Source organism: Anopheles bellator, chromosome 1, assembly GCF_943735745.2.
Source record: "Anopheles bellator chromosome 1, idAnoBellAS_SP24_06.2, whole genome shotgun sequence".
Taxonomy (NCBI): domain Eukaryota; kingdom Metazoa; phylum Arthropoda; class Insecta; order Diptera; family Culicidae; genus Anopheles; species Anopheles bellator.
In genome coordinates this window covers 37,035,956-37,107,873 of record NC_071285.1, presented here as the reverse complement: position 1 = coordinate 37,107,873, position 71,918 = coordinate 37,035,956, and the positions used below count along the sequence as shown (strand labels likewise).

The following is a 71,918-nucleotide window of genomic DNA, read 5'->3' as shown; positions in this document are numbered from 1 at the left end:
AAGGCCAACGGACATGCCATGAATATTTTTAAACTTTATTCCACCCATTCGCCCGATGTCGTCGTCGAGCTAATCTGGTCGAAATCACATCGCATCGGGCGAGAACTGATTACGTAATTGAGATGAGAAAATTTATGATTCATTTCGCTGGGCCATCTTCCGCAGGGTGCTCTGTGTGGCGGGATAACGGCACTGCTACTGGTCGTCGTGGTCGGTGTGCTGGCGCAGCTGAACAACGAAGAACCGGCTCCATTACCGTCGTCGGTGGCTGGCTGCAACGCGAGCGTGTGGACCCCGGAGAACTATCCGCAGCACCCGGCGTACGAAGTGCATTCCTCGGATACGCCCGTGAGCCTTGCGTTGGCGCTGTCTTTGAAGGAACTTTCCGTGGACGGTTCCGGGGACGCCGGCGGCTGGCATAACGACGCTGCTTCTGAAAGCAATTTCTACAGGTGAGTTCGGTGTGATGGATGGCACCGGCCGACTGGGCAGACTACGTCGATGAAATTCGTTTCGTAGAACCCAGAGAATTAGATATTTATTGCTACGAGCCATAAAGTGCCTTAAAAGACTAGACGAAAGATTGTTCCGCCCGTGATTCCTAATTCATGTGGCCGAAACGAGACACCAACGTCATACTTAAGAGCGAGTACTCACTCTGACTCCATAAAACGAATTTTGAACGAACTTTAAATAATGATGAAGGGTTTTTGAGGCCACAGGTTTCGGATTTATTTTGAAAATTAATCAAACGAAAGTGCGACTTTAACTGTTTTAAAACAACGGAGACTGACAGTGACAACCCTGTGGGTAGTGTTTCTAGGTTTGATTCATTCCGATCACGAGCATTTGCATAAGGTGTGCTGTAAAAGAATCCGTTTCTTCGCAGCCCCGACTTCTTCGCAACTTCGCCACGAAAGCTGACACCGAATGGAGTATCAGCCATTGAGTGAGACACAACATAAAACCGTTCAAAAGGGTGCTGGCTGGAGAAGAAGTCGGGTGCCAAACGGGGCAGAACGTGAAGATGCTGTTTGCTGTAGGTGTGGCAGCGAAAGTTAATTGAGAGCAAACACGAAACGGATTCCAATGGGACTGCGCCAGCAACCGGAAACCGGATGAGCGGCGTCAGCTGATGAATGCCGCAGGCAAAGTTGCATCCTTCGGGATTGTGGGGCCCGTTTTTTTTTTTGCAGCGTCTGCTGAGGGAATGCTGATTTCACCCAAGAAGTAAACGAACGGTGAACTCGCTCCGGCGTTAACTACGCGAATGGCTTCATCTTGTGGATTGGAGTGTTGCTCTGACATTGGTGTCAAGAGTTCCATTAACCGCCAAAAGAGGGAAAAAATACGATTCTCTGGCGGCACCTTTTTCAATCTCGCTCGAGTGGCCTCTGAAGTGCGCTCGAGGTCTCGTTGTAGGTCTTTCAGTGGATTGCGTAATTTAATAATCTGTTCGGACCTGTCGTTACATAAAATTGGGAACTTTTTGAGCTGATGATTCTGGTTTTCTTTGCCCATTGCAGACAATCCGCCGACAGTTCCGCTGACTCGGAGTCCTGGTTTTCGGCCGTGCTGCGCATCAGCTACATGTGGTACAGCTGCCTCGGCGCGCTGCTGACGATGCTGTTCGGCATTATCGTGTCGCTGATCTTCTCGGACGAACCGAACGTCTGCTGCTTCCGCCGCCGGTCCGCCGAATCGCAGCTCCCAGCGGTCACCAGTCCAACCACCGGCACGGTACGCTCCACGGAGTCGGTCGAGAAGCGTACCTCGAAGCTGAGCGTAGGCTCGATGGCACCGTTGGCGATGATGCTGCGCACCTCGGTGACGCTCAGTCCGGTCTGTGACCGAAAACCGCGCCGATCGCAATCGCGCGAGGACTTCGCGAACGCCGCCAGCATCGGCTCGAGCGTGGCGAGCGTGTTTTCCCTCGGCCAGCAAACCGTCTGCTCCGAGCTGGGCTCGTACACCGAGGTGGACGGTGACCAGGACCCCCGGCCCACCGCCCATAGCCAGCAGCATCCCGTCACCGCCACCGCCACGATGCAGGTGGAGCGCGAAAGATTTTAATTATGAATTTCAAAAGTTTCCGCTGCGAGAAGGGGGCCCCACCAGCATCCCTGCACCCTGTGGGTGCACTCGGAATTGGCACGGAGAAGCAGAAGACCTGGAACTGCAGGATTGCAGGATTCGCAACGGAGTGCACCGCGGCACTCAGGTGAAGATAAGGCCAAAGAAGCGCGAAGTACCGGCGAGTCGCTCCGGCAATCGATGATCGCATTGACGCTCACCCCCTCCCGGTGACAAGGACGATGGATGGTTTTGGGGACAGTTTTATGTTTCCTTTCGTTGATAGCTTCCAGCGACCGGTACCGTTATCGGTGCACTCCGGAAGACTATTGGAGTTGTAACTGAGCGGGAGATGATGGCGTCTTCGGGCTTTTAATTGCTGCGTATTATGGAAAAGTGAAGCCCTGCCCTGGATGCGAGAGGCGGTCAGCGGTGGCGACAGCGGGGTAGATAATGAATCTTGCCATCGTAGACGAGCCGCGGGGCCAGTAGGATAGTAATAGATAGAGCTGCTGCTGCGAGCGGCGCGCACTAGCAATAAGCGGAAATATAGAATCGGACCGAACCGGATATTTGTTTTTTGATTGTACGGTAAATTTCAATTTCAACAGCCCTGCGGCGATGATTGAAGCTTTTAATCACGATCCCGGCCCGACCGGGCCGAAGTTTCAGTGCCTTGAGACCAATCCGTGGTAAGTTGGGATAGAAAAATATTTATTCCTGTGCCGAAGATGGGTGCACACTCGTGCATAATGAACCGAGTCTGCTCAACTATGTGATGGTTCAATATCCGGGGGCGATCGATCGGTGATTGGCTGGCTGAGGCTGAGTTACAGCTTCAGGCCGAATGGGGAAACTAATTTTTCTCATAGCCCAACACAAATACGAGCTTTGCGATTGAAGGGTCCAATTATTGATTCAATTAATGGGCTATCTCCCAATGCTCTTACCGATGGGCCAGAAGGATTGGTTGAAGCCGAATCTTGAATTGAAGGCTAATGGTTGAAGATGGGTTGATTAGCTTTGTTGGACATGCGATAAGACCGTCGGTAATCCACCAAATCGCACCACTGACACGCTTAACTAAACTGCCGACACCGGGTCGCACCATCCGGCACTTGAGGGCCGGTAGGCGTTGTTTTCGTTGTCGCAGCGAGCAAATAAACATTGTTGAGGAAATATGTTGACTCACTGTCACGTAAGTTTAGTTCCAAGCGGTAACAGGAAACCGGATATGCCCTGGTTTGATTGATTATAAATGGAACGGGCTGTAAATGGGCTGGTCATTTGCTCTTCAAGCCCTTCAAGTGGCCTTCTCGAAATCGATTAACTGGAGCTTGATTGGTGAAAAGTTCCTTTCATTGTACAAAAGTCTATCCAAGAGAAGGCTTGGCTGCTAGAAAATGCAATCAACGCTCTTGGCATCATTGATTCGTAATCCTGAAGCTTCATAAAGAGCCCATTAAGATTGAGAAAGAACTGTCCAATAGAACATTGTGGTATGAAGGTAATGTGGCATTCTAATCTTACCATACTAAAGGGTTCATTGTGACTCGACCCATGCTGAGGTGCATTAGAAATCATACAAAATGGTTCTCTGCTTCTTATCTCATCATGGAATGAAGGTACCCTGTAATTTGAAAGTCACTTCAGAGCAATGCACCGGAATGAGCAGCATGTCGAAAGTTTATTCTAAAACGTGCCCTATGCATGAGATTCCTGATAGCCCGCCCCGGTTTTTTTTTCTTTGGTGCCCCAAATTCTTCGCAAATCTCTACCAAACCCATCTGTTCGCAGCCGGAAAGTTATGCACCCGGTAAGACAGATTGCATGTCTACGATGCTTCCGAAGCGTCTTCGTTCACTGCAGAATGCGTCCATTGTCCAGGACTGCAGCCCGGTGGACGCCCTTTATCGTGAATCGTTTCATACACGTCATGTTTCGTAACTGACCGGGGAGGGATGCTGTTGAGCCGGCCTCTCAAAGCCCCGCTCGAGATCCAATTTCTCGAGTTGAAGATTTAGTCGAAACAAAGCACGACGCTGCCATTCGAGGAGTATCCGTTTGCAGTAGCTCCGCATTGCTGAGGTGCTCAACGGTTCTATGCAAACTGTACGTGTTTATCTCGTTAGGATTTATGTATTTTATTAGGCAGCAGATTTTTCCCACAAACTTTCGGCTTACGTGTTTTGATTCCTGGCCCCGGGCAAGATTGGGGCGGATAGTCCGCAAAAACTTCCGCTCGTTAAATAGCAGGCTCACTGAAGGAAGTATTGTTGCACACAAAGAAGCTCGTTATGTGACGCTCCATACATGTCAAAACATTGCCCGTATAAGCGGAACTGGCCAGGTTTGCCAATATGTCAGTATGTTCACTCGAGAACATTGTCGAACATGCGCACCGGACGAAGGATGTGACGATTTTTAACTTCTCCGAAAGAACTTTTTCAAGAAACAACTCGGCCAAACAAGTTCGCCTACTTTGGTTCGTTCCGATGTGTTGTTTTGTTCGGGAGTGCGAATTACCCGAGTGTGATTTGCGTATCGCGTCGCCCAGGGAAACGATTGCAGCAGCTGTGGTGGTTGTTGTCGGTTTGGTTGCGATGAACAAAGTTACCCGGGCGTTTTGTGGCCAGCTTAGCCGTGTCGCATATATGGTCTGAGCCATGCACCGGTCCTACATGTCTATTTTTCCGGCTCCCGAAGTTGCTCAAGAAACTCTTGTGGCTCCTTCTTGAATCCCTCGGACAGTGCTCGGAATCTCAAAACTAGTAAGTAGCCTAATGTTTCCGGCGTATCGCTGACATGTTGGCCGGCAGTGTTGTTGCAAAAATGACGCCTGAACTTTGCGTCACAATCTGTCGCTCTCAGCGCGAAAGTTGCACCGGAACGGTGAGCAAAAAGTTGGATTTAAAGTTGTTTGGCGCTGGCGCTGCGATGGGGGGAGAAGGACTGCTATTATTGAATGGCACATTTTGCTTACACGCCAACCTGTCACCATGGTAACGCCCAGCAACTTCTGATGGGTTTTGAAATTTATCAATTTCCTAACACAGCCCGGTGGACCAATGCCCCAGCGTGACCCCAAGGGGCCACCTATTAATTAATGTTCGTGGGTGAATGGTTCGGGTGATGAAAACATAAATTTGCGGTCCGATTATTGTGTGCCCGGCGCGCACAATCAAGTTTCCAATCAAATGTTGCCATTTTGTGCCGGCATTCCATCAACCGGTGGTGCACTTTCTCAATCACGTAAGGCTTCATGGCCCGGCGTGGCTCGGCGCTGGTTTGAGTAGATGCAATAAATCAATCACGGATTGCTACCGTTGGGTTCGGTGCAGCCATTTACGGCCACATTTATGAAGTGTTTAGTATTAGTGTGGGGCGGGGCGCCCTTTGAGTGGCTTTTAAAACAATCCTGTTGATTTACGTGGCTGAAAATACGTCGAAAGTCCTGTAGCAATAACCTGCACGTTACATGCAGCGGCGGCAGCACTGATGTATGGGATGTTAATATGTGTCGACAATAATTTTGAAAGATAACACAATTTGTTTAGAAAACCCTAATGAAATTATGGCACTGCAGTTGATTAATTAAACCTTCTGCCAGGGCCAGCTCCGGAACCCAAACGCCCACGAACGGGGTGGCTCCCGGCTGCTAATTGGAGCAGATGGTTAAACATTTCCGGTATTCGGTCACAACATAACCTGCCGGCGTGGCGTTGCGTTTAGTACGCAACAAATCGATGTACCCAAACCTCGTTTTTTGCACACCTGAATTCCGCTGCCGCTCGACGCTCTCGTTGCTATGTTCGTGGTTAAAGGATGCGGTTAAAGCGTCGGTTTTGCGACCCCCTGGCTAGCCACCCTACCCTATGTTCGGCCACCACATTCCGACCGCATTCGTGCATCGCGGCTAAGCTCCTGGGGAGGGGCTCCTGGTTTGTGATGGGTAAAAAATGTGCAAATGCGGTTATTTAATTTACTCACTAAATAGTGCAGTGTGGCCAAATGTAGACAAATAGGGTTATCACAATCACGGGTGCAAATATTAGCTCAACGATGCGCAGATAATAAGCGCAACGTTTGTTTCAACCCACCGTCCTCGCCGTCCCCGATCCGTTTGCCGCCGTGGAATCGACTCGGTGGAACCACACCATAAACTGAGGTACAATGTGATCCCTTCCCCGAGTAAGATGTCGCCCGTTGTGCTTAATTCTTTTTCATAATTAAAAACCCCCCGCCTTGAAAACATGATACAAACAAATCGGGAACGCAGCATAATGGACGCACAGAAAGGAGGTTGGATATGATTCGAAAATCTGTGAACAGCTTCTTTGCAGTGCAACAAACACGGGATTAGTAGTCTGTCATTCAGCCCGTCTGCTGCTCGGGTTCTAAGCCGCTCCATCATCGCGAACGTCTCCTCTGGCCTCGGGATTAGCGACTCAGATGGGTGGGCTGAAATAATGATTCCGCCTGTTCCGGATTTAATCTGCATTTTATATTGTACAACACACGAGAGAGAGAGAGAGAGTCGTACATCTTCATCTGCGCAATCCGCTTCAGCTAAACATGGCGAACACATTCTCTGTTTGGCGCCTCGAGGTCCAGCTCTCCAGGCAGTGGGTGAGTTTCCAGTTTTGTTGAAATAATTTCCATGATTTATGACCGAGTTGTAAATCAGCAGGATTCGCTGCCCGCTTCGCACTTCGCACACACGTCAAACTTCGACAGTCCAGCCCGCGGTCCGTTGGTAGGAAAATCGTTAGTCAAACATAAATCTTCATACACTTCACGAAGATGTCTAGTCCCGGTGTTTGACGTGCGAGGACTTCGGACCGAGCCACTCTCGGTCTCACCAGGCATTGCCCAGGCTGTCCGCATGGAATGGCCGGCGGGCTGGCTTCGGAAGCACTTGGACCGCTCATCCATCTAGCGACGATGATCTAGCCCATCGTCCCGTGGGAATCGTGGCTCAGTAAAACGGGGAATCCGGGACAGTTTCGGGTGGCCCCAACTCCCGACACCCGCGCTGGTAAGGTTTTAACACCCTCGAAAGGGTCACAAAAACGAAGGATCCGGCTCGCAGCTGGCTGCCAAAACCTTGGGTCGGGTTGTTGGCTCGATGTTACAGGGCTGTTTATGACGTGTATTAAGGGGCCGAACCGCCTGCATGTGAGCCGCTACGTTACGAACAAAGATGGCGAGCGCAGATTGAGCCCCGACTCAACGCCACTGCACGCTGGCACGAGTGATGGATTCGAAGTTTAATGTAAGTTGGCTAATCAAATATGAATTTAGCGGAAAAATATTGAACGTGAAAAGAAGAGCGTGTAAAGGTTGCTCCCCTGATTGGAGCGGGTGGATTGATCGTCAGTAACAGCGATTGTTGAATAAATTAAAGCGGGGTAAGTAAAGCACGGAAATCGAAGCCGATAACTATGGAAAGGTTTTTGCCTCTTGATCTGTCGAACCCGTCGATGAAACTTGGCTAGGAGTGGAACATGCAAATCGGATTATTTCTTTAGTAGATTAATTTTCATGTTTTAATTTGATTTAACTGATATGAATATGATAAATGTGATGTCAATCACATACTTATTATATTTAACTAAGCATATTAACTAAAAATATTTTCATTTTTTACTTATTTTAGAACGCCGCTGTATCATTGATATTTAGACACTTGTTTTTGTTGGTTTGATTTTTATGTTTTTTTCGGTGCGAGTTGTATTAAATGTCCAGTTATTAAAAAAAAGTATCTTATCCTTAATTGAATCTATCACTTACACATTATTTGTAGAGCTAGACCACACGAAGCGTAAAACCTAGCGTTAAAAGAAAATATAATGCCAAATCGTTTCTGCTTACGTCAAAATGTTTATTCGTCCGCAGGGATGTTAAACCAAGCGTAAAACCGAGGGTAAACCCTATTTTCAAATGCTTTGTTTACAAACAGGGTATAATGTAACTTCTTATTTGTGATGTTTTTTTAACTATAAATTTGTTTAAAGATTAAAAAATCATTCAGAAATCTACTTACCTCTTCTACTTCTATTTTCTCAGGCCAAAAACACGAATGTAAACACGTTTGACATTTAAACTTTTAACCTTTATATTCTTTAAACCTTTTTAATATTTTAAGCCTGCCACACGAAGCGTAAACCTGATTCATTATATTAATACTACTTTATTGATTAGCTTAAAATAGCTCGTCTCAAGAGCTTAGACTACAACCAATAGGCACTTGAATGTTTTATAGCGCAAACACAAACATCATCATCAAAGCTTGAAGTCGAGCTTATTACAGCAATTTGCTTTGGGGTAAATACGTTCGGTTTCTTGTATCGATTTTAAATTTTGCCGTCGTCTCACTACTTGCTAGCAGCTTCAAATACAACATGGTTCTCTTATCCCAACACTAGTGCGGACGCCGAGCAGTTTCGAGCGCGAACGTGACATAATTGTGCCAGCGTCCATTTTCAACAGCCAACACTTTAGCGACGCGAAACGAGAAAGTAGCAAATAGAAAAAAATATCGGCACTCTGCCCGATGCAAGAGGCGTCCGGGCGTTGTCATTACCGTAGCACCTTGATGCACTTGTAAATTACGTGCAACAAATTGACACCTGAATGTGTCCGGGAGGCGTTTGGCAGCGAAACTGGAAGGCTGCGTTCGAAGATTGCCGTCCGCTTGGCGCATCGCAGTTATGATTGAGCATCTTGTCTTGCCGGGCTCTGGAGCGGAGCTTGATTTGTTCGCCGCCGGTGGGCCAAGGGGCCACTCGTCGGGCTGCTGGCCTCGAGGAGCTTGGTCCGAGCCGAAGAAGTCGAAACATGGCTCATGAATTTTCCAGTGCACGTTTGCATCGTACCGGTCCAGGGTATGTGCGCGTCCAGCGTGTCGGTGTCAGCGCGTCACATCGTCAACACGGGGCACATCTCGTTGCGTCCGGAGTGAGCCTGCCAGGAGTGCACGCCGCCCTAGTGGCAAAGTATTGTTATGAATTTGATAACGATGTCATTAGGAAAAGGATCACGTTTATTACTTGCATGGCTAATGAGAATCGTTTCGCAGCGAGCCTGGCGAGTCGCCTGGCGCAGGGATGCTGGCGGTCGCCGCACTCCGGCTTCTCAGGAGCTCGGGAGCGTGCCTGAAGTCTACGCTGGTGGACAGCGTCCAAGTGGTGTGCCGATGGTTGGCTATCGAAATGCGGGAGGACCGTCTTCTTCCTGAGCTGAAGCGGGCCGGCCAAAGTGGGGCTGCATTGACCTACTGGCTGAACTTCCACTTGGAGAGTGTGCTCCGAGCTGAAGTGCCGAATCCATAATCGTAGCCGTCGGAAATAGAGTTGCGAGAACGGTGAAAATGGCTTAAAAGTGTAGTGTTCCGAGAGACTCCGGGTGTTCCAGGGCAGAGGGCTTACACTCGCCGGCTGTTTCGAGTCACGAGTTCGCAGTTCTAATGGTTATTGAAGTTGAACTTCCCGCGCTGCCGGAGCTGGTAGCCAGAAGAAGCTGAACCCGTCATGCCTTCGCACTGAGCGCTATTGATCGATTTGGAGCATGCTCATTTGGTGAAATTTTCCACATTTAGCCTGTAAGAGATTGATGTTTTACAGACTAGACTATATCTTGACTATATTTATGGTTTTATAGACTACAACTAGACTCTGTCTTGGATCCAAATATTCGATGAATGCTATTTTTTAGTACAATTGTCATACGATTTTTTAAAATTTATATACGTGTGTAAGATATGAACTGTGCACAACAATAGTGTTTGATCCATTTGAATAAAACACAAAATGCTTCTACAAAAAAACTTGCTAAAAGTGTATTCGTATTGTGTTTTGTGCTTTGATTATTGGAAAATTTGTTAAGGTGTATAAAGTTAAGAAATTTTAAAGAGTAGTCGCACGAATCCTTGCATGAACCTAACGTTTTGTCAAGAGGATTATCCTTTGTAAGAAATCAATGAATGAAAGAATCATTTTTTTGTAATGATAAGAATTATTTTTTAATAATTTTAATTTTTTATAATGTGAACATAATTTTCCTCGGTTCATGCGGATTTGTTTTCAGGCAAATTCTTATCAAAACTTTGTTCACTTTAAGTGTCAGGTGCCTGACCCTTGTACATATAATGTATAAATCATGTCCCTTGATGATTATTTACAACGTCGAAGGACAAAAATCGATTAACTTTGATGAATAGTTTAAGTTTTTTGAACATGAAAGCAAAAATCACAAATAAAAATGTTCAAATAACAGCAACATATAACCACTTCATAAACTTATGATGACGCCACTTTTCGAGCGTCAGGCCAACACTTATGAATGTTACGTACTTACGAAGTGGGACTCCGCTTGGCACGTAGGTTTGCCAAGCCACACTCTTAGCCAGCCAGCATACTACGCACTTCATCTGTCGCTGGCTACCCGGCCACAACCTCCAGCATATTTGTGCTAATTGAGTTTCCCATAGCGGAGCGGCAGGATTGAATACTTCACTTCGTTGACGTACGCACCGTAAGCCCAGGATATTTACCACTTCTAGTGTTTTGGACCACTTCTTCCCGCATAACGCGTATTTCGCAACGCAGCAAACTATCGATCGTTTCATCCGTCGAGTCATCTGTCTAGATTACGGTGTTATCGGGCGTCTAGTCAATCGATTTTGGGCGAATTGGGATGGTGTTTTCTTCTTCACGCGAACCACACGAACTCACTTCCAACAAAAACCACTTCCTCGCTCCTTCCAGTGGGATGATGTTCTGGGTTTATCGCGACATTGCGTACTCACACACTGTCGGTGGTTCGGTTTTTCTGTGTCGTTCGCCGGGAACGGAGCTTCCGAAAGAGTGGTCCTCAAATGTGGGCCGGAAGTTGAAGTTTTCAATTAATGCGCACGATACGGCAGACAACAATCGATTTACTTGCATCTTACGGCACAGATTACACTTCATCGCACAAAAGGCTCTGTTTGCTACTTCGCCGACGGAGCTACAACCGTTCCGATGTGTGCCGGCAGCCGGGAGATTTATCTGATGATTCTTCCATTCCATTGTCTGTACTCGGGCCCGGCGTGTGAGGGCTATCGGAGTGTAGCGAGTCGGATGAAAAATGTATAAACTCCAGCCAAAGGCAAGGCACACACCGCCGGCCAGACACAGCATCTCGAAGACACCGGATTGCTGGCAGGGCAGACTCTCGAAGGAATGACTTTTGAGGCGACGGAACGGCCATCGCAATGCTAATAGGATTACGGAGGCAAGGCGATCGGGCAAGAAAACAAATGATACTATCTTATGAATAAATTAAATACGCCTCTACGGCCCCGGGCCGGAGAAGAGTTTCGTTCTGGCAACGGACGATACGCTTGCGCTCCACCGGTAATCGGGGTGATCGAGCGGTAGAAGAAGCCTTTAATAATGTGCTACAAATTTACTCCTATACTTCTGTCAACTGCATCCCATCGCCAGAGTTCGGCATCTTGTACGGGAGTTGGGAGCTCGCACGTCTGTCCCGGATGATAGCCCAGGTCTTTTGGCGCCGTGTGTCGAAGGATTCCACTTATGGACATCCGGAGTTCATCTGTTTGATGGAATATTAGAGCATCGGTTCCTCAACATTGCGCCATTTCATTTTGACATTCAAACGGCACAAAAATGGGGCATGCCACCGAGCAACAAGTTCTCCGAGGCCGCAGAGTGCAAATTAATAATTATTTCATGCTCGTTGAGTTCCGGCTCTAGGCGGCATTGGCAACATGATGCTACCCGACACGGGCGACGAAGCGTCCGGATGAAGAAGCGTTTATGATTTCTTTCGAACCGATTTTATTTGTGGTCGAACTCGGTGGCAAGTTTGCCAGCAACACATTCTCACAACCCGCTCCTTATTTGGAGAGTTGGGTCTGGAAGACTGTTCCCGAATCCCGGCGGACCACCCCGACTTTTGATGCTGTCGTCGTCAGCAAGATGCTTACGGTTAACCCTTCATCGACGCACGGATCAAACGAAACTTTTCGGGGGGAAAATTTACACCGGAAAACTCTTCCCCGTGAACGACGGTGGCATCGACTGATCGAGGCAGAGAACTGAGACACCTTAGGCGCTCTGGAGCCGGAGTCGAGACGTGAACAGACCGTCGTGGCTTAGAGCTTTCAGCCGAAGCCGAAAGTTTTCCGGGATGGGAAAAGTGACGGAAGGCATGCAAACACACCCGAACCGATGGTGGAAACGCCGGAGACCGTGTGCCGTGGAGTTGGGAGTTCCACTTTCCATGATTGTATCTTCAAATGCCCCATAAAGGTCGGCCAATAAGTTACAGGTTACAGTAATGCGGGATGTTGTGCGCTTCATTTCATCAGCGGGCGCGAGTTGAGTGTTTGGCGTCAATGGGAGCTGTCAAGAGTTCCTCTTCGGCCGCTAGTAGCACGAACTAACATCATAAATGTCTTGCCGATGGTATAAAAGGATCATTGACACTATTTTTTACGCATTTCTGCTTTATAATTGAACCACATTTCGTGTCGGGAACTGTGAGAACGTTCGATTTGTCCTTTTGAAATTTATGTCCACCATACTTCCAATAACTCGGCCTCGGCTTCGTGTGGTTCAACTTTTGATCAAATTCTTGTTGTTTGCTGTTACTTTTTCCAATTAACATCACTCAGATGGGTTTTTGGTTTCACTTTTTGCGTTTCGCGCGATTCCACCCCTGGGCGGGGACATAAATTTGGTTTCGTTTGGCTGCTGAATGGGGAACTTCTTGAGGAGCCGATTTAAGCTGTGCCGTGACGGTTTTTGGCCGGTTTGTAATCAAATATTAATTCCGCTTAATTATCGGAAGAAAATTAATTTTCCCTTCAAACTGTTTTGGGTTTTTCTTTTCTTTCTTGCTTGCTTTGGCCGTGCCTTGACGGTAGCTCATTTATTGGCCGTTACTAGTTAATGGAAAAGAAAAAAAAAATGGTCACAGTTCATCCGACGTGATGAAAGTCACGTTTTGCTCGCTGATTTATTGTACCGACGCCGATGGTCAATCGAAAATTAATTACTGGCCCTACGAACCGTTTGACAAATATTTGGACGGTGGTCAAAAGTCTAGTTGATAAGAATGGCCACTTTGCAGCTTTCCCTCCAGGTTTCCAGCGGACTCAACCCAGGGCCGCATCGGCCCCATTTTAGAGTCTAAGCAAGAATCGCGAATAATAGGAAAATGTTTTGCAAATTAATTTCGTAATTAAATTCAATACACGCCGCCTTCCTGGCCGGCCTTCCGTTCGGGGCCAGCCGTCGGTAGGCGGTGAGCTTCCCACGAGTTTCAGTGATTAGCCGTACTGCGGCCAGGGCTCTCATCGGAGAACGCCGGTGGTGGTGGCGACGTAGAACATGTGTAATCTATCTTCGTAGAAAATTAGGCGACACGGGTGTCGACTCCTGTGGCACCAACCGTCAGACACTTTCGCCCAGAGCTGCCAAAGATTTGGTGGTGGAAAAACTTTCACCTCCCGGATACGGAACCTCACCGTCACCGGAAAACAACTGGCTCGTCGAAGCGTTAACGGTATTTGCAAATTACAAATTTTCATCAACGCGTGGCTTTCGACGCTTCCGGCGGCGAACGGATTTGTTGGCATCCGGCGCTGGCGACGCGAACCGGGAGGTTCCGCCGCTGTTCCCCTGGTAGGGCCCGGTGGCGTTTAGTGACTAATTTTCCCACGACAACACCGCCCGGAAAGCGGTCCTTGCAATCCGTGCGTGCGTTGCGCGGTTTGAGCTCTTAAGCGCTTAGGCGAGGCGACGCTCACACCCTGCCGAGGCGGAAGTTGAGGCGTTGGTAAGGAGATAAAAAACGCACACACGCGAAAGATTAGCGATTTCTGGGGCCAGTCCGGTTACGCTGCCAGCGATTTTACCACCCTTTCGAAGCCTTTCCAATGGGAGCGATAAAGTCTACGCCACGGATGGTACCGCTTTTCTTTGTTTTCTTTACGGCGCAAATAGCTCCTTGGGGTGTGGTGTGGAAAATCGGATGTTTAAAGTGGAGCACCGCGGTGCAAGTAATTAAAAAAGAGACAACATCCTCCCCATAGCCACAGCTCAGCACATAAATCATTCGTCCTTTCACTTATCTTGGGCCAGCCGTTCCGGAACCTGCACCAGCTTCTTGCTATCATCGTCACAGGGCATCGGTGAGCTTTCCCGTGACACACACATACACACGTCCCTTCGAGGACTCTTGGACCGAGGCACTGTGCTGAAGTTTGGCGCAGCGCAACCGCTCCAGAATGAAATGCTTGCGGTCGGTAGTCAAAGCTTAATTAAGTGTCAGCCGGTTCTTTGTGTTGGAAAGTTTTGGACTGCGTGGCGCGCGTGTGTGACGGAGCTGCAACTGGCGACGCAGGAGCACGGGGTGGCCGGTGGCGTAAGACCACATGAAACGGGTGCACGGGGGGCGCATGAATGTTTCTCGCTCCCAAGTCTTCAGCGTCACTTCGCAAGCGACGCCTTACAAGCAACACGGACCGACCAACCGGCTCCGAGTGACGTTCGGGTCCGAAAGGGACAAGGACACTCATACACCCAAAAGCGAGGGGCAGCGAGTGCAGCAAACATCGTTTCGAGTTTATGATCGGATAAAATGTAGTTGAAGTTTATTTACGAGGTGTGATAAAATTCAAAATTAGTTGAAAGGGGCATGATTTACGAGCGAGGAACACTCTTTCGGCCCGGTCCAGATAAAGAAAGTAACGTGAATTTCTTGGTCTCCACTTCGGAACCCGACTATGGGTGACAAAATTTGGGGTCCCATTGGGGGCTCAGTATGGTTTGCGGACTATACCATCAGCCGTCTGGTTAATGGGTGTGTTTTGCTTTAAGCGGGAAGATTTTTGGCGTAATTTTCGGCGGTGATCAACATGCACCGAAAACTTTTGCATCTGATTTCCGGTGCCTTCCGGTCCCGGGAGCACGGTGCTCTACTCGCATCATGACCCTTTAATTATATTGATTTTTGGTCGGCTGAACTTATGCTGGTCGAAGGTGAAATTTGAATGCGAGTAAAACACTGATAAAGAATGCAGACACGTGCTAGTCGATAAGAGACGATACCGTGCTCGAAAACACCGAAGGATGGACCACAGGGTGGACAGTTAGACGCCCATTACTAACACTAATGTTACCAGCTGTAGCTCAGCCTTAAGAAGCTCACTCGTTTCAGGATGTATCATTTAGGAAACAATCGGCAGCAGACCTGGCTCTAGGTTACCCATTCAGGAGTCGTCTGGAGTTTAATTTCTGAGATTTCGGTTCTATTTTGGGTCGTGAACGGATTTGGATTTTTTCCATTAGAGCGGTACGTACATTCACTCCCGACATTGATGACGATTTGCTGGGGGACCTTCGGGGACCGCACTGCTCGTCAATTTCCGGGGAACCCAGTGAGCATGCTCTACCGTGCCGTGCGGCAGAACTACATTTTGTTCTACACGTTCACCGGCGGACCCCAAAAGGCTAAAACATACGCGCACAGAGTCGAGGAGAGGTCGATTTCGGGAAGCCTCCCTGAAAAAACCGCAACCGGGCCTGCCAGTAAAGCTTCCCCTTTGTCAGAGTGACGTTTTGGGTTGTGGTTTTTGGGATGATTTTCATTCCGGTGACACACACAGACCGGATGGGGACCGTCTGGGGACTGCTTAAAGACGGCAGGCCACGTTGGCAGGGGTCCGTTTTGGAGACCCCGTTCGGTACGATGAGGGTTTTTTTATGGGATGTTGCGGTCTACCAACCATCGGTAAGGCAGGTAATCCGAAATCGAATACTGAACTACGGTTGGTTTTAATTAACTTTTGAGTTCCGAAACAAAAAACGTAGACTTGGCGTAGGGATAAACGTTGCAACGTACCAAAGAATGACAAAACGTAAGACGATTTTCAAATGGATTATAAAAAGAAGGTGTGTAGTTATTGCGTCCAATAAAGAAAGTAGGAGCTATTTTGGCAATTTTAATTTTTTTACAAAGCCGGAACTAATTTGAGAAGGTTTCAATCAATAATGCAATTATTTTCTTTTCGTGCTGTATCTGAATTCTTAGAGCGAGCATAAGTGTGAAGCTATCGGTGAATCATCAATGAACCTGGGCCGTTCAATGGTGACAGTGGTGGGATACAAAACCAAAGGGTCTATGTTTATTGTTTAAAGTTGTGAACAATTGAAAGCAACTGTAAGCCCTTGGCAGACAATCGATATTGAAATTGGTGATACTTTTGTGTAAATAGAACGTCACAGTTGCGATAACGGAGTGCAATCGTACCTTCCGGTGCACGTGCATCGGGTCCAAACAGCCAATCAACGGGTCCCTCGTAAGGCGTTGCATAACAGTTCCGCTGCAGTTCAATGGTGCCAACGGTTGCGGTCGTCTTATTGACATTGATTTCGACCGACGGTTCCCACGGGAACTCGCGGACCGACCGACCGGATGTGGCTACACGAACACTAATGCCAGGGCCGCCGTTGCCCCCGGTGGACAGCATGGCTTCCGGCTCGTAAGCCGCTGCCAAAGGGCTTCTTGCGAGTTGATTGCAGATTTGCTCACCATAACTCTTCCCGGCAACTGGTAGCCGGCCCCGTACCGTTGCCAGGCGTGCTGGATAATGTTTCACGATGCGTCCCCATTGCGGCGTTTCCGGTCCGATTCCGCGCAGCCCCAACACCCGGCGTACCTCACGGTCACCCGCTGGGGTTCGGTGAGCAAATTTATTTATGTTGCGCAATAAAATATTTATTTAATTATTATTGCTTGCCGAAGGGTTTCCTTTGGCCACGCGCGCGCCAAGTCACGCATAGATGCAGCGGCCGGAAATGGATAGAAAGTAACCGCCTGCGTGCGAGGGATGCGGTGCAGTGGCAGGACCACAACTTTCCCGGTGATCCCGGCGAGCCGGGTTTGAGGAACCGACACATTCGGCTAAAACAATCCCGAACCATCCCCAGGCTTTAGTTTCCCCGGGGGGTCACTTGTGTTGTGCGAAATCATCGCAACCGTCATCACCGGCCCCTCCCCGGGCCACCAGCGATGGGCAGCGGGCTCCCAATTACGGGTCAGTTGGCACTCGGTGGGTTGCAGGTAGCTGCGTGGCGCAACATTAAAACGTCACATTATCGTTGATTTATGCATGCATGACATTTGTGCGAGTGAGAGAGAGAGAGAGAGAGAGTGTGGTCGAGGCCCGGCATTTTCGGTGGCCGAGATAATGGCACCGCCGAGGACCTGAATCCAATTTGCCACCCCGCCTCCACGGCTTGCTGGCCATTTTTCACGGGGCCAGGCGGGTTGTGCGGTGCGGTGCCCAAAAACCAAAGTTAATTCTCTCGACCGTAAAGCAAAACACAATCACACTCCGCCGGCCGATCCGGTGGCCAATATGGTCGTCGTTGATATCTGTTTATGGTCCACGGCGCCCGAACGGCTTCCGGTCCATTTCCCAGCCCCAGCAGGGTGAGGGCTGGCCCGGGGTGTAGTGGATTATAATTATTTCGCCGGGCGGCCCAACACCCGGAATTCAATATGGCCATTGCGACGATGCCGGTGTCGACATTAATTAGACGGCACGCTTGCGATTGCCTGCCCCGGTGTTGAGTAGCTGCTAATAAACTGGGGTACCGGGTCCTTTAGTTCCGCTCCCGCATGGATTTGGCAGCCGGAACCTAGAGGAGCCGACGCAGCCGAGTGTTATGCAAAGACCCGGCCCCGGGAACAACTATTACGAATCGCGTGTGAAAGATCTCACCTGGAAAAACTAAATGCCAAAATAAAACGACTCAGCACCCTCAGCAGGAGTAGGGGCTGTCATGTAGGACATGGCTACGTTTCCGGCACACGCACACACACAAGCACACACTCTTTCGGATGTTTCGGGTGGCCCAAAGGCACCGGCACATCGTCTTACCGGTTGTGGTTTGATTAAATTCACACGACACGAACTAATTGAACCGTGCCGATGTTTGCGGATAAGAACAAGTCACGAGCACGAGTTGGGCACCTCGCGTGGAAAGTGTCGGGAAATTGGCGGTTACCCGGTGGCCCGGTGGCGGCACAAGTAACCGAAGCGATCGGTGAAATCGATGCACTCCGCTGGGAACATGTTGCAGGTTGCTTGCGAATCGGTGTGGCGTGTGGCAACCTAGAACCTGACAAAATTGATGTTTGGCTAGCGAATTTCAATCCAACCGAGCCGGGCCACGGTGTTTGAGGAGGGAACAGGAACAGAACGGACCGAGTGTATGCCCTGTAATGGGTGTAGTGCATTTGCTGCAGAAAACTAATCCAGAAAGGAAGCGACACAGTTGGAAAAAAAAACGCCAAACAGTTGGAAGCGCCCGTGTACGTGGCAACTTATTTATGCTTCAAAAAGCACCGAAAGGTTCGGGCGGAATCCAATCCGGCGTAAGATTCTCGCAAACCAATCATTCACTCGACGGCAACAAAGGACACATTAAAGTCGATTTGAAAATTTTGTACTCAAAATGTGGCCGTTTGTAATAGTTTCGAGCACTGAGCTACGCGCTTTGCAGAACGATTTCGAAAATGTTTGGCTTTGGGATACGCACCCTGTTGTGTTCTTGGTTGTCCTTCACAGGAATCTGGGGGTGTGGTTCGTCTTTAACCGTCGATGTTGGATCGATTCCATTGAAGCTGTACTAAGGGGCTTCATGAGAGCAAATGGCCAGTTTTACGGTTCAAATTATTAACTGATCATGTTGATGGTCCGTATTTGTTGTCTAATAACTACCTTCTGAACGTGATAGAAGACGTCACAGGTACGAACTGAGTATGTATACCTGCCAATCTTATTCTGCATCTACACTTTTAATTGGTGGTTCCAGAACGTACCGTCTGACTCCGTCGGTCCTTAATATCTGTTTTACACAGACTAATCGTAGGAAAAATACAGGATATCTTACTGGAAAATCGTTGAGTAGAAGGCCTAGGCATCTCATTGAGCAGTGCAAGCAATATTTTGACTGGAGTATTGGTTTTCAGAAAGCTGTGTGCAAAATGGGGTTCGTGTCCAAAATTTGACCAAGAAGCTGTTAGCATAAGATTTTGGGAATGGAGTTTTGTTAGCGGATTACTTGCGAACTGGCAAAACAATTAATTCCGATTATTGTCCAAACCTTTTAGACCAACTGACGGAGAAAGGTCGTGACAAAAACCTAAAAATTGAAATATTACAATTTTAAATTACGCAATATAATACTGATGTTACTCGTGAGTTGTTCGTTTACTTAACTATGGCCTTTGTCAATACTAGGCTGTTCAATTAGTTCTTTGTCTCGATAAGAAAACACATTGTTATGGTTTGAAATTCACTTTATTATTCAGTATTGCCTCCCTGAATATCGATGCACTTGATCCTACGAGACTCCAATTTGCGAATTCCATCCCTCGAGCGAAAAACTGGAACGCCTTCAAAATTTAGTTATATAAAATACTCCAAAAATTCGAACTTTAATTCGTGGATTTTTGCCATTTTCAATATGCTCTTGTGACTTGCTGCGTTGTTCCATTTTTCGCAAATGCGGCACCCATTTTGCAAACAGCTTTTAGGAACCCAAAACTTCACTCAAAATATTGGTTATACTACTCAATGAGATGACTAGACTTTATGCTAAATCTCTTTAAGTGATTCGACGATTTTCCAATACGATACCCTGTTTTTTTCTTCTACGAGTTCAGGTGTTGTGTCTTGTTTTTACGTTTTTGGCATAGATCGTCTTGAAGGCTAGTACAACCACATTTAAACTCAGAAACCCTCTCTTTAACCACCTGATTGGACACGAAGAGTCCTTATACACGTTTACCAATTCGTTCATAATTTTCCTTTCCTTTTAAACCTTGCAAAAATAAAAACTAAATGCACGATACTTGATTTTTTCCATTGTAAAAAATACTGTGACATGTCGATACTAAATGGCTTGTAAAAAAAATTAAGTGACCGATTGAAATGAAACTTCACATACGTTCATGTATAAAGAGTGGACCAACATAACAAAAAAAAAACTAGGATCGTAGCACACCTTTTTGTTATGTTTTCATTTTAGTTAGTACTGCTTTCGGAGGCCCGCTGCCCTCCGAGACGGAAACCCCGGTTTATTTCTGACTACTGATTACTGTCTGATTAATTTTAAACGACGGATCAATGTTGAATGTTCTATTTCGACTCTGGAATGATGAATGCCTCGTTTTTCGGTTTCGTCTCCACTTTCCAACCATCGCTTTTCAATTGGGGAGCTCAAAGTGGTTTGGGTTTCTGCGTGGCAGGACTCTCAGAGGGTTCGACACACGCCTCACCACAAAATGATGAGGTCACAACAGCTGTGGAAGCGTATTTTGCAGCAGTGTATTTCAAACCCTAAAATGGTTTTTTTCTTATCGAACCGCACAACTTTTTGAACAATCCAGTATTGCGCCCCGTTCGCTGAATGTCTTCAAATAAGAGGTTTCGCAGTACATGAACGGTGTCCGGTACCATTACAATTGCCTTCAATGCTACTACTGGATATCGATGCCTAATGCTATAGAGGTGAACTTCACCCGTGAAACTCTTCGCCATAATCACAAAAAGAATTGTCTAACAAACGATCGTTGGGGTTTGCTTAGAGCAGTATTCGTCAGCTGCCGGGAAGGCTCGCAGCGCCGAAATGGCCACATACGCAAGTCCTTCGGTGGGAGTTGTTACAAACGGCGCCATTCTTACTTTGAGCCGAAAATTGGTTCCGAAATGTTGTTTTTGTTCTGCACAAAAACCCTCCTCACTGGACAGGTGTTGGGATTGCAGAAATAGGAGGACCCGAACGGGGGAACCAATTTGGGGCACAATAATGCTGCCAGTGAAATTACGTAAATTGGTGGCCCAAATCATGTGTCGCTGGGGTAAGAGCGCCGTGGGTCGGCCGGGGTTCGCATTGGACGGTTGCGGTGACGTTGTAATGTTTGCCTTCTCCACCCGGAAACCGGAACCGACCGTGGAACACCGTGCACGGCGAACTCTCAGCTGACGTGCGGCCCCGTGAGCCTCGCGCCCGCGTCTCTGTGTGCGTGTTGGTCCCTTCGGTGGCCAGCTGAGCACAGCACCGCACCGGCGGACGTCCCGTGTCTGCGTGTAGCTCAGTTTTGTCAAGCTCCAGCGTAGTCCAGCCCGCAGCGCGGCACGAACGCGGTCGAGGCCGAGTGGCCGAGTCCTTCGGGTCGGTCGTTGGGACCGGCCACGGGCATGCGCTCCGAGGCGGGTTGGGAAGCCTCGCACATTCGAGCAGTTGGCCCGACCGACCGCGCCAACTGCTCGAACGAACCGAACTTCGGACCGGAAACAGCCGAAGCACGGGCCGCCAGGACGAAACCGGAACCGAACCCGTCGGCGCTTCAGTTCACGGCGACAGCCCGTTGCAATCGGTCGATGGTCCCAGTGGTCCTTCTGGTGAGCGCATCCCGTGGCCCGGTGGTTGGGTGGAAACTTTCCGGTGCCGAGGGTGCCGTTGTCCTTGCTTGCTGCGAAAGTCCTTGGTGGGCCACGGCCGCAGGTGAGGCTTTCGTTTCGCTCGCGAATCACGCGTGTGCGTCTGTGTTTGTGGCGGGCACGCTGCAGTGGTGGGCGAAAGAAAGTGTGAGAGAGAGAGAGAGAGAGGGAGAGAGAGCGAGGGGGAGGCTACGGGAGAGAGTGATCTACAACCTACCGCAACCGGGGCATCGGCCACAGGACATTCGTGAACTGCGTGTGTGATCAGTGTGCCGGCGAGTGCCCTTACGTAAAAGATGACAAATTAAGGGTGGAAATGAAGATAAATCGATGGCCGTAACGGTGTCAGGTGCAAAGGGGGGGGGGGGGGGGGGGGGGCCCTGGAGGAGGTTCAGGGTGACGCTAATGGTAATGGTGTGATTAACGGCGGCGACAGCGACCGCGGCGGCGTGACCCACTCGCGGGAGTGACAGTGATGTGCCCTCGAGGTTGACACGGACGACGCGACTCGTGGCCGTGTGGCCGATCGATATTCGTCCTGGCCGGGCCGGTTTTGGGGTGCGACGACACTTTTTAAAATATTTACGCTCCGCGTTTACGACCGAACTCGGTGAGGCAGTGACTTGTTTTTGTAACCGCGGCCCGTGGGCCATCCTCGCCAGGATAACTGTCTACCGTGCGCGTGTGTTTGTGACTTCAGACGCACCTAAGGCGGACCATCTGCTTGAAGGTCCTTAACGTGGCAGCATCATTACGATCAGACACTGAAGGAGGGCGTGAAATCCGATTAAAATCTGTTTTCCCGCCCGAGGCTCGATGGCGCCGACTGCTAAGTAGTTGGCCCCGGGAAGGACCGAAAACAAGGGCTATTGACAGCTTGTGGCCGGTGGCGGATTAAAACGTCTTCATCGCCACGGTTCGGTGGACTGCGAAAGGACTGCGGTTGGACGGGTTGGATGCTCCTAAGACGGTCTCGTGAGAGCGCCTCCGTATCCTACGTCACCTCGGACGGCAGCAGGACAGAGAGTCCTTTTTCTGGGCGGCGGTCCGTTTTGAGCGAATCAACGCCAAGAAAGTGCGGTGACGGTGAATCGGTCGTAATCCGATTTCCGGGAGTGGTGCGCTGCCGTGGTCACAACCTGGTCTTTGTTCTGGAATAGGGCCACGAGCGGGCCGTGAATCGTGAATGAGCGCTAGTGAACGTGAAATAATCATAAATTAGTCATCCATTTATATGCTAAACACTTGGCCCGGGTTTCGGGCCGTGCATCCGGGATCCGTCCTGGTCCCGGCACGCTTCCGGGGGCTGCACCGTAGCAAACGTCGGTGCCGGAAGCAACACATAACACATTTTCCTTCCATCACACGGTTGAATTTTCAGCTCAGCCCTGCCAGCGGCGGATGCTTTTTAGCTTAGCGCCGTCGTCGGTTTTCTGCAAGCCCCATCATCATCATCATCATCATCGGGCGGGAGTTCCTCGCCATCAGCCAGTAACAGTGTTGGCGCACGGATTCGAAGGCGCCCCTGCGTCAATATTTACCTTCGCGTCGCATCGATGTGTCCCGGAATACGGCTCGTCGTTCGCTCCGTCTCCCGAGAGGCTGACTTTTAGCCCCGTCCCCGTGCCGACGTGGGAAGAAAGTTTCCAAAATTCGCCATCCCGTTACGATGGCGGCGGTTTGAGTTACAATAATCGTAAAACCCGGTGAATTCGGTGCCAAGTCGCGTTAGGCTGCCCATTAACTAACTCGATGGGCGCGTCGTTGTGCAAATGGATTTCTGGCCGGCTCGAGCCAGGTGAACTCCGGCGCAAACTTCTCACTTAAGCCGTAACTCCGCAGAGCTAGAGAGAGAGAGAGAGAGAAAGAAAAGTTCGAAAGAAAGAGAAACAAATTGCAAATCCTGTCCGGGTGTGCGGCCGGGTGAGCGCCAAAATCGAAGCACCGGAGTCGGAGGTAATCGGTTCGAGCACAGATTTATTCACCGCCACGGCCGGGAAAAAGCGGAAAGGTGCGACGTTTCTAAGCACCAGGTGAACCAGGAGCGTAATAGCGGCAGCTTAAGAGAGAAAAATACACATAAAAATCATAAACATATATCGACCTGCCACGTTGAGACACTTTCCAACGGAAGGCTGCCAAATAATAATAATAAAAGTAATAAGTACAGCAAGTCCCGGAACGGTGAAGACGGTGAAGTGACAAGTGAACGTGAGTGCGGTGAGAAAGGTGAGAAAGTTAAAACGAAGCGCCGTTCATGTCTCGGCCGTTCGGTGGATGCGTCCCGGTTTGTGCTGGCTGTACGGCCGCTGGTACCGCCGGTGTGTGAGTGTCCGATTCCTCCGATTCAACTGCTCGGCACACCCCGGCCACCGGGGTGCTGCCGCCGGATGGTGGGAAAATGTGGCTAGAAAAGCTGGTGCTAGTGTATTTGCTCACCCTGCTCAACTCGCTGGACGGATACTTTCTAGATAATCATCATCTGCCGAACAATGGGCGGCATCGAAGAAAAGGTAAGCCTGACTCGTGGCTGATGGAGACGCCTGGTGGCTCACGATGGAGACGCCTGGTTGTTTGTATGAGTCAAACGCGTGTTAATAATAAATATGCATCCGCTGCTGGCACCGAGGGTTTCGACATGTTTCTGCTGGCCAGAGATGCGCGACCGAAACGAGCCACCTCGGGTTCGGATAGATAATTTAGCGTTCCTACGCTGTACATGAATCATGAGCTTCAATCATTTACGCAACGATTTGTTTACCAACTCGGGCCCGAGTCGGGGACACACACCGAATATTGATCGTACGCATGCCGGGTGCCCTTGAACCTTGGTACAAAGCAACAAGGACCCCCGAAACCCGGGGGTCCCCCAAACCGAGGGAACCGGTGGCATAATTGATTCGGAATAAACAATTTAACCGTCACCGGGGTTCATTATTTTTCAACCTGGCAAGTGACAAGCTGTGGGCGCTGTTTTCGGTACCCTGACCCACGGCCATGGAGGGACTTAGATTTTCCCCCTTGCCAGTGGCGACGGAACCGGGTGGCGTTGATAGGGCCTCGAGGCCTCGAGGCACGGTTGAGCGCAAAAAACAGTTCCAGCTCATTAAAATTGCCCTCCCAGCTAAAACCGGGCGCCATTCTTTCTCCGCCGGAAGGTTGACTTTCATTGAGCTGGGGAAGACTTATTGGATAAATTAATTACATTTCGGTTCGCTGCGGTCGGCGTCCGCACGCACCGTGGTTTCCGGGGCCCGAAGGCGCGAATCGAACACAAACGGGGCGGCCCGAACAGAACATCCGGGCCCCCGGGGGGGCTCCTTGGAAAGTTTTGCGCAAACACGGGCACTTTTTTCCCTCCCTATCTGTCTCTCTTTCTCTCTCTCGGCGCCGAATAATTATGACTCTGTTTTTCGTGGAAACTGAATTTTGTTACCTTTCCCGGGGTTGGACGGGCTTTCATCTGCCGTCGTCCCGCGCGCGCCGTTTGCGGAAAATTGATTTAGACCCACGGCCCCACGGGTTGTTCGATTGGAGTTTTGACGAACGACCAACCCGCCCAGGGGGGGTGCTACAGCTTCCGCTGCGGTTCGCGGTTGCGAAGTTTGTGTTTCACAAGCGGGACCGAATTTTCAGTTACAGTTTGAGGTGGAATTGTGTGATCATTTCAACGCCCGGCGGTGTTTATGAGTGGAGCTGTTGCTTCGGCACAGATTCGGAACTTCGGACATCAGTGCTATTAAAAGGATGCTTTTCATTTCAGTGCGCCTGATAGGAGCTGATAGCGTTGGTTAATGAAAGCAGATTTATTTTTAGATTTCGAGCCCAATCACGTAGCGGGCGCACGACACGACACGACAACCAATCCGTAATGGGTGTGTGTTTCGTACAAAGGCCACAATGAAATCCCCGTTTTACCGCGTGGCCATGTTTAACATGGCCCACCATAGTTCCCCGAGTGCCACGCTAGAGAAAGGGTGGCGCCCGTTGTTGGCGAACAAGATAAAGTTTGTATTTTAAACTCCTTCTTCACACAATAGCCCCAAACCGCAGCAGGGGTCGGACTCCGGGGGGAGGGACAAGGTTGTCGTCTTGTGAGCGCGCAACAGCAAACTCAAACATTCGCCCCTCGCCGAAGGACGCACTAACGAACTTTGAGCTCGCCGTGCACGCAACAACACAAACAAAACACTGTGTTCGCCGCAGCGCACCATGGCTTCATCGTCGCCGGGCTTCGCCGGGGTGTCAAGCTATTAGCCTAGCGATCCTTGGAATGCTGGAGTGTGGGGCCCGTGCGTACGTGTGCAGGTGGATTCCCGGTTCACTGTCGGTGGAAGAAAAAATAACTTTCTCAACGAAGGACCCCGAGGACCCCGAAGAAACTGAGAGCATCAGTCGATCGGCAGGACGCGTGCGAAAAAAAAGGCAGGCTGTGCGAGCCGCCTAAAGGACTCCATTACAGTGCCGGCCAAACAACGCTTCGCGCGGACGCTTTTTTGCCTGCCGGAGGTGCCCACTTGGGAGGTCACAAAAGTTACATCCTTGTGACGGGGAGGGGACGCAAGGGGGGCTGTATTGTTTCAGCGCCCCGAGTGATGCCGAGAGTTTCGGTGCAACCCGCCGGTCGGGCGCACATTTCCGATTCCGGGTTGCGCAACCCGGAGCTGCCTTCCGGCGCTATCCGGGCCGGCGGTTGGGTGGCAAACTTTTCCGAAATTCCCACCCACCGGAGGGGGGGTCAGTCGGTGGGACGAAATGCAGGTCCTTTTGCACGCGCACCCCAAAGCCCACCGCCGGATGGCAAGATGAAGATTGTGGAATTTTGATAGTATGTAATGAACATGTGTAAAATGGGTCGTCGGGTGGGTGTATGTATGTGTGCCTGGAAAACGGTTACTCCTTTGCCGTGTCGGAGCCGGGTTTTCCTCCCCTCGCGCCCGTGACAGCAAAACTGCCCCACTGAAGGAGCCTATTCCCTAGTTGGCGCTTCTTTCTCTCTCGTTTAGCCTCGTTCAGCAGGAAACAGGGCGCGTTAATAAACCGACCGTATGTGTGTATGTGTGTGTGCGGGGGTCGGACAGGAAATGCGCGGCGGACCGCGTGGCGGAACGGTGTGTAAAAAATGTGCTGAGGAAGTTTGAGGCCACAAACATTTTCCAACGCGCGTCAGCCATTTTTCGCATTTTCTCGGGCCTATTTTTTTCCTCGTTTCGACTCCTTCGCACACTTACATGTTGGCCGCTTGTCGCCCGCGGTCCTTTTCGGCTTCCCGGCTCTCACTCTCTCTCTCTCGACTTCACAGAAGTTTTGGTGTCTGTCGTCGCCGTGCGCCGAAAAGTGTCACTTGAGGTGGGTTCGTTTGCATAGAAGGACCTCCAGGGCCGGAAAGAGCCTGAGCCGACGCCGATAAGCCGGATGATAAAAGTGCCCGGCGAAATCTGCCTGAGCACCGTTCGGCTCCGTGCCAACGTAACGAAAGCCCTTTGCCAGTAATTGGCAACGTTCTTGTGAATGCACAAAAATACTCGCCCACAACCGGAGTGCGCCTTGGGAAGTCCATTAATGTGATGATATTTGAAAATTTTGCAATCTCGCGCCCGTCGAGGAGCACCGTGCGCTGATTGCTTAATTTGCTAGTCGCTTGCCACACGTCAAGGATTCACCCGGGCCGGCCCCGGCTTGATGTGTAGTGTAATCTCGATCAACAATCAGTCGATGTAATAAATCACTGACACAGTGACAACGAGGGGAAAACGTTGAGGGCAAACATAGGCTGGCCCCGTCGCTGGGCCGGCTGATAGATGGATTCGTTCCGAGTATGATAAGTTTGTTTTTGCATGTCCCCTGGTTCGAAAGGTAACAACCAGCGATGAGCAATAATCGCTTACGGAGTGGATTCCGAATCGATTACAGACCGTGAACCGTACACCGAAGTAACGGAGTTGGCGTACGGAACATACAAAATGATTCTCCCGATCGATTGGATTGGTAACAAATGGTAAAAACATCGTTTCGCCTTACCAAAAGTCACACCGCACGGCGAGTGTCGACAGTGAAAATGCAGAATTCGACATTACTCGGGTGAAGCCCGTGATTCGCCAGAGCCGGAGGACGAAGGAGCTAATCGAAAAAGGTACAATGAACGACAAAATTGAATTGCGTCGTACAATCGCGAACGGATTGAGCCATCGCCGTCCGACGCCATTCTCCGTGCCGTTGCATGTTGTATGACTAAAAATCTGGCGAAGCATACTGACGAAGTGCCGAGAAGCAGATTCTAGCCATTCTTCGCTCCGGGATCCGGGCAGCTTCGGGTTGGAACAACGGACTCCAATGGGGATACTTTCAGTGGGTTCGCTGGTGCGGCGTGTGAAAGTAGCACTCATTGGCCGTTGACGACTGCAGACGAAAATGGGATAAAACTGTGCCCAAGCTCAAGAAAGTAGGGAACGCCGACGTGAAACCCGGGGCTGGGGCTACGAAGAAACGCTTCCCGTTGACAGCAAGCCAAAGGATAAAAAAGGGGATGGAAAACTCAAAGGCTCGATGTCACCGAAACACAAAACCCACTTTAGCCGGATCGATCGGCTGAGGCCCGTCGGCGACGGCTATATCGCAGCGAGGCGCAAGAACGAAGGAAAACAATCCGCAACCCGAAGTGCCTGCATCGCACCGCAACTGCATTTGTTGGGGTGTCAGTGGGTGCGCCACCAAAAAAAAAGTGGGGACCATGGCACCAATTTGAAGTTTACGAAATTTTTGACGAAAACGACGACAGCAAGGCGAAGCGAGCAAAAACGAAACGGACAATGGAAATGGCGCAAGTCGTAGCGTGATTGAAAGGAAAACCGAACAAAAAGGCAGGAAATGATGGCTCACGGTTCACGGGGGTTGAGTGATGGCTGGAGCCCGAGCAAGGACCCGAGCGGCCAAGGACACGGTTACGGAACTTCGTAGCGTGCCGAGCCCGCTAACACCAACCCGGCGATTCGTGGTAAGTGCGGATGATCGCTGCAAGCGGTGCAGGTGCAGTTGCAATTTGTGCGAATGTCAGTGCCTTCGAGTGGGTCCGTTTGGTTGGATGATTTATTAATACGGGACGACGGGACCAGCCAGCGTCACCAGCGTGTCGGGCGAGCACCGGGAAAAACGGGTCGTCCATCAATCGATCGGCTCGGTTCGGAGGGTGTGTTGTGCCAATAAATTTCACCACTCCCGTGATTCACGCCGTGAGCACCGAATTTGCACCGTCCATCGGTGGTGCAGTAATAGTGACGAATTATGGCGATTACGGCTATTCAAAAAGTCTTGCGACTTTCGGCGGGTGGCGTATATTCGATGTTCGATTAGTTTCGGGAGTTATGTTGAATAGCATTTTGAGTAATCAGTCAATTTTTGAAGGCTGATTTGCTTGGACGTATTTTGTTTCATCTTCGAATTAACTTTAGCAAATTTTGCAAGAAAAATTTTGCGTTTATTGATGGTTCAAAATGGTTTTAGAGGGTCCAGAAGATGTGAACGATGTGAGATCTGAATCCTTTGGTTTTTTTTAAAGCACGATGCTACGCTACGTTTAAGCAGATAAAGATGGCGTCGAAAAAGGATAAGAACAAGATCACAAACAATGTTATTTGAATTTTTAAGGATTGTTAAAAACGTTTTTAAGGATTGTACAGGATGCGTATTTGTGACAGGGGATATTAAAATGTTAAATAACTCCGCCATTTATCAGTCAGTTTTGACAAATTTGCCAGATTCTAAAACAATAGTCTATGCCGTTTTAAATTACTAACCAATTTACGTCAAAAAGCAGACTAAAATTATTTCGCTTTACATTGAATATAATCGTTCAACCGTGAAAATTGTGCGTGCTTATTGTTACCGAATTTTTCTTACTTTCTTTCTGTGGGGCGATTTGAAAAGTAAAGTTTATGTCAGCCAACAGAAGACCACTGAAGAACTGAAAGCTAACATTGTAATGTCCGCAACAGCGAACATTACTGCTTACTGCATTCGGGCGTAAATGTCAAGTACTATGAAAAATGCCCGCTTTTTGTGTGGTTGATGGAGGCAGTCATTTGAATGATATTGTATTTTGAGTAAATCACCAATGAACGGCATTTTGTATCCTAAAAAAATATTGTTCATTTGTCGAAATCGACTGAAAACAACGGAGTTATCCGAAATTTCAATACCTCTTGTCGTAAATATCTGATGGGGACTACTTTGAAGGGGAGAGAATAAGTATTCATGAATAAACCAATATTTTTTGATAAAACACGCAAGTCGCAAAAGTTTTCGAACCTCCCTCGTGGGTCAAAACTTCGCTTCGCTTCGACCGAAAAACCCAACCTGATTCGTTGCTTGTTCTGCTCGTTTGGGTACGAAAGTGGTCACACTCTCTGTGGCGGTCTCAGTTTTAGGAAGGTTGCTTTAATAATAAAGCATATTTCGCAGGAACTCCAGGCTCGGTTGGTACACAGGCTCAGTTCTGCGACAGCTATTGGATCTCCGCCTTCCGGCTCGCTGCACCGGCACCGTGGACAGACGCTGATGAATTCCAGCTACTCACGAGGGCTTCGTGATGGAAACGTCCGAACTTCTGGTTTTCCATGGAGCCAACCATGTACGCTGTTCGGGGAAACAATTCTCGGTCGCTGTCGATTGAATGTCGAGACCGACCGTTCCGAGTATTGCGGAAGTATCAGTTTTGGAGGCATCACGAAACCAGGCAACCGGAAGATCGTCTGTTCGGTGCCCTCTATCGCTCATGTTGCCAGCTTGCGATAGGGACCTGGATGGGTTTTTCTTGTTTGCAGGATTAAGTCCTAAAAGAACGACGCAGCTCGATTAATGACGAATCATTGAAGTCGCTACCAGACTCTGCCATAAAGGTGACGATGAGTGACACATGAACCTAGCAGACGGTAAAACTCACCGGGCGCCATGGTGGGACGAATAATTATGCTCTCCGCCAGCATGCGGAGATCAGCACGGCAAGGGTTTCATTCGGTCGGAAGCCAACCGTACGGCCGGCTGTTGTCGAAGGAAGCGTTCGGTGGCGCTTAGGCTGCTGCAGTCAAACAGGATTAATTAATGAGGTTCGTTATGGCCACCCGTAGCTACATGATCGCCTACACATGCGAAGGGTTGCCCGCTTAATCACGGTGTCCCGATGGCCCGTAGGCAGCACCAGTAAATTGCATCAAATTGAATTCAAATTCAATTTCGCTGGCAAAGTTATGGCCACCCACTTCCCGGGGATCGAGGACCCGGCGAGACCCACATCATCCGCGAGACCTACGCATCGACGACACGCTGCCAGGGCTCGACCCTGACGCCAAGGGTTAAGCCAGCAGCGCAAACAGCAGCCCTCCAGGGAGGGGTGAAGCGCACACTGTAATGTGGCTCGCATCGCGAAAACGATATTCCCTGGTTGAGTTGGGAAAATTTGTAACATACCCCACGGGTCTCCAGTGGCCCCCGTGCGGTTGGTGCCACCGCGTTTGTTATGCTAGTGGTAAAGTTTTATTAATTGCTCTCCGTGCCCGTGGGTCGAACAAAAACATCCACTCAGTTCTGATAATTGGAGCAGCGAAAATGTAGAGATAACAGCCGGCGGGTTAACTGCGGTCAGGTTGGCTTGCGGTGTCTCGAGGAGCTAGTTAGTAAAACCTCGCCGGCAGCCAGTCGATAGCGGTTGTTTAAACGTGCCAAAAATAATTCACGCGTCGACACAACCCTCGACATGCTTGCAGATCGTACGGATCTGGCTTTAATGAGCTGTAACAAAGTTCATGAAATGAAGTGAGATGTAACAAATGATACATTTTAATATCTGGTTATGTGGTTTATTTCATCTTTTATTAGAATTAAATTCGTAACATGAGTTCATTAAGCAATTCATTCGTTGACGAACACCATTCGAATGACATTGAATCTGTCAGCTTTGGATTATATTTTTTAGGAGCCTGAAAATTGGTAATGCATCTATTTTGTCCAATGTTTTAATCAATCTTAGCATCACAATGAAAATCGCTTTATGGAAGTGGCTTCCTGATTACTGTCAGTAAAGTTATAATATTTTGAGCATGAACTTGATTGAATGCTGAAGCTCATCATTCTACAAACAGTATATGGCGTCGGTCGCACCAAAGTCGAAAGAAAACAATTTAGTGGTCCTGCTCGGGATCAAACCTGCGTGTTACGTATGTTATCGTAAAAATAACAACTTCTAAGCAAAACGTCACACACCGAGCGTTGGCCGGAAATAATTTATCCAAAAGGACAGTTTCAGCTCCCTGCCATAAATCTGTTCCGCAAACCCTCGTTCACTGCTAATACACTTCGTCCTCAGCTCAGTGTCCTTATCACAAACGCAAGCGCAAACAAGAAAAGTAACCGAAGGAAAATGTTTATCTTTCTCCCGCTTTTTCGGGACCACGACCCGACCCGACGCTTGAGACGCGGGCTTCCGAGGGATTTTTCGCTATTAATTGCACATGACATCTAATCACTGGCTCCGTTTTGCCCGGGCCCGGCCTTCCAAGGGTTCCGGTGAAGGCTTTCGCCGGACGACACACTCATAAACTTTGCTTCGGTAATCGTAACCGGATGTGACCCTGTTTTTCTGGCCGCAAGCCGAGTGTCGCCTACCGGAAGTGTGCGCGCAAACACTTCCCCGGAGCGGCTTTGGCGGTCGGTCGGTCCTTTGCCGAGCGATTTAGTGGTGATATTGGTCGCCCGCTTATTGTCCTTACCGGGGGTCGTCGCCGGTTCCAATTTATCTTTTCCAGCCGAATGAATCACGCATCAAGCCGGCCGGTCGGCCGTAAGACGGACGTCTTGTCGTCTGAGCCCCGGGACGGCGGTGACCGCAAACGGAGCCGAATGGATTGCTCTCATCCGTCACATCGGTATATCGATGCGAGATAAGGATGCGGAGTGCTTTTTGGGGCAAGGAGGCCGAGTTGTTTCAGGGCAACGGAGCGTAACCCGGCCACGCTGGTTGTCTGATGTCCTGGCTCGCTCCTGCAGCGCTGACTAAGCATAGCATCCAGGGACCCAGCAAGGGGGCCTGGGCGGATTGCTCATCGAACATGATTCCAGTAGAACAAACAACTCTCTCTCTCTTTGTCTCTCTCTCTCTGTATCTCTTTCTCTCTTTTTTGGTGCTACGTTAAGCATCATTTAAGCATCATCTGTCTCGAGGTCCGCCGGGTGGCCACCATGTTTACCACCGGGTCGGTTGTTTTGATAGCAAAAGGACATTCCGACGCTAAATGCGGATACCCCCGCGGCGCCACTTTTTGTGGCCAACGATTGATATTTTCCTAATACCAGTTGTGCAAGCAAACGATTCGGTTCGGTGGGAGATCGATTGTTTGTGGAATCGGAAAAAAACGCTAGACCATCGCGCGAATCGTTGGCACTTGGCCCGGGCCGAGCGTTGTAACTTCAATCGACTGGATTCCGGAACGCCCGGGAAATGAATGATTTATTTCGCGATGGTCCTGATGCCCGGTCGTTCGCTGTACTTACCGAAGCCACGATTAAAGAGTTCACTCACGTGCCGGTTGGTTTCCGGTTCCCGGTCGAAAGGTTAACGGTGCATCCGGTGGGGCCGACGAGAGAAAAGGTCAAACTTTAAAATCCATCAATTACGGTCCCTAATCCCTCTGGTTCGTCGGTGTCCGAAGCTCTGATCAGTCTGGGCCGCCCGTGGTCCGCCGGGAGTCAGGTAACTTTCCCGGGGTTGGCAGCTCAGTGGATGGAAAATACTTTCGCAGGGGCAAAAGGGGGCTAATCTTTACCTTTCGATCAGGAATTTTTCGTCCATCGAGGAATCAAACGTCCTTCGAACGGCTGGCCAGGGCAGTGTTGCACGGGAGCTCGCTAAGATAAGATGAGCAGCCGGCGGTCGGATCACGTCTGACGCGCCGGCCCTTCGATGGGCGCGTGGGACGCGGAAAACTTTTCATCTCACTTTACACCCCGCCCAACACGGGGCGGAAGCGATCCGGGCTCGAACCCTTTTATTTTAGGATTTGCTTTTCCTGGTTTCCCTCCTTTTTTTGGCTCCGTTCGGTTCAGCTCTTCTTCATCTCAAGATCGTTTGGCAGATTTTGCGTTCAGTCTGGCGTTCTGGTGTTTTATGGAATGCCCCAGCAGCAGGACAGCGGCCGGGATGCGATATTTATAGCGCCAAAGTTTTCACGTTCTTTGCGAAAGATTCCGAACAAGATTCCGGAGGGGCGGGGCGGGTACCGTTTGTAATTCCGGGTTGTTCACCTGTAATCAGGAATCAGAAAAGAGTTCGCCTCACCTTGCCTTGTAGCCGTTTGTAACATTATCAGCGACATTTGTATGCTAATGAATTGGAGGATTTGAGGAAGGTCCCAACTTCCTGGTGGCTTTCGGTTCACACTAACCCCTAAAAAAAGGGGCCGGAAGAATGAGGTGTCAAATTTACGATCCTTGCTAAGTGTCCTCGAACTTATTCTATCTTATCACGGCACGGGGCGGGATCAGGGATCGACCTAAAGTTAAGCGAAAGGACATCTAAGGTGGGATAAGGGTGGGAATGAAAAAAGTGGGTTCTTTAGAAAGTGGGCCAAAAATGAGTGATCCACAAAGCTGAATTAACAGTCACGCATTAGGACTAGCCGTGGGCGCTCGAACTGTGTAACAGACAGGGCCAAGGTTTTATGGTCAAATTATGCTGGACCAGCAGTGTTCAGCGAATGGCCGAAACCGCAGCGTATGGCAGAAGCTACGGTCTTCCAGAAGATAACCTACTGAATGGGAAAAGTTACGATTCGTTTGGTATGGAACCGACCGACGTTACACGTTAGCAACTGTCCCTGGCATGCAGTTGCCGCATCAGCATGTCTTCGTTTGGCATAATAAGAGCATCTTACCTAACTCGCTTCGTTCGTCCTCCATGCGATGATGCTGCATTAATGGGATTTTGATTTAAAACCTTGCTGACGGTACGGATTGTTCTGGTCCACCGATAGAGCTCCCACCGACGGGGTAGACGCAGGAATGGGAAATTGACAGAATTGAAGCTTATTAGACTTGCTGAGTAGGAGGTTAAATGTGTTCAAGGCCACTTTGGTTTACGTATTGAATTCGTGGAAGAAAAGCATGTTTGCCGTTCGCACAGCTTTTTCCCCATTATTTTGGGTGATCCATTTGCTTGAGGTTTGTTGAACTGTAGAACTGTAGATCAAATTACAGGCTTAGGCTGACTAGTGAAACATACTATAAATAATTCAATCAATGTCGAAATTAGTGTTCTATGTTATGTTACGCTAACGAGTTACCAACCTTTCAAAATTGCTTATTTAGATCGACAATGATGTTTCTAAAACTAATAGAACGACTAACTGAGCGAAGCTTTATTACAGTGACTAAAATGAAACAAAACAATTCAACAAAATAAAAGATTTAACTTAACTTCAACTTTGACTGCTGTATACTATCCTTATCACTACGAAGATTTCTTTTCCGAATAATTACTTCTTATTCAATAAGCTTTCGAGTCAACAGCAGAAAAGGCCTTTAACTTGCAAATTTAAGGAAAAAAAGCAAATGGAAGAGGATTTTTAGCAAATAGAATTTTTTTGGCAAATAGAAGAGGATTTTTAGATGATATGTTCGATTTGCGTTTATTTATTCGTTTTGGTGTTGATTTCTTTCGGCCGCTCATATTAACACGACCTTCACTTTCATAGCCTTTGATTATTCAGTTGAGTGCTGTTTAGCTTTGTCAAATATGTTTTCAATATCCTTATTACTTTTGTAATTAAAACTCAAATTTATGAATAGTTGATATTTTTCATCAGTTCACTTACAATATTTAAGCATTTTCATTATCTGACAAACTGCTGCTGCAAACAAAAAAAATTTCTTATAAATTCTAAATCACGCGTTTGTCATCCTTTATTCTGCATTTTTTATTATCAAAACATATGACATTAGATACCGGAGAAAACGATGGAAATAGATGCAAAAATTGAAAAAGAGATATTTTCACATCCAAACGTTCTGAGTATGAACTTTGTTTTGTTGGCCACTGAATACAGTTTGTTTCGTAATATCCCCAATTTGTAGCCAAAATCAATATGGCAGCCAATGCAGATGCAACTTCAAGAAGATGAGCCTTAGTTTGGTACGATAAAAAGGGCTATCGTTTCGGCCGTTGGCAACAAAACGACAGTCCCTGCTTCCCTGCAGAACGGAACATACTGGTCGCGTTTGCGTGCCGCGCCTCATTCATTACTGGCAAATGGTGGAGCACTAATGGTGGAAGGTTGGACGGCGTCGGTTGGACTTTCGAACGCCAAACTTGGACAAACTGCCGTTTGGTATTTATGGCTCGTACTCTTGGCGGTGACCGTGAGGCCGAGACCAAACACATACATCCCCGAAATACACAACGAAGACCGTCGGTGCTTCCGGTGCACGGCGTCTGGTCGGCTTCGCAAACAGCCTACACCCGGCGCGGTCTTCATAAAACATTCATCTTCGACTGGGTAGCATCGATTTCGGTTTGCCATTTCACAATCGTTCGATTTTCGCTAATGCCGCCACCGCGGTCACAAGGATTTCCTGGGACTGGGCTTCGAAGGCGTAAATAATTAAACGACATTTCTAAGAAAATGTATTTCAATCAAGGAACGGAACAGAGCACCGCGTAAAGTAGTGTGGCACGTAAAACCTCAAATTAACCTTTCCACAAATACACCGGGGACTGGGCTACCTAAGTAAAATAACCACCTGAGATCCTTGAGACGCTCGAGTGTGCCAACGTCAGCCCGGGCAATGGGCAGTGCCATCGTCAGGCCCGGCCTGCTGAAAGGCTTCCGCGGAAAGGGATCAATTTTCCCGCTCGTTTGACCCAATCATCATTCAGATGATTAACTTTCGTTCACTCATCACAGGAGATCATCATATTTTTTGCCACCGGAACTGGGGACGCCGGGGCCCGGAGGACGACATTCATTTGCTTGCGGATCGAGCCAAGCGCTCAGCAACACCGCTGCGGGCCGCTGCGGGTTTGGGGCTTTTGGGGGAGAAAAATGTCATTGTGTGGAGCCTTCCGTTTTTTTTGTTACTTCCACCCTACTCACTCGTGTCTTTGTAACCTGGCTTCCCAGGCCAGGGCCAGGGCGCACAAGATTTATGATCCCCCTGGAACCCCCCCAGGAGCCAGGAGCAGCGGCAGGATAAAGTGACTTTCACGTTTGAAGGATATGATAAATCTTCTAGAACCCAACGACCGAACGGGGCCATTCAACGTGCCGTTGCGTTGTGATCGCGTACCGATGGCCGAGGATTATCCTTTAGCAGCTCGCCGCCTTGAGATGGCACTCTCTCACACAGATAGAACCAGCATACGCACGCATAGAACAAAGCTCACCACGGCACGTTCCCGATCCGACAGAGAACGAGCGTCAGAGAGAGCGAATGCGAAGGATCCGGTTTTCCACCGAGCGCCCCACCCGAAAACGAGGAGGCCCCAAATGTGGACATGGAAAAATAAGTGGCAATAAAAAAAGAGGATGAAAAGTATGATTTAGAACGCCACACGCGCGCGATACAATTCACGATGTCCACCATATTTGTTGTTGTGTTTGGCCCGTTTGTGTTGCTCGAGGCCGCTTTTCCCCAAACGGCTGGCGGCCAGCGAATGATGGATCGGTGGGCGGACGACATGTAGGAAGGGATAAAAAGGTGGCACCGTCACCGTGTCAGCGGGGCGAACGATCGGTGCCGGAATATTTATTGTGATCACCGCAAAAGGACAATCATTTAAATAATCATAAAATGTATCCCATGCCTGGCCGTTCCGTGGTGGGTAGCTTTTGTGACTCATCTTAATTTATCACAGCTTCATGATCTTCGTCCGCGGTTCGGTGGTCCATTAGACGGCACAGGCACAGGCGCATCATCATGTGCCACATAAAATATTGTTGTCGATAAATTCGACGCATGACACGCACGTCGCACTGATGGAGTGATTTGAGCGCCCGCGCCGATAAGGAAATCCTGTCGGGAAGTCGCAAACGTTATTACGATGCTGGCGTCATCTAATGCATGGTGGCCTCCGTCAGGGTTTCCTACAGGTCTAGCCGCCTGCGTAGCAATTACGCCGACTGGTGTCAAGGTGTCCTTCCAGCCCAAAGCACAACTCGAGACTCTTTCGCGGGTAACGCGGACACTTTCCCGGTGGCCGACTACTTTCTGGCCAATCTTATCGTCTAATTAAAATTTGTGATTCTTCCTTACAACTGGCCCATTAATTAAAAACTTCCGCGCCGGCCGGCTGGTTTGCCGTGCATTATGCAGCGCCACTGGCTGGTAAGTGGCTCTTCTTGTCGTAACATTTCTTGTCCACACCCCAGATTGTGGGGCGCGAAACCACTAAGACGTGGATATCCCCATCAGCACCGTGTCGTTGGTGCGGTTCCTTTCCGTTTCTTTCTGTGAGCTTCTGTGGTGAACTGAAACCATAGAGCACCGGCGGGTGGGTCCGAAGGGCACAAGGTTTTCTGGAGCCGCGGTCCCCTGGAGGGTGCTTCATTAAAAGCGAATTTCTTAATTCCGGAGCGCAAAATGGCTCCCAAATCAACAATTTAAAAGCGGAGGCACAGCGGAGAGAACTAATGGTCCGCGTTCGAGAAAAGGACGCAACCGGGGACTCAGAGGTTGACACGTTCCGGCGACACGGCATGCCTGTTCGGGGCTTTTTTTATTCTTACAAACTATTGTACAGAAGTGAAGCAATTCTCCAGTTGGCACTCGCCAAGCACCTGAGGTTCCGGAGCACCTGAGTTCCTTGCAGAGGTCTGGTTGCAGCACACCAGCCATTCAGTGGCTCCAGATGACACTAAGCTCTGCATAATTTATTGCCTTCCGGTGCTCGCCTTCCGAAGGCGGCAAGGCGAGTGACGAACGGGCACCTAGCATTGGCCCGCATTGGTTGGAACACATGCACGGACCTAGCGCCAGCAGGATACCCGGGGCTGGACGGATGACTTACGGGCCCGCCTTACCTACACGAGTGCGCAATAAAATGTGACCATGTTTCGAATCTATCATAACACCGAACACCGGCACCGATTGTTTCTTGCAGCAGCCCGGCGAACGGCGAAGAATGTGCCGTACCTCCCCAAAAACCAGGTCCTTTTTTCGCCGCACGATGGGCCTACCACGACGGCCGTTGGTCCAACCTGGCTGGCTGGCTGGCTGGCTGGCCGGCCGGTGTGATTAATGGTGACAGGGAAACAATGAATCAATTACTATTTTTGCATACATTAGCGCGTGAGGGCGGGCGAGCGTTTTTGTGGTAGTGAGCGGGTAGGTAGTGAGCTCCTCCCCGGTGGGCGTTATGATTTCTTGTGAGCCACGAGGATGACAAATGGATTACGAGCAGGCGGGCGGGCCCATTGAGTTTGACAATGTGTTAATGTAGCAGAACGATGACAAATAGATGGACTAGACGCGTCGGCAGAAGAGGCAATAAATGTCGCAGCTGGCTGGACAAGGACGGCAGTCGCGGCAGGATGCTTTCAGGTGGCTTCTGCAGTCCATCTTCTAGCCGGCCGTGATGATAAAGTAGCCCTTGATGAGGTGCAAAATTGGCAAGCAATTGGTATCTTCAAGAATGGGCGTCCTTCGATGACGTACCGGTTAAAGCTAGCACTCCGACTCCGCCAGGGACTGATGATGTGCAAACGGAACGCCCGCGGGGAGCTGGGATTGATTAAACATTCATTCGAATGCACTGGGAATGCCCGACGCTTACCTAAACGCCGTGCCATATTTGTCTTTCAACAGTGCTGCCCGCTGCTCGTCCTTTCTTCCCGTCTGCCAATGGCTGGCCGTGTGCCGAGAGGCAACATTCCTCGGTGGAGCGCATCCCGTATGATAGCCAGCTCAATTAAACTCAATCGTCGTTCCGATCCCCGGTGGAATGTTGCGCCAGAACCCATTCCCATCGTTATTTCTGTTGGAACAACTGATTGCTCATTTCATGCCAAGCGCCATGTGGATGGGAGCCTCCGACCAGCACTCGGCCGATTTGCCGGTTACATTGCGCAGCATTCTTTCCTGCCCGGTAGCATTCCCCGATGGAAGCCGATTGCTCGTCCGTGCCCCTGGACCGGCATTGGCCCGTGATTAACTGAATCTATGTAATCGTCAATCAAGCATCTATCAGCGAGCGAACGAACCGTGGCACTCTTGTTCAACTGCGGATGTCCTGCGGACATGTGGGGCTCACTTTTACAATGTCACTCTCGTTCGCTCGAAACGGAAACGGGATTGAATTAAATTAACACGAAATGTGTATTCGGGTTGGCCCCCAATAAAGAAAGACCCGGAACGGAGCCGTGACGTGTGGCAAGTAATGGCACCAAAAAACAGGCCGGGTTCGAGAGCAATAAGAAGCGGTAATTAGCTGTCCTGTGGGTTCGACTCCACGGGTAATAACAAACATAATCATCATCATCAGCATCACCATCGTCAGCATCGTGTTTGCCATTTCGAGTCAGTTTATTTCCCATTTTCATCGGCACCGCGAAAAGCCACCGCGGGAAAGCGCTGACACATTGGCCGCGCTCAGCGACACTGATGCGTTCTTAATGGCACGGAAATTTGGCGGATCCCAAGAAATGTTGTAATGAATGTTAATACAATCACGATGATCATCATTATCTTGGTGCTGCTTTTGTTCCACCCACTCGCGCAAGCCGCTCGTCAAACGTACGCCATCATTATGCTGTTAGACTCGACCTAAAATGGACCGAAATCGTAAGAGTGCCGGTTCCGCGGGACGGCCTCGTTTCGCCGGGGCGTTCGCCCAAAAATAAAACCGCCTGCTTGTTCGTCACATTTTGTGATTTAATTGTTGTAAAATAAATAGAAATAAAAACGCCCACCGGAAGTGGATAACCGCAATCGCTGACGGCTGAAGATCGCGACGAAACTCGGTGGCAACAATAAACAGCCGCCAAAGGATCGTCGTCGTCGTTGTTTGGCGGGGAGCAAAAAATGGAAAGCCGTGTTTAGTGAAGAGCCCTTCTAATTATGATTGCAGCCGCGCTGATGAGCATCTCGCTGAATGATGGCGATGATGGTGCCGATGACGGGGCACCACCTCAGTTGACGAAACGCACTTCCGATAGGGCACTCCGGTGGCTTCAAACCCATTACTAACCGCATGGCATCCGTGTGTGTCTTCCGGGGGAAAATTTAAACTTCATTATCCGGCGTATGTGTGCGTGCGTGTGGGTCCTCGAGGAGGAGAGCCCGCCCGGGCGAAAACAATAATAATAATCGAGCATATCTTTAATCCCACAACGGAAACGATCTGTCGCCAAGGCTCATTAATCTTCCGGACAGGATTCTGGAAGCGCTGCGAGTTCCATGTTGGCCGCGGCCAAACCTAATAGAAATTCCGTGCCATTCATTGCCCCCCGGCTAACCCACCTCTTCGCTCGCTCTCTCTCTCGTTTCAGACTCGAACGAGGCGAAAGCGGCCCACAGAAACTCATTAGGTCCATTACAAAGTCAATTTATTACCAAGAACAACACTAGAGTAATTAGTCAACGAGGAGGCCTAGCGGTGCTGCCCTGCAGCGTCACCATGACAACACCAGCCACTGTAAGTAAGTATTTTGTTAGTGAAAAGCTTCGGTTCACTTTGGTTCCTATGATTTGGTGATTCAGTTTATTTTCGCATTTCCTTTCTTATTTTATCCGCCGTTTCCGGCGACCGTCGGTTTTTCTTCTCTTTTGGCAGGCGAATGCTCCGTTTATTACATGTTTTAGTTGTTACAACATTCGTTAAAAATTGACAATGTTTCTCCATGTCGCGAAGATGCCGTCTCCCGGCTTGTATGAAAAACGAACTTCAACTGGAAAAGCGAAATTTTGAGAAGGATGTCAAATGTCAAGTTAAAACTCGTTCTATTGCTTTCTTGGCAAAAAAAAACTATAGAACTGTTAAATTTTAAAGAGCATCACCTCAGGTCACCCATTTCAAGAGAAGAGCAAAACAAAATCTTTTTGCGTCTTGACTCGACGCTAAAAAATATCCTGACTTCATGACCTTCCTGGTAAACATTACCTTGTTCCTCGGTTTGCATCCTCCGTCCGGCAACATAATTCTGACTAACAGACCAGAACGCAGGGTGGTTGGGGTGTACCTTCAGCCAGTTCGCCTGTAAGCCTTTTTATCGTCCCGATACCTTGGCCCATCTAGGTCTTGGGTGGGTTTTCGACATGTCTTATCCATTGCACTTAGGGCGGAGATTTTTCTCTCTCTCTCTCTCTCTCTCTGTCGCATATGGTTCACTATTGTTTCAGTGCTGATCTAGTGGTTCTTTTTCTTTCGGAGATGCCATACCCGATAAAACCTGCGAACGATAAGAACGGCAAGGTTTCAAAAACACTCGACCGCAGCGAACAAGTTAAAGCTAAAGGTTTGGCCAGTTTCTCCCAGGCAGTCGAATGTCGCTTTTTTTTGCTCTTATCCAACGGCCGGTCGACAAGTCCGGAAACTTTGGTTTTCTTGCTCATCTCAGTCCCATTTTCTCCCGGTCTTTTTGGTGATCTTTTTGTACCGGACGGACGGACGGGACACTAGTAGCGGTACTTCAAAAGAAAGTTCTTAACCCAATCAACGCGTGGCCATTCGGGACTGAGGGTGAAGTTTCGCCTCGGCCGTCAAGAGAGTTACGCAAATTTACGAGGTATTTAAATTTCAGGCTTAATCTGAACCATGTCTGAGTTGCTAAGAATAGTATTCCAGAATGGAAACTTCTGATAATAGATCCCGGGGCGAGGCATATGTGCTCGATTTCAAATGGGCAAATCATTTTCCACAAACGTAACATGCACCGTGTGGTGCTCGCATTGCTAATTCTACATCCAATTTGTGCGATTATAAGCATTAGCGAAGTGCGACGGAACGATGGAGATATTCGAGCAGCTTTTGTGAATTCCACACACGGGAAAAGTTTGCCGCAACACGATCGCTACATTTCCCGGGAACGCAGAACTTGCCATGAGACCGGATGCCGGTCCGCCCCTAGAGGTATTTTCTTACCATCTACCACGGTCCCGCACTCAACCTGCTGTTTCCATGCTCCCCGGGGTATGTGCAACCCGAGTCGGAGGATTGCATTTTTGTGAGCTCCCAAATAAAAGAGCCGGTTGATAAATTAATTTTCTTTTCCGACTTCCGGACAGCTGTCTACCGGCGCGAAGGACATAGCGACGACGACGACGACGACGACGAAGGTGACGTTATCGGTTGCTTTTAATTAAGTTGCGTCGGGCGTTGCTGTTGCAGTTGGGCCAGCAGCCCAATGCATTCGGAACCGGTGCGAGAGTAGAGCGTAGAGGTGATTAATGGTGGACCGACCGATGGAGTGCGGAGTGCGAGTTTGCGACTCACGTTCGACGGTGACGGTGACGGTGCAAAAGTAGACAAATCTAATTTCAAACTTTGCATCATAAGAATGAGATTAATTTATGTTATCAGCAACACGAAACCGAGCACCCGGTGCCCTTTGGGGTTCCCGCTGGGTAATATGTTAATTTAATGTCCTAGAGTACACACGTAATTGGGTTGTTGCGCTTCCACCTGCTAGTGCGCCCGATCGACCGACCGATTCCTGTGCCAAATTAACTCCACCCTGGGGCAGGAGTTTCTCGTTTCAAGTACGTGCCCGTACACCGTAGCTTATCGACCCCTAGTTCATAGCCGGGTCGGGTCGGGTCGGCCATGGCATGGGTTAGCGTCGAAAAAGTGCTAATAAAATAATACACCCGGTCCGGGAAAACGGTGATGGCCGTTATGGAAAATTCAATTTATCTTCATTTGATCTCCTGACTGTGTCCGTCCCGGAACTGTGTCGTGCTTTCGCTCTTCGGGAGCTTGTTTTCCCGTACGAAAATGCGGGGGAAAAAAACGTTTGGGAAACTTTTCCTCGGTCGCCACATGGTACCCCTTAGACGGTGGCCAGCTCAGCGTCTCTGTGGCTGGCAACGGTCTTTGGTTGTTTTCATTTTTAATACCCTGTGTCCGGGAACGGGTTATTCGGTCGATCAGCTGAGCGTCGGGAAGTTGAAACACAAGCGGAACAAATCCGTCCGCACTAAATATTCGACGGAGCTGAGGTTTTCCAATAATAATTCATTGTCCCGGTGCGGCGGCGGAAGCAGTTTTTCCTGCTCAGCCCCAAAAGCATGTCCGATCCAAGGGCTTTGGCATCGACCGGAGCACGGTGGCACTAAGAAAAACAAACAGTGCAAAAGGTTAAGCAAACAGCAACCGCCACGGACAGCGTGTGCCGGGTGAAACAATAGCAATCCGCTTTATGCTGCATCGTTCCTCCCGCCTAACGGATCGCGTACTTCATTTCGCGGACTGTCCAGAGAGATGATGATCCAGGTTTGGGAGGGATCGATTCCCGGGCCACCGGGCCGGAAGATATAATAATAAAGATGAAAACTCTAAAGAGCACTTGCACTATTATGACGTTTGCCTTGAATAAACCGGAGGGCACTCTGTTTAGGATCGGACGGAACACTCGACCGGCTAAATCCTCAGCATCCTCGCGCCATGAGTGGTGTACACGGTGAAGCAGATTGAATTTTACCACGAATCCACTCGTGTCGATCCAGCGAGAGAGACAGAGAGAGAGAGAGAGGGAGAGAGTGACCGGTCACCAGAGACCAGCGCCGAGGGGCGAAATCTCCTGGCGTGGAAATAAATAAATCCGTGTTCCTGGCCCCATCGGGTCGGTCGGGTTTCGAAGGAAAAATGTTTTCCAACACGTCCTAGCTGGTGGCCCATACAGTGTGGATCGATGTCGTGAAGGTATCCGGTCCCGTTCGGTTCCGCCGTTTGCCTTTTATGGGTCATCAAGGCCAAAAAACCACGTCAGCGCCATCGAAACCACTCGGAACGGTGCTCACTTCGTTGGCCTTTCGCTTCGCCCTCAGTTCCTTTCGGTTGCCGAGGACGACCTTTTCCGCCCCGCTGCCGGAATATGCCATGATATTTTCTTATTATTTGAAGTTCCACGTTTTTTTCTGTCTTGCACACTGTAACCTCTCGAGCGCCATTACGGCTTTTGCATTGTGTTGGGAAGTCGCGGGAAAAGTATTTTTATGTAATTATTAATTCTTGAAAACATCGCTTCGGATTCGTGTCGATTCGCGAAGTGGGCCCGGTTCTTCAAGCTCGAACATTCCAGGGGGAAGGTCCTTTTGACCTTCACAGCACCGCTTGATGCTGACAAACAGAATGATGAAAGTAAGGGCCTACAAACTTTCGGTTCTTTTTCGACACTACGCGCCAAAAACCATTAAAGGCCACTGTCAGTGGGAGCTTCCATTAAGCTACTTCACCATTTTAGGAAGCTTTTAGGCGGCGCAAAATTTGTGTTCACGCACCCGAATGCCCGAATGTACTCCCGGGCCGGGTGCGCTAAAATCACGGCCTCATCTTTTCAACTTCGAACGCCGGCAAGTGCAAACGAGCCCGCAAACACACTTTCCCACAGCCCGATTGGACGATTTTTTGTCGAAAATCGCACAGCCTTCACTGTTGAAGGGGTTCCAACTTCGGTGGCCGTGAGGCTGTGAGGGCTCTTTTCTGGCTCACCCGACTGGCAGCCAAAAAAGGCCCAAAGCCGGCGGCGGCAATTACAACAAGTGAAAATTTAAGAATTTATTGCTAATTGAAATTTTATCCGACACTGCGACAACCCCAGCCAGCCAGCCGGCCGGCCGGTTGGAAACCCTCCGGGGAAACATTGTTCAGCAGAGACAGAGCAACCTCTTCGGTGACCTTCTTGGGTCTCGGTGCTCCTGTTGGTACGCCATCGGCAAGCCTTTCGCCAAGCCGGTAGCCGACACAACGACGGTACAATTAAATTTTTACTCCACTCTGTTCTGCACCAAGTTCGTTCGTTCATAAGCCTCTGATTTCATTAGCCGTTTCCGATCACCTCCGGGTTGCATCGCCTCAATCTTTCGTAATTGATACAACCAAGCTTGATCGAGTTTTCGCCGGGCTTTTGCCGGTCTTGTTTTTGTTTTTTCCCTTTCTCTGGCAGGTGTCCTGGTTCCGCCGGAAAGACTACCAGCTGCTGACGGTCGGCCTATCGACGTACAGCAGCGACGACCGGTTCCTGGTGGAGCACACGCGCCACCTCGGTAACTGGGCGCTCCGGATAAAGAACGCTCGCAAGGAGGACGAAGGACTTTACGAGTGCCAAATCTCCACACATCCACCCCAGTCGATATTCATCGAGCTTAGGATCGTCGGTAAGTAATGGAGGCCCGACCCGTCCGGGCCGACCTTCGGGGGGAAGTTATCTGCAATCTCGGAGCAGCCGGCCGCCGGGTCGTGAAGTGCCATGTGATGGTCTCTGCTCCTTGCTGCATCGCGTACCTTGCGTGGGGGAAGAATGTAATTTATATGTTAATTCGTGATGAATTATTAGCCACCGGGGAATATTTTTTCAACCTCCCTCGCTCACTCGCGAGGAAGGCGAGCGGGAACAAGAGGTAAAGAACGTGGAAAACTCGTGACACTTTTCGGTGCTGACCGTAGACCCGGGTAGTTAACACGGGCGGTGGTGAAAATTCCAACACCATTTTCGAGAGCCCTCCTGCATCTGATCCTATGCGTTTTGGTGTGGTGTGGTGGGAGTTCGCCGGAATGCTTTGAATTTCACCATCATTGGTATTCGCTGGCCGAAACATGCTGGTCCAAAAATAGTACCACCAGACAAAAATTGGGCAAAGAGAGCGAGAGAGAGAAAGTTGAGAGATACAAGAAACGATGCTACATAGAACAACAATTGCCTAGACTCGTATGATATTTAAATAGCGAGATAATATAAAATGCTGCCATGTCTGTTAGTAACACAGTTTGATTTGCTTAAAATTGCTTGCACAATCCATCCAATTTGAGCTTAAGTTATAGGAAACGAAATAGGAAATAAAAACATATCTGCTTATCCATCGTCTATTGACGTCGTACTCGTAAACTTCTTAACGATAATCGTTTCAACACTTCCAATTAGTATTATCCGTTGACCGTCTCACTTTCACGAACGAACTGTTTGTGCATTGAAGCCTTCGAATCATAAAAATCGGTCAGCATTGTCTTTATTCTTCACTTCACGTTTTGTTTGTCTGTTTTTTGACTTCGTTCATATACCACACGAAAACTCTTGCTCTACTCATATACATATAACCATTCACTTGCTGTAACAAATTAAGAATCTCAGTACTAAAGTTACAACCATTTTTTTATGTTTTCTCTTTGTTCCTTTGTTTTTTTTTTGGTAACTCGGAAACTAAACCTACTGACATTTGAATGAGAAACAACGTTTCAAAGAAGAAGAGTAAAAATCCCGAAAGGAGTAAGAAAAAAGGATCAATGATAGGATCAGCAGCATTAGAACATTACAAACTAACTGAGTTAAAAAGTAGATATATTGATCTAAATTTAATTAAATTTAACCGATAAATTGGCGACAACGATCTCATCATACGTTACGAATTGATTTTAACAGTATTGAAATAAATTCATTCCATTTTGAGTAAAGTAGAATATTTATCTCGTTGCGTTGCGTAAGTCCGATCTGGTCACCACAAGATAGCTAACGCTAAATAATAGCTCTTTTTATCTCGCTAATTTATCTCGTCTTAGAAAATCATTCTCTTGACCATTCAATACAATAAGCAATCAATTGACACTTGAGTACGTAAATATTTATTGCAAACATATTAAGTGGACTTTAAAAAGGGTAATTGTTGTATCTTGGTGTTTTCGGAATAAATAAGTAGTGGCAGCAAACGTTACGAACCATCCAATTGGCGGGCACATATGCACTGGGGTTGCAAATAAACACAAGCGTCGACCATTGTTGGACCGCGTAGTAGACACCGGTTGGCGCAGCACGAGTGCAGCGATGTGGCCGGGCGGCTTCGGGACACTCATTCCGGACGTCATCTTCCATTATTTTCTTGTTCTTCTTCTCCGTTTCGCTCCCCCTGGCAGAGGCGGTCGCAGAAATTCTCGAAGCACCCGATTTGCATATAGACGAAGGATCAACACTGCGGCTGGAATGCAAACTGAAACGTGCCACCGAAAGTCCGCTGTATGTCTTTTGGTAAGTATCCAACTGTGTTTCTGCGTGTGTGTGTGCGCGTGTATTTGTGTACCGGACGTGCGGTTGTGGTTCACGGGGCTTCGTCGAATCGGTTATGAAAGATTTATAGCCGCACGAAATATTGGTGGCGCACCGCACCAGGACGACCACAACAACAGACACGGAGATAGAGAGCGAGAGCGAGAGAGAAAGAATGACACAAATAAGGATGCGCGGTCGTGATGAAACGAAATAAATAAATATCCGTCAAGTGGGATCCGGGCAACATGTCCGGGGTGGCTGGTCGATGGCTTTCGCGCCGCGCCAAACGTCGTTTGTAGGGCGAAGCAATTTATGATCCTCGGCTGCAGCCCCGTTTGATGTGGCAAAAGATGAAACGGCTGTGATCCTGCCATCGAAGGGTACTGTCCCGTGTGATCGCGAGACGGTTACACTCGCGATCGGACTTCCGGGCATAACGTTGAGAGCGGTCTCCAGGACACCCGACAAAGCGTTTGCAATTATGTTCCATTTCAGCGTCGACGGCGCACGTGCTGAAGCAATCCGATCGAAGGCCGTCGGTTCCAAGGAATGCGCCAAGGAGCTGTTACACGCTTTGCCCAGACGCCAGGAATTCCAATTTATGGTGATCGGTGAAAAGTTTCGCTTCAAACGGATCTGAAAAATCGCGTTTTTGAGGAATCGCGCTCGGGGAATCGCTTCAGCGAACGATTATCCATTTGCGTGGCTTTTAGATAATTTGTTGCAAACAATTCATTCCGATTGAAGCGCGCCTGTTGGCGGCATCAGCAGGCATCCGGTCCCACATCAAAGCCACGGACACGGAATGATGAATGAAGCACTGGCGGGTTGGCAAACCGTGCCAAGGAACCCGAGCATTCCGAGCGTCGTTGATGCGCGCTAATTCTTGACAGCAACATCCTCGACGCTACCCGGCCCGCTCCAGCCCCGATTCCAGGACCTCCGACTCTCGCCGACTCGGCCACGTGGATCGGCTCGCCGTGTGGACTTTGAAAATAAAGACGGGCCCCGTTTATTGGGCCGTTCTGTGAGATGATTTATGTTTCACGAGAAACGAGCCGGGCCGGGCCCGAAAGGCCCGTGAAAAGTGAATTGTTTTCCGGGGCGCTGCGTTTGCCGCTGCCGGCCTCTGCCATTACAACTCCATTAAAGCAAATTTATCTTCATCATAAATTTAACCAGGCCACGCCAGGCCGGCACGCCGGAATCGAAACATTTCGTTTCAATTTGTTTGTTAACGTCCAACTTCTTGACCAACCGTTCCGTTTGTTTCCGGGCGGCAGGAGGGATCCCTTTTTAACGGGGCGCCATTTATGGGTTGCTGTGGTGGCTTTAAGGTTTAAGTGGTCCCAGGATGGTTGAGACAGAAGGCAATATGTGCGCTGATGGGCGACGATTTATGGGCGGGTATCGAATTTCAATCCACTTCCACTTCATTCCACTCAGAGCCGCGTCTGCGTTTCGCTAATGTTGTTTGCACTTTCTCACCTTCTCGTCGTTCGGTTTGACCAGGTACCACGAGGACCGGATGGTGAACTACGACCAGGAGGATGGCGTGTCGGTGTCGAGCAGCAAGCTCACCTCCAGCATCCTGACGGTGCGGAACGCGACGGCCCGGCACGGTGGCAACTACACCTGCGCCCCAGCCAACGCCCGCCAGTCCAGCGTCTACGTGCACGTGCTGAAAGGTGAGTTCGGTGAGATTACTGTTTATGCTATCCCGTCATCCGGCGACCAATTTCGCTCCCGCTGTGGTCCACCCACAGTGATGCGGTGCATTTTGCACCATCGCCAGCAGCTGCCGCCCGACCACCGAAGGCACTGGAAGGGCTCTCGGACACCGAAAAGCGTTTCTAGAGAGAGAAAAAAGAAACGATCGGGTTCCGGGTCCCGAGCCACCGAGACCGTCCACAAAGTCCGGAGCAAGAAAATTCATAAATTCGCCTATCCCCGACGGCGGCCGGAAAAGCTGGCTGGGGCACCAGCTTTTCCGTGCCGCAAGTTGGCGAGCAACCGGGCGGCCCCGAGGCCACCACTGCAATGCATCATTATCGGACACTTTGTGAAATATGAGCAGTGCAATAACATATGTTCCGTTCGTACCCGATGTGGTGCGAGGGGATCCGTGGCGGGCAGCAGGATCTTGGGGCGAGCGCTAACCATACTTCTGTCAGCACACACACCGTGAGGGTCGTGCCGGCGCAAGTTTATTCCTTTGAATGGTCCCTTTTTGGCCCGGGAAAAGGATATTTTGGGGGCAACATTTTGGTGGGCCCGACGTCCTGGCGTCCGGGGTATGGTGTATGTGTCAGGCGGGTGGTCAGGGAAATAAATATACAATTTTCTTGTTCACATAGCTTCAAACCCCGGGTCCGAGTTTGGGTGGGCGGCACGGCCTTCGAAAATGCCACCGAGGGCAGCAACATGGGAAAGAAATTTAATTTCCTTTCACTTCCGTCGCCAAAAGAGACTGACATTCACGGAGCATTGGTGGCAGAAGGTGAAGAAGAAGCAGCAGCGGCCCGAAACCCGAAATAGGCCCCAAAAATTGTACGTTGAAACACTGGGCAGCATGCGGGGACCCGTTTTGCGGTGTTTGGCAAGTGGCCGGCCGGCCGGAAACTTTTGACCCTCTGCCATTGCGCTCGCCGCCGCCAGGACGAAGATCGGAAGCCGGAGGGCCGCAGGCGATCGGGCATCGCCCGTGTGTATTATTCAAAATTCGCCCCAAGAACGGAATGGAAAACTTTATTTATGAACTCGGTGGGCCACTTTAACGCCCCAGCCGGTAAACAAACCGGGCGACAATGAGTCGGGCCATTCCGGTCCGGACCGTCAGCGTGGGAATCGAAACTTTTTCTCGCACATTCCACCCTAGAGGGAGGCCGGTGACAATTTTTTCCCCGGCCTCGGGTTGAAAGTTAAGAAAGTGAAACATTGCTTGTGCCTCATACCGGAAACCGATCTGCTTGAGGGCCGGGGCCATCGGCCATGATTCCGCGAGCATGATTTCGGTGCCACGGTTTCGGACATAATTGGCTTCCTTTTGGGGGGTGGTCGGCAACCGGCACCCACCAGTCGCGGGGTGGGAAAGGCCATAAAAGCCAATAACTCTCTTGAGTTGCTTTTTTTAGCATCATAACGTGGAAAACCTCAAACGGGATGCCCCAACATGCTGATAGTGCGAGCGAGTTACTCGCTACCCGTACGACTCAGAGGCGAGCTTCCCGAGGGCATTACTTTCAGTGGCTCTTATTTTATGATTCGTTTGCCATTTCCTGGCCATCGTTCTGTGCCTCGGCTGCGGCTGGGGGCTGTGGTTTTGGAGCTGGGCCGACAAAAGTTGCTCATCGTGACGATGGACAGGAAATAGGTTACACATTTGCCCGTTTGCACACGCCAACTTCATGCCTGTCGGTCGTCGGCGGAAGTGCAAGGAAATGAATTTCATTAGACGCATTTATCATACTCTCTTGCTCGCTGGAGTCTTCGTGTTCCTTTTTTTTTTGTTCAGTTCAGCGATTTATGGTAGCAGTAAATATGTCACCAGAGGAAAGTTTCGGAGAAAATGGTTGACGTTGCTGTTGGTGGCTGAAGTACTGAGTCATCTAACCTTCACCTTCATTTGGGCCTCGGAACACACGTTGATGAAACATCCACTTAATAGTAACCGCATGGTAATGGTTGAGTGGCAGGTTAAACTGTATGATCATTCCTGTGTGGCAATAGTTACGAAAGTGATCTCCCTCTCGAAAGTAACGACTGGTACCGTTTATTGAAACACGTACCATGAAACACATAAATGGGTGGTCTAATAAGTGTCCTCTTTTTTCAATTATTTAGATTAAACGGCTTAATATTTTTCAAACCACGGCTGGCTTAGCAGTAGCACATTCGATGGACCTATTTTTGAGTACATTAACAACAATCTGTGGTCCTATCTCGGCAATGGCAATTTTGATTTAATTCTTAAGGTCGTCAATGGTTGCTGCTTTGTTCGTTCAACAAGTTTCTTTCATCCCAGCCCAAAGATAATAGTCCAACGGTGTCAAATCACCGCTTCTTGGAGGTCAATTCACAACACCATTTCTGCTGATTATTTGCTGTTCGAAGATGCGGCTCAAACAATCGATCGTGGCTGTCGCTGTATAGCATGTAGCGCCGTTCTTTTGAAACCAACATGTCGCCCCAGTTTTTAGCTTCAATTTTGCAGAAGAACCAATCTGCCAAAATCCGCACCAAACAGTCACTCGTTTTGGGTGTTGTGGCTTCTCTTGCACGCCTGATGGGTTTTCTGAACCCACAAACGACAATTATGCTTATTAACATAAACTTATTAACCGAGGTGGAAATGAACTTTTCAAATATCTTACCGGTTGAATTGACGATCTACCACTTTGGAAATATTTTTCTCATATTTCCGAATTTTTTGCAACCAAAATTGTTTCACACAAAAAAAACAACAACAATCAACCTTTCAAATAAAAGTTCATGCAATGGAAAGTATTAAACCGTTTTTTATAACCAAATGAATTAAGTGGGATTTTTCTTAAATTTTTTATTAATTCATTTATTTATTTATTTATGCGTCAAAGAGAATATATTTTGTCCTCCAACGTCATTAAAGAGTTGATTTGTAAATTAGAACTTATTGAGTTCTTGTTGAGGTTAATGCTTTAATGAAAACGTTCCGGAGTTTTTCTATGCATCAATCATACGGACAGTAATGAAAACGAAACTGCAGGAATTACTATCTTATCATAATTAGCTTTTATTGAGGCACACCTTCTTCAATATCTCGAACATGTTCAAAATTCTCATCGTTGTTAATCACTTTATGAACTAATTTTCATTACTTTTTTGTCAACATCTGCGCCATTCATGAGCATGGCGAAAATGCAAAATATTCCACCGCAACAAACTGCAGCAAAGCAAAAGAAAAGGATTTGGTCCTAGACAAACTCCAACGCTAACCGTAAGATGCAAATACAAGGAGAATAAAGTTCAAAGCAACTCGAGTCGGATCTTTGCCTCATTTTTGGACATCACCGTCAAAGTCACCGCAGCAAGGCACGGTTGAAGTGGAATGGCGCACAAAAAAGTGGAGCGCATAACCGTGGGCCACTCAGCCCGTCATGATGGAACCACATAAAATGTCGCCCTTGATTTGCGCTTCATCAGGCACCGAGCTCGGGCGATTGAAGCAAACCCGGAGCAGCAGCGTTCGGTCCGTGGTCGGTGCCCCCCCCCCCGCTATCCAATGATTTATTTTATGATGGTTCGTCGTTTCGAAAAGTGTCATCCGCAGCGGTGCACTTTACTTCCACGGTGCTCCGGTGCGCCGGTGTGACGCAAAACTGCATTAAGCATTCATTTGCAAGGCGCGCATTTTGGGGTGTGGCGCACAAAAAAGGGAGAGCCGCTTTTTGCCGATGCAGCGGCGGACTTTGCCAGTGGAACGTGGCCAAAGTGGATCCATTTTAGCGTCGAGTTATCGCACTTTGCACCGCCGTTTCCCGGCGTACCACCGAAGGCTCTTACACGGCCCTGACAACTGTGATGGATTCGTCCACATTCTTCGGAGGGTTCCTTTTTTCAGCGGATTTTTATGCCCAGCCTGTGGCCACCAATTGACGGGCCGTCGGGCCAAGTTAGCTTGACCGGCTCGTGGCGATACGGTCTTGCGTTTCGTCCCGCTTTCGCCGGACGCTGGCCGAAAGGCAAATGCCAGTAAAAAAGTAAACATTTTCATTAAATAAATTTCAATCCATTCCGTGCGTCGTGCTCCGGGCTCCGAGCTTAGTGCTTTTGGCTTCGGGATGGACGGGTGAACCAGCTGGCAAACGCCAACGGCAGGACCTCTTCCCAGTCGAGACAGGAAAGAGTCCGCTCAGTTAAATATCTGCAGCACCTCATAAACCGCTCCACAGTAAGCCAACAACACAGGCACGAGCCGGGGAGAAACTTGCCATTTCCATCGAACTCCGCTTGCCAACGCAACGGAACCTTTGGCAAATAAACATTCATTTGTGGAATTATGTAAAATTAAGTTCACTCTCCAAATGGTACGCCGGATCGCGCGGTTGTGATTCTTGGGCTTAACTTCTGGCGGTTGGCTTGATGTTTACGATAATTGTATTGCTCTCTGGACTTGAGGGAGATCTGGGCCCGTGGTGTGGAGTTTACGTCGTCGCTGTGGACATTCTCAGCGTTGGGCAGTGGTTCTTGCCAGTGGTTACTTGCAGCATAGAGTGACAATGTTGAGATAATAGGAATAGAAATTTTGCGCTCATCACATTAACAAGGCTAACTTCATTGAAACAAATAGAACTAATGGCGCCTGTGAAAGGGAGAGATCTTGGAACAGAAATAACATATTTTGTTTCAAAGTTCTTTTGGTTCCATAAATTTTGTTTTGGTCCAATGGAGCCGAAAAGTGAGTGTTAATAGAGTTTATATTCGGTATGTATTCTCATTGACAGACCGATTGTCACAACGAAGGTTTACATAGGACGGGTTCGTACAATGTCGAACATATGTTCCCTGCAAAAATTAGATCGATTCTGATCGATTTCACAGGAAGAAAGCATAGTTCTGCGCCGTTGAACTTTGTAACAGTCCACCACACATAGCTGCCAGGCCGTTGCGGGTCCACGGAACACTCGAAGCTTGGAGCGGTAATTTTCAGGATGTGGGTCGCGAGTTTGCTAAGCCTTTCAGCACTCGTGCCGAAGTTACCGCTACCGATAACTGGCTGCGTAACGGGCACGAAAAGCTGCCCGGTTTATTCCTCCACGCAGCTCTGGGCCGGGGGATGTCCCTGGCTCGGCGCCAGACTGGTCTGCTCAAGGAGTAAGTTTTATCGCCGGAAACAAATACCGTTACACGGTGGCGGCTGCCATAAATTGGAGGCGCTCGCGGTAAAAATCGCGACCAACTTTACGAAAGCGTCCATACCGTCCATCGGACTGCGGATCCGTTTGCCGCAGCTCTCTCTCTCTCTCTCTCTCTCTCTCTCTGTCTCTCTCCCGTTAGTGGACGACGAGTGGCAACGGAAAAAAGAGCTCCGTTTTGAAACTGCAACCGAAGTCACGTCGATGAGACGTGAAACGGGTCTATCGGCCAGTTAAAAGCTGCGGAATGCACGGTCCGTTGCCACGCACACGGTGGACGGGATTTGAGCCCGGGGGGGGGGCGGGCTGGTCGCTCTCCCCGGAAGTTATCTTTTGGCTGCAAAATTTGCCGGACGTGCTTGGGAAAACTATTGTGTAACATCCTCGGCCTCTCGTCCCGGAAGGAGCGTGCAAGCCGAACCGCACACGCCACCACCGTGTCCGTGGACGCGCAGATCGAGTTCGCGAGATGATCAGTTGGGCCGGGCCGGGTAGGGCTCATAATTTATGGAAAGTTTAACGTCTTTTGCTGCCGCCGCGGCCGCCTTTTTTGTGTGTTGCACTGTGTGAAAGTTATTTTACGATTTAATTCCGCCCGGCCAGGACGAGTGCCACGGGAGACGTTGCACGGGAGGATGTTTGTGTGGAGATAGTTTTGTTATAATTGATTTACTTTCTGCGCACCAACCGTCTACGGAAGTTCATGAAGTTTATTTAATTACTTCCGACGCTCCGGATGATGATGCAGAGCATGTGAGCTCTGCAAACAGTTTGGCCGGGCCGAGAGCCTTTTTTCGCGGTCCTTGTTTTTGGGCAAAAGAACACAGTTTCAACCTCGCACTCGTAGCTCTGGGGTGGACTCTGGGGTGTTTGGGGATCCGCGCGTTTCGTTTTGATTGAAATAGTTTGGCGCATTGACGTGCAGCACCGCGGACGGCGAATGTGTGTCTCCTTAAACCCCGTTTTACCCGTTGGTCGGAATCGAACGATAGAAGCAACGGAAAAAAGTGGAAACTTTCTCGGAAGTTTGTTGGGTTTCGTTTCTTTTCCTTGCGCCTGAAAGAAACGTTAAATTGGCGAGAGGAGTAATCCTTTTTCCGCCCGGTTCACTGGTCCATTCGCCCGCAAGCCAGTGAACTGTGAATTGAATCGAGTAGAAAGTTTTATCAATGTTTCTGCTCGTGCCGAGGAAGGAGTGCCAACGGGGCGCACTTCAGGGAGCAACGAGAGCACCGGGCGTCGCTCGTAGATCTTTCACGGGCTGACGGCTTCTGGCAACCCGTTTGCGGTGGCGCACGATACATGTGATGTGATGATAGTTGCACCGTCAAGTGACACCAGGATAGCCGAGGCGCTCAACCGTTTGGCCGGTGGGGGTCTCGAAGTAAACCCGCCGCTCGCTCTGGATTGGGTTAGGAAGTTGAAGAGCGTGTAAAAGTTTCGGTTCTTTGCCACAGAGTACCGAAACGGGGAGAATTTGTGTCGTTGTGTGGCTAGAGTTTTCTTGCCAAGTTCGGGTGCGTATCCTGTAACGTTATTACACCGCCTGCGGGCAACCCACGGGAGCGTTTCTTTACGCTATCCCCGAAGGAGCCTTAAAACCGAGAGGGTCGTCAGGACGATTTTTTTATATTGCTTTCACCTGCAGTACGCTGCACCATTCACAGGGTGTACAGGTGTAAAACGTAAGGGTGTTAACCTCGGCGTAAGCGATAGCCGGAGGCCCACGTCGGTAAACCCTTTTTATGCAAATGCTGCGACCCTTGGGAGGCTCACCGGTGCACGGTGAGCGACGGAACAATTGCAAAAAGTTGGTTTCCATTTCTTGCCGGCTGCGTGTCATACTTCCGGTCAAGTTATGGTCGGGTCGGCCCAACGGGACAGCAAAAGGACACTTTTGAAAGGCCTCAGAAAGGAAAGGTCAAATTTCAGCGCGTTCGCCACACCTTAACGGGCTACGCTTGCCTAAAAGGATTCGCCACGTGAAATGTTTTCTACCTCTTCTTGGATGGCTTACGAAGACCTCCATAACGACAGCGACTGTCAAATGTGTCCTAACCGCAAGGAACGAAAGGCGCTTTCCAGTTAGGCAATTTGGCATGTTTACTGTACAACTTTCGGCGCTGCGCAACTAGCGGCCAGGAGCGGACAAAGTACAAATCAATCTAAATGTCTCTGCGACCCACCCTGCGGTGAAACGCTTGTTAGTCATATCTTCACGCCTGAACTAAGGGGCGAACCTTGACGCTGACCTCGTTGGACCGACGCCCAAAGAAATCAATCTTCGTCAAATGTGCGACGACATTTTCACACCTTTCGGGGCCGGCTCACCTCACCACGTGTATCGTGCCTAGTGGAGTCCATTTTTTTTTTCAAGCACCCACCCTGATGACTTTATCCCAACCTTTGTTTTGATTTGACCGAAAACCAATAAACTGCGAGGCGGAAAAAGGGCAACCACCACGCACAATAAACAGCTCAGTAGCAGCGGCATAAGGCGAAGCAAGGGCCGAACACCGTGTCGTAGCGTTGGTGTGTGTCCGGGAGTCAAAATTGATGAATGTCTTGAGCAGTGCCACCACCCGCCCTTTGTTGCCGGTATTTTTATCGGAAAAGAAAAAGCGAGAAAATCCTGACCCGAACCCTAACCCTGTCGTCGCTTAGAATGGCCCCCAAAATTTTTTTTCTTCCGGATGATGAATGATGGCAAAAAAACCTAGTTCATGTCCAGCATAAGCACCTTGCACCGAACAATGGGTTGATGACCCGCCCTTCACACGGCTGCGGGGTGCTGATTGTAGGCAAGCAAAGTGTGAAAAGCTTATCTTTCTTTTGGACTTTTGTGTCGAGAATGTAGCACCCTTAAGTGCGGTCCTTTTTTGTTGTTGCCCAAACAGCTCAAATGAGTTCCATGAGAGGAGGATTGGTTGTCGCAAGTCCCTCATAATTCTTGGGTTTTCAGCAACTTAAGGACGAGAAGGGCTTCGGTTGGCCACTGATTGCCACCGTACGTGCCAGGGAAACGAGTTCCGAAGCTACAGATTTATCTTTTCAATTGATTTAACATGTCGACCTTTATTTCAAACAATCATTTACCATGAACACAACTCCAAAGTTATGTCTCAACATTAATTGCCTCTACATCAACACCGATTGGTAAATATTACAGCTGGTTTTGCAAGGTATTTATTCAGAAATAGGTTGCGTCCTCTTCAAAATCGCGCTGGTGCGAGCCGTCTGGGAGTCTGGAAGTGGCGAGCTGATTGAGCATCTTTTTCAAATCCAGCCAAATCCTGGCCTATGCTAATGACATAGACATTGCAGCTCGATGGCTTTCCGATCCATCAACCAAGCTGCCCAGAATCTGGGCCTTCAGATTATCGGTTATCGGTTTCAAGACGAAATTCGTGGTGGCATCGTCAGTAGCCCTACGAACAGCGTCGGGGAATATACGTGGTGACGTGTACGTGAACTGAAGAAACTAATTCGCTCCTATCTCGTGTCGGTACTGGGTTGATGCTCACATATTTGGTATGTATGGAGGGATAATGGAGAAGCCACTACAACAGCGAGCGAACTCACCGTGGTGCAGTGTATACGCCTTGCCAGGCTCCTGTGGGCTGGTCATGTCATGAGAAGGCCGAATAACGAACCCACGTCAAGACCTCCCGGTGTTGTGATGGCGAATAAGGAAGAAGATTTATTAAGTTTATTCTTTAGTAAGAAATTTCTTCACCATCTTGATTTAATCGTTGTTAAAACCTTACCCAACATGCCAAAAAAAGCAGACCACGATAATGCCATTCAAAAAACCTTTACGATCGGTGCGCCTAAAAGTATGCAACGTATCGAAAAGCCCATTCTAAGCAATAATTTCTCGAACTGATTTTTTTTGAATACTTTCAACTTCTGCACTGTGCGTTGCCTAAATATTTAGGCTTCGGCCACTGCCAGCATGCAGAATTCAGGTTCTCATTCACTGCCCTGCCCATGCTGTACGGTTGAAGGATCAACTTCAGCTGCAACAACGAACACCACATTTAGCGAAACTTTCAGTTATTAGTCGACGGACCGAGAAGCGGAACGGATCCCTATCTTTAAAAGCTGCCCCAACAGCTGGTTGTCATCGTTTTTTTTGAACGTACGGGAGTACCATGTTTTTCTGTCCGACATGTTGACTGGTGTAGGGTTACTTTCCGACCGCAGCACCATTTCGACAGCAATCGCCGGGGGCCCTTTTCGGCACAAAACACACAGTAAGGCATACACATATTTCCATAACAATAAATCACCGCTCCAAAAATGATGCCATCCGTCGAGGGAGCGTCGGGTTTTTGGGGGGTTTCGTCAGCGTTTTAAACATCATCACGTCGGTCATCAGCCGATGCGATTCGGTGACGTGTGGATGCTCCTATGTTCGATAGTAACGACAGTCTGAGTTTTCTGGGCTGCGTCCGCTCATGTGTGCCATCCTGCAACGTTTGGTTCCACAGCTGCCGTACCTTTGCGCCTGGTCATCATCCTGCGTTTTTTTCTCTTTTCCACTCGTTTCAATTGCAGGTGAAAAACCGGAGGCGATGCAGGTGCCACACAAAAATCCGACCGCCACATCCGGATCCCGAGCGGCGGCCGCGCTGACGACGACGTCCTGCCTGCGTGTGGTTTTGTGTGGAATGCTTCCAGCCTGGACGACGATCAGCCTCATCCTGACGGCGCTGTTCCGGTGGATCCCTGCACCGGTGGCCTCCGTGCCGGGGTACCGGACCGGAGCGGTCCGGCACGGAGGACGGTCCCTGCCCTCCCTGCGACACGCCTCCACGCTACTCTGTATACTAATTGCCCTTCTACTCTCCGTTAAGACCTTCTTCAGCAAAAGCATTAAACTGTTCGATGTGGTTTAAAGGTAGCCGAACGTCGTCGTCGTCGTCATCGTCGTGCGGTAGCTATGAGCGAGTGCACCGTTGGCGGACTAGACATATAAGTATAAATATTTTGTACAGGTTTTCTAGCATTAAAACTGTGTAGGGTTAAACTTTACGGGCGACTTAGGGAATGAAACCGGCGACGGCCGGCATGGCTCCAATGAGTCTCTCGAGGCGAAGCGTTATCGTCGCACAGGGAATGCGTCACTTTGCTTGCACCGAGTTTAAATTGCGTTCAAGCGACCAAAACAGGCTCTGATTCTCGGGGCACCGAGAATTAGGCAGAGCATCCTGCAGCCTGCGATTTACTTTAAACCGTCTCTCTTCATTGTTGTTTACGATCCCGACTGGGAAACACTCGGCCAGGACAAGCCAAGGATAATCGCCGAGCTTGGTTGCTGTCCGCGCGAGGACTCCCTCTCTCAGTTTCTTTTGAACTGGTGCGCCCAATAGCTCTCGCGGCGACAAGGACACATATCCCAAGGAATGGCTCAAAATCAATCAGTGACACTGGCGTTGTTCGAAGGTAATCGGCCGTAAGTGGGATCGCCGAGAGGCAGTTTGTTGAATCTAATTGGAGTTGGGTCGAACTTGGGCCTCGCGTTCGCTGGGAGCGCCTGGAATTCGTGGAACGATGAACGAAGACTCGTTTTTCTGCCATTCGAACCCACCGCACTTTGTGGGCTCGGCGGCGACCGTGGTATCTTCCTGGAAGCCAAGGCCGCGGCGAAGAAAACGTGAACTGCACCGCACCGCCAAAACCATCACTCAAACGCGCACGGAGCACGGATAAAAGTCTTTGCGATGAAATATTGATTAAACAAGCTCGTGAGCGTCGGTTCAATTGATCGAAACGGCTGGCTGGCTGGCTGGCTGGCAGGCTGGGCCGGTCCCTTGCCGGGGAACTGATGAATTGAAAGATATCCTTTCGACTTCGCCAATTAGCCGCACCGAGTGGCCTTCGGTGGCCACCACTTCTTCCTGCCTGCCTTCTTTTTTAATGGAAACCGAAAGAATCACAACCGTTCGCCGCTCGGCCCATTCGTGGGGAGAGATTTTCCACGCTCCTTCCGCCGGTGAAAGTAATAATAAAGTTTCACGTGCACGGAAAACTTTCGCAGCACTGTCTGCCAGCCGACAGCTTGGGAATTAGTGTGCCGGAACGCAGCGCCGATGGAAGGCACGGCGGGCCGCGGGAGCCGAAAGTGCTACACTGCCACAAACCGCAACCGGCTGTGGCTGGAATAATGAGTCAATTGCTGCTCGAGACCGGCGGCAACTAATCATGAATAAAATACATTTATCTATTCCTGATGGGGCCCGAATGGGGGGGGGCGGGCAGAAATAAGGGCTAAGCACCCATTGCCGAGTGCCGGGAGTTGGGGCCGGCTGAAGCTGAATCATTGATGGTATTTGCATAAACGATTAAAAATGCAAATGTTGGCCCAAGCCGAGCCGAGCCGAGCGTCGTGAATCAGACCACAGCAGACGCAGTGCAGTGCAATGGCTGGGTGAGTCTGGGCGTGGGCTTAAGGATCTCGGCAAACGGATTGCAACCATCGTTGCGTTGGTGGGTGCCACTTCACTCCTTGGCCGGTGACGGCGACTTAAGAGACGGTGGCGAATGGAAATGATCGCCTTCGGGATTAGATTCGCAGCGGAGCGCGAAACTTTGCGCATTCCGGGAAAACGGATATCTTCGGACCGGGTGCGGCTGAACCACCTTTGCCTAGTCTAATTTAATCGCTACGATTTGCTGGCCCCAGTTTTTTGCCCAGTTTGCCCTGCCTCTCATTTCACTCTTCGTTGCGCCTGCTCCGGCTCCGGCTCCGGCTCCGGCTCCGGCTCCGGCTCCGGCTGTCCGGAAATGAGCCCATTAATAATGCATGCTCATAAACATTTTCCGATTATGTCCTGTATCCTACCGCTCGGGCCGTGCGTGCGTGGCCGCTTTTGATTTTCCGACCGAAGCCACGTGCCTAGGCTAGGTTGGTGAGTTGCCCGAGCATGGTTGCTTCACAGTTCACAACTAATTGCATTCATTTGGGACTTTTCGTTATAACAGCGAAGGGTTTATTCTATTGTCCGGCCTGTAACGAAAGAATGCTGCTTCATTGTGGCCAAAGAAAAGGTCCTGACCGAAGCACCGACCAAGGAGCAACTTTATGCAGTGCAGTTGATGGTTCAAAAAATTTGGGCAAGTGATTTGACACACACGCGCACACAAACTCCCAATATTGGATATCGATCGAAAGAGGTAGGGTCCAATATTTCTTTGGTATGTACAGCCGGTTTTATCAGGTGCCCGTTTCCACCCGATCTCATCATTATCTGTTCTACAACACGACGTGTCTCTGCTGGCCATCTTGTGCCGGCGAAGAAGGATCCGTTTCGTCCGTCCGAAGGGCCAGTCTCAAAGGAAAATGGGACGTCTACCAGAACCAGCAAGAGTGTTTCCGATCGAGCTTCAAATGGGGTCCCCGAATTGTTATTTCAATAACTATTACCACTGACAGAACGGAAATATACAATTTTGATTGGAATTGGAATGTCTTACAGAACCATCCCGACAGGATGACAGGATTTTAGAGGGATGGGCAGAGTGCTCTGGTGCTGGTGTTAAAGGCAGCTTCGCAATTGCAAAAACACCTCGAATACTTAATAGATTTGTCACCTTTTTCATGGTTTTTTTTTTGAGACAAACAGATATCCTTTTTCCATTCGCTCCTCGTAGTGAATGGTTTGTGCAGGTTATGCGATTTTCCCTCGACAGCACGGGGAATATTTCATCGGTAGAAAAAGACAATGACTCTACCGTTTTGTTTCATTTTGGTCCGCGCTGGAATGAAATTAATTTCAGCAGGATGAGCAAATGTGAATTCAATCAAGAGTTGTAAACGTGCCCACTCGTATGTGTGTCGGATGGACGCTCGTTTGCTATGCGCTTCGCAGCATGACACATTTCGAGTGGAACACAAAGCTGCCCGGCACAACCCGGATTCCAACCGAGCAACGGCGATGAATGCAAATGGCATCATAAAAAAAGCGCGGATCGCAGCCCGGAGAGAACAACGCGCGCCCGGAGCCATGCCGGCCACGCACAGGATGGAGCGCGAAATTAAAATGCAAGTCAAACAAAATCACCAGTGGGTGAAAACTGGCAAATTATAATTAAAAGAATAATCAAAGCTCGGTGCGAACACGTTTCGGAGCAATGGAAGTGGCGGAGCAAACCCGGGTTATAGAAAATATGGGGAGAGCAAAGAAAAAAAAACCAGAAACAACCAAAACCCAATCGCAAAAGCGATAATCGAGAGACACCACCATTTGGGCAGCGCGTGGAGATGAACGAATGAATATAACGAATCGGGTGAATGCATGAACGAGTGAACAAGCGAACGCATGAGTACACGTGGCAAATTGGTGCGGTGGAAAATTCGAGCTTTCCATCGGTTACGATCGAGCGTGTGGACAGAGTAATGACGACCGAGGGCATAAAAAGGAGAACGAGAGTGCGAGACAGAACATAATGCCGACGGGCTGGATAGGAACCAGCGTAAAAAACAATAAAAGCGAGAGGTCGGAAACAATTATGGGAGCGATTAAAAATAACTGTTAAAAAGGCTAATTATTTCCATCGAATTACTTCCACTTCCGTGACCGCGATGGCCATCATCGTGATGGTGAAGAACAGAAACAACAGGAAGACACGAAAAGTGGTAGAATCTAATGAAAGTCAGCACACGGGCAGCGTAAAGAATACGAAGTCGCGCACGGCATATGGACGGTGGCCGATGGTGTAATAAAAGATTTACCATAAGGACGAAATGAAAAGCGGCATTCACGTACCACACGCGTCCACACTGAAATCATGCACACATACACACATAACATGCTGACATGAATGAAAACCAGACACAAGTAGCTAGATTATAGCGTTTCGGAATGCGGATTCGGTTGCCGGTCGGCAGCAGGAAGGAAGCGCAGGAAAATGGTCGCCCAAGGCTGGATCACTGGAGCGTTTCGAGCGGAGCGTTCCGTTCCGCTAATGTCGCGGCATTTAATTGAAAGCCGCGGGAAACACATAAATAAACGCGACCTGGTGGGCACTTGAAGGCCACCGACAGCAACCAGTGATAGAAGCATTTGCCTAAAAGGAAACCCGGAAACCCCGAAAGCACGGGGAAAACTGGTCGAGCAGGAACTGAGTGAAGCAAACCGGGGGCAACCGAACTGCGCGCGCGCGGGGAGAATTTAAAGATATAGATATAAATAGATAAGTCAGTTCGACCTGTCACACCTGTAAGATAGCGTTGGTTACATCATTTATCTGTCACCGTCGGTCGGCCAGAATCCGTGGTCGCGGATCGCGGATTGGTTCGCTGTTTTGTGGCAGGACAGAAGAACGTGGAGAATTATCTAAATAATAAATTATTATTAAAAAAGTATGGCTGGCATCCTGTTTGGTAGCGCTCAACGGAGCGATGTGATGGTAAGTATTTTATATCCGTCAGAGAGAATGGTGCAATAAATATTCGAACTCATTTGCAGCTAGAAAAGAAATGGGGCATTGTTAAATTCGAGTTACGATTTTTGGTGGCTGCTACATCGATCATGATTATGTCGCCCATTCGGATCGCTCCGGATCGTAAATGATAATTAAAGCAAACATCTGCCATCCGAGCGAAGCCTGCAATTGAACTGCTTCATTTTTCACCATCAAAAACTTCGTTACCCGGTGCCCGATAATAAAGTTGTGGCCGGCTCGGGTTGGCTCGCCAACAAAGAACGTAACGGATGGAAGTACACCAAAAACCGTCCAAGTCCAAGTGTACCTAACGCGTGATCCGGCACGATTCGCTGTGTTTTGTATAATTTTTGAAACAAACAAACTTTTACCATAAATAAAACTGAACCCACGGCTCGGCCCTCGGCGTGGCCCTGAGGGGTCCACGGGCCCAGGATCCGGTGTTCTACCTGCATTTACACGCTACGATTGTACTACATGCCTGAAGGTGAACTCGTGTTCGGCCGAGAAACACCAACGTCGGGTCCGGGTCGTCCGCCCGATCGCTTAATTCTGTCGTCCTGAACGTGACCGGATTATTTGGATGGCGCCGTTTGCGGCCCGCAACGGAACATCATAAAATTGAAACGAAATAATCTCATGTACACTTCCAAGTGCCAAGAAAAAGGAAACGCGAAAGGAAAGAAAAGCTCCAGCGTGCCGACGTTCTTCAGCCTTCGGCGGGGTATCTGGCGCCAGCCCCGGAGCAGTGGAAACTTTTGTAATATTTTTAATTTATTTGAAGAAAGTTTTGTGCGCGAACCTCCCGGGCGGGGTTCGATAAGGCACCGGCACCGGTAGATGACGAAGGCAGTCGGAGGATGGAGTGCTGCCCCGCTCAAGCCGTTCGACTGTTGCCGGTTTTGCGTTGCGCGAATGATTATGGCATGATTTGCGGGATATTCGTCTCCCGAAAGTCGTGGGACGCTCCTGCGACACTTGCGGACATTGAAGTTGATTACTTTTGATTGGAAAAGATCGACCGAATGGCGGAATGGCACCGTCCTGAAACGAGCCACACAAAAATGTATTCTCCGCCGGATCCATTTCCATCCACTTCGGTCGGCGAGGTCGGGCACGGCTACAAAGTTGCGGGCTTCTTCGAAGCACGACGCCTCGAAGTCGTGCGGTTCGATTGCGAAAATCAATCAACGCTCTGCTTGCCAACCAGTCAGCGAACCGGACGCGAATGATTACCCGGTACGGGGAGTGCCGCCCCGTCAAACGCCGGCTTCCTGAGTTTGGTTTGAAGGGAAAATTATTGACGCCGCTGGCTGGCGGCTGATTGGCGGTCGCTGCTCGGGAAACTGGTACAAATTGTTACTAGCCGCCGACCTTCGACCACACTGCCCAAAAGCCAATTTCGTGCAACAACTTGCCACTCACGGTCGGGTTTGGTGCCGCTCGGTGCCCCAAACTTGCGCCAGACGCCACTTGGCCGCGACCTTCAAAGTTGGCTCGACCAACGGTTGTCTGATTGATTCAACTTTTCCCATTTTGCCCAGTCCACTGCCCGCTGGCCTTCGCCGCAAGTTGTAGTGCTGCTTGTGAGTGGTGAAGGAAATCCAATCGAATGTTGATAGTTTGTCGGGGACTGCGCCGGAGAGCTGTGGCACAGGAGCCGTGTGGAGTGTGGCCGTCAGACGCTTATTTGCTTTGTTTTGCCAAAGCACAAAATATGCAAATTGAGTAACGCGTTTGCATGCCGTGGCAGGATTAGGCGTGATAATGTTAGATTCAAAGCGCAACACGAAAATATTATTTAATATATTTTTTTCTTCTTTTACATATCGAAAGAAGTCACGGAAATGGAGTGAACTTTGAGTGGTTCAAACTATAAAATTCATAGAATGGTAATCGATCACATGCTTAGTGTTTGGCTAACAGACACGAATCCGAAGTCGCTCATAAGTGTGGAAAAACTCTATCGAACCTAAAAGCAACATTTAGCATCCCCTTCTATCGTTGGATTTAAATTGCATAGTTAATCATTTAAATAAAATAAGTTGATAAATTAATAAAATTAAATAAGTTGGTTTCAGCTCTTGTTCTAGTCAAGCCTTCATTCGTGATCGGCCAACTATCGGTGGCCAACAAAGGGAGCAATGTAATGAGATAAAAATTATGTTGGTTGCATCATACTTCCCACAGTTTTTGGAGGGCAACATTTAAGAGGTTAAAATTGAAGAAACCAACTCCAAACAACTAGCAACAGACGGTTTCACCGCAAAAACTCTGGCCCACAGCACGACCACCACATCAACACATTAACCAAAGCGAAGGTCCGGGAAGAAAATTGTTTCCCCACTGCGGCCTGCGGTGGTCCGTGGAAAGCATGGCTCTCGTTTTGCTCCCTTTCATCTCGGGGAACAAGTTTTGCTTTCCGTGTCGGTGAAACAAAAAAGAAGACGGGCTGTCAAATTATGCGAGCTAATTCGAGCCGACTGGCTGCTTCACGGTGGTCGGGTATCGAAACGACATGACACACAAAATAAATGATGAGCAGTAACACGAAAATTGAAAAGAAACGTAACTTTGATCAGAAAAGGACGCAACCCACGCCACTCGCGCGCGGTTCTGGTGAACCCTTTCCAACGACCGACGGCACCCTAGGCACCGCAGGAACATAGAAGCATCCGAGCAGAAAAAAGCCGGAGCCTGGCAACAGGCGCAACTCAGTACAAATAGCTGTGTACCGGGGATGATCTTTCCCCAACGCGCCACGTTCGCTCTCCGCAGTGCCGTGGCTAAAATTGGTGGAAAGTTTGCCGAATTAGTCAACGCCAGAAGGTTGATTTATTCATTATCTGCATAATAAATTTCGAAAAGTTTCTAAATTAAAATTACCCAACTCCGGTTCGCTTCGCCCGGCCACCGAAGGGGCGCCCAAAGGGCTGTGCCGTGGTGGACCTTCGACCGCATCAGGCATTACCGGCGGCCTTCTGCAACGGAGAATGGATAGGAAAAAAATAAATTGGAACTGCAAAAATGCGGTAAATGAGGGCAGCTTTCTCAGCTTGCTTTCGAAGCCAATGAGGTCGATGAGTCAAAAAGGCTTTACCCAGCAAGCAAGACGAGTGTGTTTGGTGTTGTTGCATCGGCAGCTAACTTTGCCATCATTCAGAACAATATTTGTGCCAATATCAATATTATAGCCAATATCGATACTTTTGCTTACATCAATATTTCTGAAAACTCCTTTTTCACTAAAACGATTATAAATTTATTAAACAAAACTACGTAGGACGAAACGAAAGAACTGGAGTTAACATATGTTTCTACATTATCACGGTCTTCCTATGTTTCTGGGAAATAACGTATTTGTGAACATATTTCAACGCCCCGAACAAACCGGTGGAGGCGCCAGGTGCCCGGTGCGGTGAGTTTCCGAGAAGTCCTTCATGTAGATTTTTTACCGTTAATGATTTTGAGAAAAGAGATAATATATGTATTTGTCATCTGTCATCTGTACAAGCTGTAAAAAGATAAAATCTGCTAAACAGCCTGAAAACAAACTATGTTGTTTTTCCTTTCAAGAGTCATTCATTTGGCTGGGTTTAAATTGAGCTGGCTGATGATGCAGCTATCACAGTTTCTAATAAAAGCGTCTATGGAATGCGAAGCTCTTTGGAAAACTTAACAGAGTCAGCCAACGCCCTAGGGAGTCCCATCCCTAGGGATGTGACTCTCATCTGCTTTTTTTTAATCTTAGAAGAACGGAAACACTCACCTGTTGTATCTAACGCGAAAGCGTGTCAAACGGATCTTTTTTATGCACCGAATCGACGGCTTCTGGTAGGGCGCTTATCCACAGGACCTGATAAGATTATACAAAACTGCATCCGCTCTGCCTAGAAGCGGAGATGCATTAGCTTCCTCCCGCCCTCTGAGATGGAGCTAAATGTATAAGAATCGCCCTTGGGTCCCTCTGACCTCTACTACGTCACTGGAGATGTTGTTTGAGGTGAACAACAAGCTTCTTCGTGTCCTCATAACTTGAAGACCTTGTAACAAGAATCATAAATAACTACCGTGACTTTGTATCTTTTCAGACTCACCTCTTCATGCAATAAACGGAATATTTTGAATACATTTTTAGCTTTCACCCACTCCTGCAGTGTGTGACGTTTGTCTGTTTGTGTTAAGGTGAGCGAATGTGTGCGTAAAAGTGTGGTGGAAGTATGTGTGTGTGCAGGAACTTCACAGATTGTGAGACGTCGTTTTTTTTGCATCGCACAAGTTAGTTCCATTTTTGCGTTTAAAATAAAAGTTGGTCAAAGCCAGTTTGGCTTTGGAAAGTAAAACAGAAAGAAAAGAAAACACCACAGAACAGGGCGAAAAAAGATGCAGCCGTGACGAAAAGTGGAGGAAAAACTCCGACGAATGAATCGTTAGTGGGGAAAGTTTTGATATCGAATTGATAACGAGAAAAGTGAAATTGTCAAGTGGGGACGCGTGGACGCGAAAAGAAGCACACCGAGGAAGCAGCGTCGGGGTCGGAAGATGGATGACAAAGTGCATCCTGCACGGACGGTGCGCCTGAGTTGCTGAAGAGAAAAAGTTGATTTTCCCTCGTATACGAAGCAGAGCAAAGATGAGTTCGTTTGTATGAAAAAGGATGTAATTTTTTCTGCTTCTCTGTCAATGTCTCCCACTCGCAGCGCGTCGTCGTCCCGGCCAGCTGCTGAAAGTCTGGGCGGCCAGCCCGGTAGACATTCACCAATAATGGTCCGACGCAGAAGTTGGGACGAACAACCGGCTAGGGCTTGGGGCTAGGGTGGAAAAGTGGACGAACTGAAACGTCGACTACGTAGACAGTTTCTTTCTTGCGCTTCATCCGAAAAACTGCGCACGGAAAACTAATTTCTTGCATTTTCCGCCCCGTGAATAGCGTCCATTTAGCGTTCCCGACGAAACGAATCGAAACGAACGGTTCGGAAAGTTTCAAATAATTTCTTCCGGGAAGACGTATTCGAACCGATTGGCGGTCTTGACGGAAAGCGGAAGAGATTCGAATACGATGCGATTGAACGGCGGGGTCGGCCAACGGGGACGACATTCAGCTCACGGTTGGTTGACGTCATAGTTCTGTTTCGATTTCCATTCGTGATTTTAATCAACCACAGGGAGAGGAACATAAGTTGAGCGATCGGTCGGTTTCAGAATATTTAAGGGGATTTTTGCCGGTTTTTACGTTGAGTCTTCATGTGACGATAGCACTTGTCAAAGTCTTCAGTTCTGGTACATTTAGTACCAATGAAAGTTTACAACAGAGATTTTTGGGTCACTTTGTGCCGTATCTAAAAACAAAGAAATTATGTTCAGATTCAGTTTGTTTATAATCAGACTGAAGTATACAAAATACTATTGTGCCAAAAAATATCGGAAATTTTAACAAAATATCTTTTAAAATTCTTCAAAATCTATGAAATTATCTTTAAAATAATCCCTGCTTCATTCAATACATCTACGTCTACATTTGTTCCAGGTTTCGAAACGGTCCGAAAATATGTTTGTTGGATAAGTCTTCACCACATTCTTCGATTCGGTTCCTAACTCAACTATTGACTGTAAAAGGTGACCACGGAGTCAACATCATTTCGTTAAAAAAGCCGCTTTCTTTTAAATGTCACCTTAAATTGTACGGCATAGAACTCCACCGAACTCCACCAGACTTGCTTTTGAGCGCCCTGCTTACTGGCCGACGCTGTGAAAACTCAACATTACTACAATGTATTTGTTCGTGCTTTTTTGCCGGATTGCGCGAAAAGCGGAGCTAACACAATTTAGCTTTCAATTAGCCGTACGATACAGAGTGGCACAAAAATGAACAGTGACAGCGGCGCGGCTTGCCCATTGTGATGGTGCAACAGAAAAACCTTTCCAGCAAGCTCGGCCGGCCTCAGCACTGAGGAACACTTTTCCGCGAACCAGCGTTGAACATAAAATTTGCATTATCGATTTTGTTGTGGAGAAATTAGTTTAATGATTCATGGAAAAAGTTTAATTTATATGATAAATTGCACTACAAATTTGCTGCCCATTTTTTGCGCTTCCCTTCCATTCCATTCGCCACCCAGCGAACGGCGGGCAAAGTGTTGGTAAATAAAACGGGAATGTCGCAGGAAACGGAACGGAATAGCTGCTGGCTGGGGCCGGCGCCGCTGGGCTTCGGTTCACTGGCAATCAGCCAGGAGGGACGGCACGGGAGGGGGGCAGTCATCAGGAAGGGACGATTCTCACCAACTTCCGGGGCAGGCGGCATCGCCTCAGCAATGCCGTTAACGGTCGGTGGAACGGAGTTCGGCTTTAAGGAAGTTTGTGTGCGCTCTGTGCGGCAAGAAAATATTCTCATTAATATTCCGAAGCACCGGAGAAGATGATGGGAGTGTCAGAATGATTAGTTGGCTCGGCGAGTGGACACCTACCGAGGCCCCGGAAGCGATTGGGCAGCCCAATGTAGCAGCCGGCGGGTGGTCCGTCTACGGCCATTTTATTTCCAGTCAATTGCCAAAGTTAGAACGCGACACCATGCTGCCACCGGAGCTCGTGAGCTGGCTGCAAGATGAACAGCATAATTTGTGACGCTCCGTGTTCGGTGTCAAAACCGGTTCCGGGCAGGGTCCGTGCCTGGCGTTGAGGTCAACGTTCGGTGGATCCTTTCGTGGAATTTAAATTTTCTTACCCACCGACCGATCCGACCGATTTGCTGGGCCATATTGCTGGAAATCAAAAGTCCATTTCCATATTTTCTTATGCGCTCGGTGAGTGGTCCTTTATTTTCCCCCAGAACCCGATCCGAAAGACACGGGCCGGATCAGAACGGCGCCATATTGCCCGCCAAAGTCAACCGGTTGCCAATGAATACGATGATATTTCCGTTCGGAATCCTTCGTTTCCTTCGGTTGCCACAGCATCGCACGGCACGTCTACTCCTTTCGCCAGCTCTCAGTTCACACGCCGTAAGCCTCGGTTGGATCCAAATCCGTATTAATTCGATCAATCTTTTCAAGCGACACAATCGTTCGCTCGATGCGTGCCTAACGCAACGACGTCGCCTGGTTTCCGGTACCGGAGTCTAACTACTTCCGCCGACAGTTTGTTCGCTTTGTCGTGAGCGGATTTTCCTGCCACGGGAATGGCGCAGGCGAGTGCGGGAACGGCACTGATCTGACGGGCGAGGAGTTTTGCTATTGAAATGTGTGCTCCGTGCGCGTGCTGACAGCAAGTCGGCAGCAGAAATGGTGTACACTTTTTGTGCTTTTATGAGATGAGCGGAGCTTAGGCGCGTGTCGTGTTGTCGCAGCTTTCGACGATTCCCCCGGGGGGCATACTTAGACGTTGCCCTAATCCTTGGCCAGAAAGGCAGTCGCATTATTATGGTAGGCCGCGTTGAAAGGGCTGACGGGGACCGAGACCGAGGCGCCCAACTTGTGGCTCGGCCAACGGGGTTTATTCATTGATATTTAATGTGTGCCATAAAAGCGAAGTACCGATCCGGGAGTAATCTTGAGCGACTGGGGCGGATCTATCGGAAGTCGAGAATGACCCATTTGGGCCACTGGAGGGCCTGTTGCTAAAGTTGTGCCATATGTGAAACAAGCGGTACTGTAAAGCACACTTCAAAGCACTGAAGTTCTGCCGTTGCGGAATCTGCCAATTGGCAGCCCATGTGGTTGCTAATTTGTGAAAGGCAGC

At 49.0% G+C, this 71,918-nt stretch overlaps 2 protein-coding genes across 2 annotated transcripts in view; both read left to right on the top strand.

Moving 5' to 3' along the window:
- LOC131215528 (sodium-coupled monocarboxylate transporter 1) overlaps positions 1-2,073 on the top strand; it is a 35,546-nt gene extending 33,473 nt beyond the window's left edge. Inside the window, exons 10-11 of the mRNA XM_058209917.1 lie at positions 166-452; positions 1,527-2,073. Coding sequence (XP_058065900.1) covers positions 166-452; positions 1,527-2,073 — 834 coding nt within the window. The remainder of the gene's footprint in view (positions 1-165; positions 453-1,526) is intronic.
- A 21,932-nt stretch (positions 2,074-24,005) lies between these two features.
- LOC131216830 (uncharacterized) lies at positions 24,006-59,632 on the top strand. Its single transcript, XM_058211415.1, has 6 exons — positions 24,006-24,117; positions 41,134-41,279; positions 45,748-45,958; positions 47,706-47,817; positions 49,351-49,526; positions 59,292-59,632. The coding sequence occupies exons 1-6, from the start codon at positions 24,006-24,008 to the stop codon at positions 59,630-59,632; spliced, it is 1,098 nt and encodes a 365-aa protein (XP_058067398.1).
- Positions 59,633-71,918: the final 12,286 nt, after the last annotated feature.

Excerpts from the sequence above, each read along its gene's own strand:
- LOC131216830 (XM_058211415.1), top strand. The coding sequence starts at position 24,006 with ATGTGGCTAGAAAAGCTGGTGCTAGTGTATTTGCTCACCCTGCTCAAC. Across the intron at positions 24,118-41,133 it reads TGGGCGGCATCGAAGAAAAG|ACTCGAACGAGGCGAAAGCG; the intron begins GTAAGCCTGACT and ends CTCTCGTTTCAG. Across the intron at positions 45,959-47,705 it reads CATCGAGCTTAGGATCGTCG|AGGCGGTCGCAGAAATTCTC; the intron begins GTAAGTAATGGA and ends TCCCCCTGGCAG.